Source organism: Amborella trichopoda, chromosome 12, assembly GCF_054954075.1.
Source record: "Amborella trichopoda isolate Santa Cruz 75 chromosome 12, AtrichopodaSantaCruz75HAP2 v2.0, whole genome shotgun sequence".
Classification (NCBI taxonomy): Eukaryota; Viridiplantae; Streptophyta; class Magnoliopsida; order Amborellales; family Amborellaceae; genus Amborella; species Amborella trichopoda.
Window position 1 is genome coordinate 16,184,316 of NC_142347.1, and position 60,948 is coordinate 16,245,263.

The window sequence follows — 60,948 nt, forward strand, 5'->3', positions numbered from 1 at the left end:
ATTAAAAAAATATTAGTTTATGAGATATTTTAAGAGAAAAAAATAACACTAACTTATACCACTTAATAATTTATTTTTAAGTTGCTTTATCAATTACCTTATATTGCAAATATGAATTTATTTATTTATTTTTTAATTTTATTAAAATATGATTGTAAATTTATATTTTTCAATTTTATATTTCTACCTACACTAATTATTATATATTAGATTTATTTATTTATTTATTTTAAAATTTATTTATTTATTAAAATATTTTTTAAATTCTATACTTTATCAATTATTATATATTAGATTTATTTATTTATTTAATAAAATATATTTTAACATTCTATACTTTATCAATTATTATATATTAGATTTATTTATTTATTTATAGGATTGTGTTTATTATAATATTGCAATTAAGAATTATACTAATTACAATGATAACCAAGTCTTATATTTTATTTATTAATTTATTTACATTATAAATTATGCAATGTATTATTTTTTGTTATAGTTGTAAATTAGATTTTTTAAATGAGATGGTATTATAAGACAAAATTCAAATTTATTCTTACTTGTATAATAAAATGATGATAAAATAATAAAATATAAACCAATAATTCTAATTTCAATGTATTATACTGTATTTAGTTAGGTTTTAATAAATGTTTGATGAGAATCTTAATACGGGGAAAGAACATCTCAATATTCGCATATTGATGCAAAAAAATAAAAGTTATTAATGTAGTGCCCTCATTTCTTATTGGATTCCTTAAAAACAACATTTATAATGATTTTTAATCAATTTTTTTAATTTTTTTAAGGCCAAATTCGATCGATTCTCGATCCGAAACTCCGATTTATCGATCTGGATGGGTTTTTGAGATGCCTAATCCAGGGCACGGATCCGTTTTTTAAACCACTTACGAAAACTATAGGAGTATTCATTTAGAACAAAGTCCTTGAGAAAGCCACAACTAGGGGTGGCAATGGACCCAAACCCGACCCATACCGGCCGAGTATACCCAACACAGGTCTGGGTATGGGTCCAAGTTTTGGACCCGCAGGTAGGGCTCGGGTCCAATAAAAGATACTCGGATAATCCCGGATCCGGGTACAGATCCTGCTACACCCGACCCGATGGGTACCCAAACCGAAATTTTTAGTTTACCCAAAGGCCAAAGCCCCAACCTTAGAATCGTTTCAATATTTTTGGTCTTCTCTTGGTTCCCCAAATGGCCAAACCCCATCGCCATCCTCCCACTGACGGAAACTATAGGAGTGTGCAATTTCGAACAAAGTCATTGAGAAAAGCCACAACTAGGGGTGGCAATGGACCCGGACCCAACCCATACCCGTTGGGTATACCCGACACAAGTCTGGGTATGGGTCCAAGTTTTGGCTACAGGTAGGGTCCGGATCCAATAAAAGATACCTGGATAGTCCCGGGTCCGGGTACGGGCCCTGCTATACCCGACCCGATGGGTGCCCGGACCCGAACTTTTAGTTTACCCAAAAGCCAAAGCCCCAACCTTTAAATCGTTTCAATATTTTTGGTCTTCCTCTGGTTCCCCAAATGGCCAAACCCCATCGTCATCCTCCTTTTGTGCAATTCTCCCTCTCTCAATTTCTTGGAGACAACTCTCTATCTGGATCTCGAATGTGTCTCTCTCTAATCGCCCACCCTACAAAACCCAATTCTTTGTTTTTCACCATTGTAGGCTACAAAAAAAGGAAGCTCATTGTAAATATGACAATGGACCTGACCAAACCCGGGACCCGACGGGTATAGGTATGGATCAAACTTTTGGATCCGACAAGTCAGGTCCAGGTCCAAAACTTGGACCCAAATACATTAGGGTCTAAGTCCAGATCCAACCGTACCCAACCCATACACGACCCGTTGCCACCCCTAGGCACAACCAAAAAGTCCTAGAATATCTAGAAGACTCCATGACAGATTTCATAGGAAAAAAAGAACCCAAAAGAGACTCTCAATCTTCCACATGTATTAAATCATCCAAATTTATCAAATTCTAGATCTTCTAAATCAGACACGAAGCATATTGCCCAATCTGAGTTACCGTTAAATTTTCGAGCATTAAAAATTAGAAAGCTTTGGTTATACTATTCCTGCGAAGAACGAAATTCATTTATCCGAAATATTAAAAACATCGATATGCACTCATTGCTTCTACAATGCTTACCAATCTGTCAATCTTAATAAGAAAAAATAAATTCACATTGCATCACACAAAAGCCATGCCACCCATGAATATGATTAGAAACTTTAGTTTTCGCTTTCTGGCTCTAAATTCCACCATGAACATTTCTATTATCCATGATTATAGTACTTGCTTCACCTTCCAGATCCATATCAAGCCATCATGTTGATCACAGTTTTTTGAGGTATCACATTCAATGTTTAATTACTCGGCTGGGTATAGAACTCAGCCACTGCCCATGCCAAGTAACTCGGGCAAGTCCAAGTGGACTCATCCATGTCCTTCCCAAGCAATGAGGGAATAAAAAATGACACCAAAGCTGGTGGAGTTCAGTGCAGGATCGCTATTGCGTATCGGTGAGTGATGTCGCAAATTGTGGGCCAAGCGTGAGAAGGCCAAGGGAGCTCAAATACTCAACATAAATTTTACAGAGAAGGATAAAACAATGTGTCATCTTGAAGAGACTGCAGTACCTTCCACACACAGAGGCAGAGAGAGAAGATAGATGAGGAAATGGGATTGAAGGAAGAGATTGAAGAATATGCTGAGAAAACCAAGGTTCTACCCCCAACCAGTCATAATCTGTGGCCTCTACAAGCAAGCCACTGTTGGCCTGTTAACCCTAGCCGACCTAGGATTTTCAACCTAATCAAATAAATGAAATGGGAGGGATGGAAGGGTGTTGACGAGAAATCCAAAGAAGAGGCAATAAGCAACAACTTCAACAAGGATTTTTAAAGGAAATTACGGACAGATGGTTTTTGTAAAGTTGCTGCAGGCCAGATACAGAAAGAGCGCTTTAAAAAAAATTAGAGCAAGAGAAAGATGAAACAAAAGGGGCAAATTGCTGCGCCCTATTTTATTTTTTCTTTCAGCACTAGTTTTCTGTCAAGTAGCATAGTAACTCACCACTCAGGCGAGTTTTTGTTGCTACAGTAGACACTCAAGTACTCCACAGGTACCTCACCACCAATTTTGGACCCATTTACTCGTCTAGATACCCTGCCAAGTAACTCGGCCAAGTCCGAATCAACTCAGCCGATATCTTGAAGACTGATTCCACTATCTCAACCAACTCAATCTAAGACTCAAGAGTGACCAGTCGTGAAATTAAGGCCAAATTACAGCGGCCCGTTCAAGCCCTAATAAGATGGGTGTATTAACCGACAAATATGAAATAAGATCTTCCAACCTTCAGCAAAAACACAAATATCTAATTATTATGTTGTTCCTCCTGTATAGTATCTCTACAGTCCAAGTACATCGAATTGCACAACATATCTTATTCTCAATTATGTATATATAATAAGCTTGGACTTTCACTGACCTGCTAACGACTAAATTTTGTCAAATATACAAGATGTCACAAGCCCCTAGAAATCCCAAAAGTATCGTACGCACACGGACAGCATGCTGCATCCCTGTATGTTGGAGTAGATCAAAGTGAAAGTAAAAACGCATAAAGAGATGACAAATACTTAGGGTTTATTTTATTTTATTTTATTCCATTTCATTTCATTTCATTTTGAAGGCTGATGACCAACACCTACGTTGGCATGTCACTTAAAGAATGAACAATATAATCTCTCCAACAATGAACTAATCATCGACACACAAATGCACAGCCATTTAATATCTATCAGAAAACCATTTAAGGTGATAATTTTGTGAAGAGTAACGCAACACCATCTCAAGGAAATAAATCCTATTCACTATATGCATAGAATTTTATGTAAACCAGGTTACCACTCGAAGGAAAATGATCTGATTTCAAAGATGACTGTAACTGTGGGATAGTGCTCTTTATTCACAAGAATCACAACCTCTGGTACCATCACAATTCAATTGCTTAAATAGCTTTATAATGGTTAACAAAATTGCTATTGAAGAGAGAATTCATACATGATGAGCATATTGCTAGCACAAGGTTGCTAGTCAATATCTGCATATAATTTTGTTCTCTTCATTCATCTTTTTATATGTACCTCCACTGACAGCTAACTTCAAGGCCTCAAAGCAGATTCTTCCAACTGGATCTGGATTCAACTGGTCATGCCATCTCATTGAGCAAAAGCATGAGTTGTGTGACTCAATTCATAAACCCTGTGGATCTATGTTACTCTTTAACAATATACAAATTCCAGAAAATATGGATGGCATATATTTATGAAAAGGAGGAAAACAGAATAAAAACATAAAAAACACAAAGTTACTTTTAATAAAAACATAAACAACACCAAGTTTCCAATTACAAATTATAGATTTTTCTATTTTCTTCTACAAATTGGGATTCCTGCATCCACATTTTGATTTATCAGCAATTGCTCTCATTGTTCATGTCATAGAGTTCAGTTCAAATTGCTGAGAGAGAAAACAGATACATTCTGTTTCCATGATACATAGTTCAAAACTCAAATCTTTATCTAAAAAGTAAAGAACGGCTCAGGATTCATTTAACAAGACTCAAGAGTTAAAATCAATGTCAATTGTATCAACATTTATAAACAACAACATTTTTTTGAGAAAAGTCATCTATAAACAACAACTTACCAAATAAGTTCAATTTCTTTATTCCCAATTTTCAGGATTCATCTTTATTTCTTTTCACAAAAAGTAATATGAAGAACAGATATGGCTCGAACTGCTGCTCTAAGGGGTTCAGGGAAAATTCTTCATCAAGTACCAAGAATTCTCATTTATTTAGGAAAAGAATCTGGATTTCTGTTAAACAGGAGAAAGAATTCTGATACCCAATAGGAAATCTATTTCATAAGGGGGCTTATGGAATCATAGCTTCAGAGAGATGACAACTGTGCCCATTTGATCCTTATCAGGCCATCAAGCAAATAAAACACCGTTCGAGTCTCTCTCATGTCCAAGAAGAAAAGTACACTCACCCAAGACGATTGACTCACTTGAGTAAGTAAAATCAATTCAATTACTTAATCGAGTAACATATAACTCAACAGAGTCAGCTAAAAAAGAAGTTTATATATAGCAATGGCATTCGAAGTCCTAAAGAGTCAGGTTGTATTGAGTGAACCCTCCACATCAACTCTGAACAAGTCTTCAAAATGCATTCTCCCTGAATCCAAGAATTTAAATTCATGGCATGCACCCATTCATCACATAACTTTATATTCTGTCATAATTCACAATAGAATTTCCACATGCAAACTATTGAACTCACCATTTAGGTATAGAATTCGTCCAAAAAGGTGCCTGGACTTTAATGGTCAAGTGGTAGTCTAGGATTCCATGCTCTATAAAAAAAATAAGGCTCAAGAAGGAGCCTACAATAACGTTACTTGCCCCATAGCTGAAAATCCTTGTGGTGGTGTTTCATGCTCTAACCAAACCACTCAATGTCAAAAGACCACAAATAGCACAACATTCACAAAAAGTGCTGCTTCTTGACATTCAAATTTAAAATGCAAAAGAATAGAATTTTCAAGCTCCAGCTAGATATCTTAGCTCGAACAGAAGTTTCCCTTTTATACAAGATTCTCAGTCTCTCATACACAAGGATTTCTATATCAGCCAGAAAAGAGTTCAATGAGCATATCCTCAAGCCTTTGTGGAGGTCTCAGAATACAGAAGAAACATATCGCATGTCACTGTGTTAAAGCTAAAAACATCCAACACACAGGGAGAAGCGCTGCTCATGTGATGAAAATTTTGGTTAATTAACCATGTTTAAGGCAGTTGAATTCCGATCCAATATAAGAATTCCATAGGCATTGCTCCTATGGTAAACTCAACCCATAATCACCCATTTGGATACCAATTCCACCTAGAACTAGTCAAGGCAGCCAGAGACCATTACATGAGATGGCATGCATACAAAAGACATAACAAGATGGTCATGATAAAGTAGACTCCTTGAAACGGAAAAATGCCAAAATTATAAAACTACAAGCAGGGGGTGTGTCAGGGTTCATGGGAACCTCTTCATTGAAATTAATAAACATAATATTGTAATTTTCGTACTAAACTATACATGTGCCTCTGCAATTTAAAGTTCATGATATTTCTTTTACAAATGCACTTGTACACACAATTGACAAAATATTTTACAAACCATGTCTAGTTTTGTTGAGATGAATGAGGGGCAAAACAAGGAATGATATCAGAATATATATTTGAGGGACCTTAGGGGTAGCTCCAATAGATGATTAACACGAGGGAAAATAGACTTAGGTGATCTCGTAATGTGTAGCGTCGTTCTAGAACAACACTCGTAAGGGGATCGATTTGGTTCAGGTTTTGAAGGCTCTATAAAAGGGAACGGGGAAGGCTCCAAAGGACACGGATGGAAGTAATAAAAAAATATATGGTTAGTGATGACTTATGGTCTAACTGAGGGGATGGCCCTTGACAGAGTAGAATGTTGGAAAAGGATTTGTATAACCGACCCAAATAGTTGGTTAAGGTTCGGATGATGGTGATAATGCCTAGCTTACTTTGTGGTGATAATATTATTGTTTTTATTAATTGTACGTTATATATAGTATACAATATGTTGTATAAACATGCATGAATAGGCAAATGTAGTACGTTGTAATTCATTGACATATAGTCAGCAAAAAATACAACTTTAGAGTAAGAGCATCTTGTAGTCTATTATATTTTAGAATTATTTGAAATACAAGAAAATAGGGAAAATCAACGAGTCAAGATATCCCTATTGCAATTCAACACATTCTGGCTCAGAGAAGAGCGGCAATCCAACCGTCACTTTTTGAACTTTCAAAAAAAAAACAGATGTCAATATGGCAAGGAAGCGGGAAGGTAGCTCCAAATAAAATCTCACTAGTTCATCAAGATGCAACAAGAGAATTAACATCCTCATTTGCTACTCTAAGGACAACATGAAACAAAAATCACAAAGTTGCTGCAATTGGTAATCCCATCCCTAATGTCCACAACCCCCAATAAGACATGTCCATTTATAATGTTAAGCAATCCATTTTCTACTACTGTAAGAACAAACAAAGACCCCTTTAGAAATGCCCATGCATCTAAGTGAGATTGCAATTAACCCATTTGCTCAATGAAGACCTTGATTGCCCTTTGTGACTATCCTAGAAATAGCCAAACACATAGACAAGCCAAGGGATTTGTCATCCAAGTTGAACTCCAAGATTTCATCGAGTAGCACACCTTATAAAACATAAGGGCTATATCTTCAAACTTCAGTCCTTTTGAGGGGCAAATTTTCTTGAAAAACGTTGCGCCAAGGGGATTGCCCCATAGACAAGTGTGATATGCAAGTTAGTCATAAAAAGGTACAGGACAAGGATTGTGGAGGTGTCAAGGTCTCCTAGTTTGAATAGGATTGCAAAATGTTTGAATAGGATTGCAGAATGTAAGGTCTAGATACGTAAATTGAAGATAGGGTCAATTATTAAGGTTTGCTTTAAGGATTTTGGGTAGGAATACCTTTCTATAGATTAAAAGTCCAGCAGGATATAATGATGATGGCGAAGGAAATACAGCGTCTAAACTAGGGTTTGAAGGCCGCTGTGGGTGGATATATAGTTAGGACAGCCATTGAGGTAGTTTAACTAAGGTCTAGACATGTACGACAAGGGTTTATGGAAGAGTATATATGGGTAACAGGTTTGCTTGATCCCTCTGTATATCTGGCTAAGAGGTTTGGTTGATCCCTCCCTCCCTCCTCCCTCCCTGTTGATCCCTCCATATATATGGGTTAAATGGTTTGGTTGATCCCCCTCCCTCCCTCCCTTGGAATCATCACATCACGCCATAATTGGAAACCCAAATTTTATTACTCCCTGTCTCCCTTGGAAGTTGGAATCATCACGTCATGCCACAATTAGAAAGCTTGAGGTTGAGCTTAAGGTTCACTTGTCAGTCGGGCTTTAGAGCACCTTCACTACCACCTTCTTGATGATTTCCATCCTTTGGAGAGTGTCTTGGCTGTCCTAGGAGTAGAGCCAACTCCATTGGAAAGGATAGAGAACCTCATACCCTTTGGGCCAAAAAGGAAAAAAATCAATGTGACCTTTCTGAAGCCTAGCTCTTACTTCCTTGTCTGCTGGGATTGGTTGTGGGCTGGTTTGCCACAGCTCTTTCTTTTTTCTTTTACTTCTTTTCTTCTTTTTTTTAATGTTCTTTGCCATGGCTCTTTCTCTAACCAAATACATTGAAAATTTCTCACATGGTTTCATTCAATCCACTAAACCTCATTGGGGAAACCCATTAGGAAATTGGCAGCAAAGTGACCTTCAAAATGCTCTCTTAGCTTTATTAGTCTAACCAGCAAACCTCCCATCACCCAAACTTCCTTCCTAACAACTCCAAGGAATCATCATAGCCCTTTCCAAATGTTGCTTTGGCAACAAGACTTAGGTATACCTAAGAGAGTCCTACTCCCACAAGAATCTGCAATACTGCCATCACCTATGTGACGTAGTAGAAATTTACTAACGACCAACACCCGGCAAAAAAACCGTGTTTTAGAGAGAGAAATAAAAAACAGAGAAGAAATCTGCATGAAGATAGCACAGGCGTGAGAATCCGAGTCCTCTACTACGCACCACCAAAGCACAAAAAAGAAAAACTCACAAAAAAGGCTCTCTCTCTCTCTACAAAAAACTTTCTTTTTCATTCGACTTAAAACAATCTCTTTTCAATAAACGGGTTACATTTATAACCACCACCATCTTTTTAAAAGATAAACCACACTCCCTACTTCATTCTTTCCATCTACATAACCCATCATCATCTCTAAGTTCCACCCAAAAAGATAAACCCATCGTCATCTATACATTCCAGCCCAACCCAAAAAGATAACAATTCCTTCAAAACAGGAAACAAAACATACTTCCTAAAAACCAAAGATAACCTTCCTTCTGCAATCTAACTCCTATCCAAAAGAACTAAAACCCATGAACTCTTTTATTTCTTAACAAGAACTAAAACCCACAGACATGTTTATCTGTTAACCACCCTTACTTATAAAAAGGATTCACTTTAAGAAAAATGGACCCTTCCAAAGAAGACTCATTCCTCGTAAAAAATATATATCAATAATATATATTATTGATATATATTTTTATTATTTATATCAATAATATATGATAAATATAAATATATAAATATAAAGATATGGATTGACACCAAAAAAACAAACTTTATCAAAGTAACCTGAAAAAACATTTTAATCCTATTTCTAAAAATTGACTCTAATAAAATAAAAATTTGACTCTACTAAAACAAAAATAAAAAATACCATCATAAAACGTAAAGAAATAATAAAGGCCCCAAAAATTTGAGATGAATAAAAAATACTAAATCCATCTAATCGTGATCTGCATTACTATGTCATCCCATCTTTACACAACACTATGTCATCCCATCTCTCCAATAATTGTCTAATCTAATAGCATTATTATGCAATGTTTAAAAAAACATACCGCCCGGCGCCTAGGAGCCCAAAAAACAATTTCCACACGCCTTGACCTGGGTGCCCCAACACGGGCAGCTGTACCTGGGCGGGCGCCAAAGCGGGCACCTAGGCGGGCGCCAAGCACAGTTTACGAAATGTTTTTTTAAACTTTGCCCAAAAGGGTAAAAAGGGTTAAGTTTGTATAAAAGAAGTTTGGGGGTTTATTTTTCAACCCCAAACTGAAAAAAAGACAAGAAACCCTCAATCTTAAACTTATTTATGAGAATCTAAAGCAATTGTTGAGAATCGAAAGTGCTTCTTGTGGCTTGAAAAAGTTTGTTTCTCTGATTGAAATTATTTTTAAGGTGCTATTGGTAGTATTAGAAGACTTTTGAGTTGATTCGTAGCTCGATTGAGATAACCAACATCGAAGATCAGAGATTGGGTAGAAAAGGTCAGTCTGTAATCTTTATTTGAGTTTTATTTTTTCAATTTGAGATGTCTTCTGCGGGGCTACTAAGGGTGGAGATCCAGTACGGAAATATTGTGTTAAAGAATGACAAAAATAAAATTATGTGCAATTTCTGTGGACATGTTTCTAATGCCGGCATAAATACATTTAAGAAACATCTTGCCGGTATTAGAGGTGATGTCGCCCCATATAAGAAAGTCCCAGATCTTGTAAAGAAAGAAATTTTGGAGTACATTGAAGCTGAAAAGAGTAAAAAAGTTGCAAAAAAAAAGGATATAGCAGATTAAAGTCAAGGGTTCATATTTTTTATGATAATATTGAAACTGAAGAAGAGGATGATGAAGAGGGAGAAGAAGAGGTAGCTATGGTTGGTACTCACAGCTCTAAGACCAAGAGGGCTTTTGGGTCTAAGAAGGCTGGTACGAGAGGGCCTATAGATAATTTTTTTACACCTAGCCCTGAGACAGTAATTGAGAAAGGCAAGGGAAAGGGGAATTGTTTAAAAAGGAAGACAGAGCCAGGGTGACTCAGTATATTGCTCAATGGTTTTACCATGCGGGCATTTATTTTAACACTGCTCATTTGAATAGCTTCCATACAATGTTGGAAGCAATTGGGTAATTTGGGTCAGGTTTGAAAGTTCATTGATAAGGGTATTGAGGAGGTTGGGGAGGAACTTGTAATTCAAGTGGTCACAGATAATGCTGCTCCCAATCTAGCTGCAGGTCATTTGCTTCGACAAAAGACGCCTCGCATATTTTGGACTCCTTGCACTGCACATTGTGTAGATCTTATGCTTGAGGCAATTGGTGAATTGCCTCCTATTAAATAAATTATTTTTAAGGCTAAGAAGGTTACAATCTTCATATACAGTCACATACTTAACCTTAGCATGATGTGCAAGTTTATAAAAAAGAGAGAGCTAGTGAGGCATGGGGTCACTAGATTTACTACTGCCTACCTTAATCTACAGAGCATGTATAAGAGGAGGATCGCATTAAGGTCTATGTTTGCTTCAAAGGAGTGGAGTAGGTGTAAGTGGTCTAAATATGCCAAGGGAAAGAAGACACGAGATACTATTCTTTCGAAATATTTTTGGTTTGGGGTGAAGCATGCGATATTCGTATTTCTTCCCGTGGTGAAGGTCTTGCGCTTGGTTGATGCTGATAAGCCCTCCATGGGCTTTATATTTGATGCAATAGAAAGGGCTAAGAATGAGATTGCAGAGAATTTGGGCAATGATGCAGCGAAGTATGCCCCAATTTCGGAGATTATAGATGATAAATGGGATAGGCAGCTCCATAAACCATTGCATGCAGCGGGGTATTACTTGAACCCCAAATTCTTTTATGCAGATGCAGATATTGAGTCAAAAGGGGTAATTATGGATGGTTGTAATGAGTGCCTTGAGAATTAGTTCCTGATCCAAATATCCAAGATAAGATATCAACTGAAGAGCTAATTTCATACAAGTGTTATTTGATGTCATTTGGGAAAGATATCGCATTAAGGCAGATAAACAAAGACGAACTAGGTATTATTCTTTTGACTTATGTACTTTTGTTTTATAAAATATAAATTTATAATTTTCTTTCAAGTTCTGATAATGTTAAATACCTAAATTAATTATAAAGGTTGCCCACATATTGCAGCCCAATGGTGGAGACAACATGGGAGAAGGGCTCCAAAACTCCAAAAATGGCTATGCGGATCTTGACTTTGACAACTACCTCTTCTGGTTGTGAGCGCAATTGGAGTTCGTTTGAGATGGTATTTTACTATTTTCCTATTTTATACGCCTTTTTTGTTTATAAGTTCATATTCATCTTGTAATATAGATTCCTAAAAGGTAAGAAGATCATAGACCTATAGTAGTTATGCATTATATTTCCTTATAGGCGCATACAAAGAGAATAAATAGGCTTGGGCAAAGGAAGCTGAAAGACTTGGTTTTTGTTAGAGAGAATCAAAGGCTCAAGGAGAAGAAAAAACAGCCAAAGAAGGACCCTATATCTTTGAAAGACATGGAGAATGCTTCAGATGGACTAGTTAGTGACCTTGGTACTGAGAAGGTCTTCCCTGGGGAGGGTTTGACATGGGAAATGGTCGAGGAGGCTTCGAGGAAAGCTTCTGATCCTAGGAGGGCCACTCGAGTGATCCTAGGAGGGCCACTCGAGCAACTTCTTCTGCCGGTACTTCACGGAGGGAGATAGAGGAAGAGGAGGCAGATTCAGAAGAATCTCTAGAAGAACAGGAATATGTTGAAGAGGGTGATGATTCTGATGATGATGGCCTCAATTCTGATGCAGATGAAAGCAATACAGATGATGATTTTGATTCTTATTGATGTCTTGATTGTCTTCTCTTTTCTTTTGAAGTAACTTTAATACTTTATTGCACCATCTTGGTTTGTGCTTTAGGCATTTGGAGTTTGAACGATTTTTATTTAGTTATGTGATTTGTAAATTTTTTGCCTTTTTGGACTATTTCGTTGTGTGGTTTACTGGTTTTTTTTATAGTTTTGCAAGTCAGTTTGTTGATGACTTGGAGAGTTGGAGACTTGGAGACTTGGATGTTATTATGGTTTATTTTATGGATATGGAATATGGAGAATATGAGAGTTGGAGACCTTACAGTAGCCTATTAGACTTTTAAATGTTTTGTATGGTTCGACATTTTGTATAAGTTTATTCACAACCTGATTACCTGAGAGGCTGAGACATGATATGTTTGTATATAAAAAAGTATGTGCGAACTTGCAATATTTTCAATTTCAAATGAAATAAATTACAAATTTTGACACAAATATATGCATATATGTGCATTTGGATAGCAAATATATATATAAAAAAAAAACTAAGAATTTGCACCGCAAGGCGTCCAAGGTTCTGGGCGCCTGCCTAGGCGCTGGGCGCCAGGCAGGCCGCCTAGCATTTTTTGAAACCTTGTTATTATGTTGCATCTTCCTTCCTCAGAGCCCCAGCGCCTATGAAGTTGTTACGATGCATGAGGTTGTTTCACTCATGACACGTAAGAGTGGAAGAATAAGTCCCCCTCATCCTTTACTCATTGTTGAACTTGTAAGCTTTTTACGTGGGTTGTTATTTTGGTTTAGAACTCCTATTTTGTTGGTGTTTGTCTTATTCATCATTACAAAGTTAACGTTGTAATGTGTCTCTATTTAAGAGATGAATGAATAAAGAAGGGATCATCTGATTGTTATCCCTACACTATCGTGTAAACCTTTGGAGGTATTAGGTTCCCTCGAAGCAACCCAACAGTATCTATCTTCCTTCTTCTTGCTCTATATCTTCTTCAACGTCCAAGATAAGTCAGAAATCACCAAGAATAGCCAAGCCGTACCAAAGTGGTATCAGAGCACAGGCATGGACCAGCGAGTGGGGCAATTAGAGCAAGCTATGGGGTCGCTCTCAACCAGTAAGCAAGACATCATGAATCGGATAAGCTGAGTTATTTGAAAAATTCAGTCCTCGTCTGGATCAAATAGAAGGGCAATTTGCTAAGGAGATGGGAGAGAATTCACAAACTCCAACTCGAGCAAATGGGGGGCGGGTCAATGGCAGAAGCGGCTATCATCACACTGGGTCTTATATGCCTAAGCTTGTGAAGTTGGACTTCCCACGTTTCAATGGAGAAGAAGGCCCAACCAAGCTGGCTATGCAGGGCCGAGCAAATCTTTCAATTTCATGAGACCCTTGAAGCTGAACGTGTATCACTTGCATCATTTCATCTTGAGGGCGACGCACAATTGTGGTATCAACTCTTGAAGGAAGAGATGGCTGTAATCACTTGGGATGAAATCAAGGACGAACTCCCCTCTCGTTATGGACCAAATCAGTTCTACGATTCTTTTGGGGAGCTCACCAAGTTGCAGCAAAACGGATGGGTACGGGACTACCAAAATCAGTTCAAGAAGTTACTTGCTAAGGTCGGGCATCTCCCACAAGCTCGACAGGTAAGCTGTTTTGTTAGTGGTTTGCGAGATTCAATTAGGGCTGATGTGCAAGCCGGCAGACCCACGACCTTATCAGCAGCAATGGGTTTGGCGCATTTGTATGAAGCCCGCAACCTATCTCAGCGAAGGGCAAACCCACCTGCCCCAAAACCCAGCATTCCAGTAAGAAAAATGTCGCGAGCAGAACTTTAGGAGCAGAGAAAAAGGGGGCTCTATTACAATTGTAATGAGAAGTTCTGCTCGGGACATCCTGAAAGAAATTATTCCTCATCGAGGCATGCTTGGAGGAAGGTGATGGTGACATATCATGGAGGAAGATGAAGAAGCCGAGGACCAGTTTGCAGAAACACCAGAAATTTCTCTTCATGCTATTGCTGGGATCAGCGCGCCAGACATCATGCAAGTTAAAGGCAGTCATGGACATGTGGCTGTTACTGTTTTGGTTGATTCTGGCAGTACTCACAACTTTGTGAGTGAGAAATTAGCAAGGAAAGTGGGATTGCAGCCAGTCTTAAGTGGCCGATTTGTGTAATGGTGGCTTCTGGAGAGAAGCTAGCAAGCCCAGGTAAATGTACAAATGTCCAACTTAATTTGCAAGGAGTCCCTATTTATGTTGACTTTTATTTATTATCACTTGAAGGGTATGATGTGGTATTAGGGGCTCAATGGCTATGTACATTGGGGCCCATTGTTTGGCATTTTTCAAAATTGCAGATGAGGTTTCACGTGAATGATAAGGAGGTGGCATTACAACGCTTATATGCTTCAAAGAATAAGGTTGTTAGTCATCACCAAATAAAGCGTGCTGCTAGGAAGAAAAAAGAAGTTTTGTTGCAACTGTTCGCCTTGGAGGCATCACAATTACAGCCGAAGCTCTTCCATCCCTACACAGGTACAGCTCCTGGAGAAATATAAGAAAGTGTTCACTGAACCTAAGGGGCCACCTCCTCAACGGGTACAGGATCACAAACTGCCACTGCTGCCAGGACAAGGTCCAATTTGTGTTAAGCCGTACGGATACCCGCACTACCAAATATCAGAAATTGGGAAATTGGTGGCTGAGATGTTATCAATCGGGGTAATCCACTAAAGTAATAGTCCATATTCGTCTTTGGTTCTCTTGGTTAAGAAACACGACGGTTCATGAGGAATGTGTATTGATTACAAGGCTTTAAATAAAAGCACAATCAAAGATAAGTTCTCTATTCCTATGATCGATGAGCTCTTAGATGACTTGAATGGTGCACGATTCTTTTCAAAGCTGGACTTACGCTCTGGATATCATCAAATTAGGGTACATCCAAGTGACATTGAGAAGATGGCCTTTAGAACCTATCAAGGCCATTACGAATTTTTGGTAATGCCCTTCGGTCTCACCAACGCACTCTCAATCTTTCAAGCACTCATGAATGAAGTATTTAAACATCATTTGAGAAATTCTATCCTTGTCTTTTTTGATGATATCTTGGTTTACAGCAAGTCATGGGCAGAACATGTATGGCATTTGGAGATTACCTTTTCTCTCCTAAAGTCTCACCAATTACTTGTCAAGCTTGAAAAATGTTGATTACGCCAAGAGAATGTTCAATACCTAGGCCACGTCATCTCCAATGAAGGTGTGGCCATGGACTCAGAGAAAATAGCAGCCATGGAGGACTGACTGAAGCCCAAATCAATTAAAGCCTTGCGTGGTTTTCTTGGTCTGACCAGCTATTATCGAAAATTTATCAAAGATTTCGGTAGCCGACCCTCTGACAAAAATGCTTAAGGATTGTTTCTTATGGAGCCCACCAGCAGAAGAGGTATTCCAACGGCTCAAGGAGGTGATGACACGAGCACCTGTGCTGGCCCTTCCTGATTTTTCAAAGACGTTTATCGTGGAATGCAATGCATCAGGTTCAGGCATTGGATCCGTTTTGATGCAAGAGAGGCTGATCGCTTTTTACAACCATGATTGCTCTCTACGTATGAGAAGGACAACTTAGCGCTTGTTCTTGCAGTGCAAAAATGGCAGCCCTATCTCTTGGGAAGGCAATATGTGGTACGTACAGATCAACAGAGTCTCAGGCGTTTTTGAGCCCAGAAGATCACAACTATCGCACAACAAAGGTGGCTCTACAAGTTGATGGGATTTAACTTTGTCATTGAATACAAAAGGGAACAGAGAATATTGTAGTTGATGCCCTCTCAAAAAGAGAAGAAAAGGGAGAGCAACAAGGAGAAATTGTAGCCATCTCTCAACTTAAACCAAATTGGGTGGAGGCAATCAACGAGACTCAAATTGACCCAACTTTAAAAAGGTTGGTATAGCTGGTCAAAGATGGGGAAGTTTTGGGCCCATGGAGAATTCAAGATGGAATTTTGTTTTCTAAAGAGCGAATTTACTTGGCTTAAGATTCTTCTCTTGTTGATGGTATAATCAGCTAGTTCCACGGCAACACTCATGAAGGCTTCCTAAAATCTCTCCACCGGATCCGATCCAACTCTTATTGGAAGGGCATGAGACAGAAAATCAAGAGGTACATTCCAGCTGGCGATATTTGCCAACGTCACAAGGTGGAACATCTTGCCCCAGCCAGTCTTCTACAACAATTGCTCGTGCCAAGCTAGGTATGGGAAGATAGTGCGATGGATTTTATTGATGGATTGCCTATTTCAAAGGGAAAATCCACGATATTTGTTGTAGTTGATCGATTATCAAAATACGTATACTTCACTGGCATCTCTCATCCATATACGGCCTTGGGAGTTGCTCAAGTCTTTTTCGATCAGATCTTTCGGTTGCATGGAATGCCTAAATCCATTGTGTGTGATAGGGACCCGGCATTTACAAGCATGTTTTGGCAAGAGTTGCTCAGAATAAATGGCACCAATTTTAATTTCAGCTCAGATTATCATCCCCAAACGGACGGTCAAAGGGAAGTGGTAAATCGAACTGTGGAGATGTACCTTCGTTGTTTTACACGTTCTTATCCCAAGAACTGGGCCTAGTGGTTAAAATGGGCCGAATTTTGTTATAGTACTAGTTGGCATTCATCAATTGGGAAGACACCCTTTGAAGTGGTGTATGGATGGGCCCCACCTACTCTCTTAGCTTATGTACCTGAAATGGCTAAGGTACATTTGAGCAAGAGTTATTGGAGAGGGATGAGATTATCAAAGACGTCAGGGAGAAAATCAAGGAGGCTCAAGCAAGGATGAAACGTATCTACAATTCTAAGCATACAAAGAGAGAGTTTTCGGTTGGGGATCGGGTATATTTGAAGTTGCAGTTGTATAGGTAAGCTTTGATGTTTATGAGGAAAAATTTGAAACTCTCTCCCAAGTATTATGGCATGTTTAAGGTTCTACAACGAATTGGAGCTGTAACTTACAAGTGAGAGTTGCCGACTAATTCTAAAATTCATCCAGTCTTTCACGTCTCTGTCCTCAAGAAGATTGGAGCCAAGGTTATAGTTCAATCTCAATTACCATCGGTGAGAGAAGAAGATGAGAAGATAACTCCAAACCCTCAAGCCATCTTGGAACGCCGGTTGCGAAAGAGGGAGCAAGAGGTTCTAATCCATTGGCAAGGGCTCTCACCGATGGAAGCCAGGTGGGAGAATCTTGAGTTTATTGAGAAACAATTTCCAGATTTTTGCCCTTGAGGGCAAGGGTGAAATTAAAGAAGGGAGGAAATGTACGGTGCATGAGATTGTTTCACTCATGACACGTTAGAGTAGGAGAATAAGTCCCCATCATCCTTTGATTATTGTTGAGTTTGTTAGCTTTTTACGTGGGTTGTTATTTTGGTTTAGAACTCCTATTTTGTTGGTGTTTGTCCTATTCATTAAGAAGTTAACGTTGTAATGTGTCTCTATTTAAGAGATGAATGAATAAAGAAGGGATCATCTGATTGTTATCCCTACACTATCATGTAAACCTTTGGAGGTATCGGGTTCCCTCGAAGCAACCCAACAGTATTTGTTTTCCTTCTTTTCACTCTATATCTTCTTCAATATCCAAGATAAGTAACAGAAAAATCACCAAGAGTAACCAAGCCGTACCAGAAGGCACTTAAAAAGGATCAACCCACTGTGCATTACCATCAAAATAATGCTTCTTGTCAGCACCACTGGACTCCAAGCTAAATCATCTAAGAATTGCTTTGGTTGATAAGAACCTTAAGGATTAAGCAATTACAACTCATCTTTCTTAAATGTTTTCATAATAGTTGTTGGAAGTAGAAGCGGGTGCATGAATGGTTTTGGAAATGAAAAGCGGGGATTTGTGAGAGGCTGGAAGATACTTATGTTAGGGAATACCATTCGTACAATGCATATCTTATGGATCAAGATCCCAAGCCTTTGGGGATCGAGATCTTAAACTTTTTGGAAATGCGCATCCAACCATTTGGACTATGAAAGAAATTATTGAGGAATGGGTTCTATATGGGAAAAGCCTTGAGGTTCCAGATTATCCTTAATCAAGAATCCCTTAATATTGGAATTGACGCATTGAGTGCCCTTAGCAAAGGTTCCGCTTGTATTGGAATCGAGGCCCTACTATCCTAAACAATGGTTCCCCTGGTATTAGAATCGACATATTAAGTGCCTTAAATCAAGATTTCCTCTAGTATTGAAATCAAGGTCCTCGAGTAGCCTCAACCAAGGTTCCCTAATTATTAGAAGCGAGGTTAACTAGAGCTCCCAAACACACCATACTCCTTTGTTAAATAAAAAAAGTACAATTATTTGATTAATTCATAATAAATTTTAAACGTACCACATTCATTTTGCATTTGGCTTTTATTAGGAATACAAAATTAGGGTTAAGTAGAGTATCTATGAGCCCATCTTTATTCATTGAATAAAGATAGAACAATTTTTATATTATTAAATAATTTTAAGAATCAAATATTTCAAATAATTTTTTAAAAAAACTCCAAGCATTCCATAATATTGATGCAATCATTCTATAAACCCTTTTAAGTGACAATCATTCCATAACTCTAGATATTTGGATTTGAATCTCAAATCCATATTATCAAAAATTCGATCCAAGGAATCACAACTTGGTGCACCTATGAACCCAGAGATTTGATGGCTATGGAATCTAGATTCAAAACAACTCCAGATTAGGATTCCTAAAAAATAGAAAGCGAGAATCCTAAATTTTAAAAAACGAGATTCCATGAAGTATGGCGTCGACCCAATACAACACCTGTTAGGAGGTGCGAGTTAGTTCAAGTGGAAGGATTGAAAAGGGGAAGGGGTAGGCCCAAAAGAACGTGGTTGGAAGTAATCCGAAAAGATATGGGGACTTATGGCCTCACTGAGGGTATGGCTTTAAATAGAGTAGAATGGCGACGGACCATGATTCGTGTGGCCGACCTCAATTAATTGAGAAAAGACTATGATGATGATGATGAGATTCCATGAAGATCCCTTGTGCAGAGTGTGCAGAGATTCTAGAGCGAATCGGCACTTGAGATGGAAGATTCCAATAACTATGGTTTCATACCTTTCAAATTTCTTAATGTAAAGAAGTCTAAAGTCATCGTACAAATTATGCAAAGCACTAAAGCAATTTTCTTGTCAAAAGGGCTATTGGTGAACTACATTACATCAGAACATACTGAAATGCATCTTCTCATATTTCATTACCATGTAAATATGTTTTGATTAGCTCCCATCATTGCTCCACAGCAGCTTTGCACCAAGACATCAACACAAAGACAAGATATTGTAAAAGTTTTGAAAGCTTATAATACATATAGACACCAAACTTCAAGGATAATTTCCAACAAACTGAACTGCAAGACCCTTTGGCCAAATGCCTAAAAGAGCACATGAAACCAAGCAATTTCATTGGTTACCCAAATCAAGATACCCAAAACCAAGAAAACACCAAAAAGATGTTTATGTTGTGATGCACAAATGATTAATCAAGAAAAAGTAATAGCAAGAGAAACATAGTTTGAAACCAGGTCTTCTTGGAACATGAGAGAGATCCGAATTTTTCCAACTAAATCCACCACAGAAGCACAGACTACTAAGTAACTTTCTCATTGCAACCAACCAAATGCACCAACAAATCATAAGAAACATGAAAATCAACTTGCCACACAATAATATGCTGCAACAACTAAATAAATCATCATCCATAAATGTTAAAGACAAAGGCTGGTTGATTATGGTATCATGCTGCGTTTATTTATAGACCTCCAAAGGAATGTCCCCGTCAATTCTCAAAAGTATGGTTAAGAAAAGAGAGATTAAACCCAAAATCCAAATTGGTACCAAAGCAGTATGACTCCATACAGAGACATCAGTCCAATATTCCAAATACAACAGCACAAGAAAAAAGAAAATCATGAGTCTGCCTTTGTCCTTCAAATTATCTCCATTCCACTTAACAAATTTCTGTGCAACAGATACATTCATTTCAGATATTAAATTTCAAGAAGAGCCTCACCATTTTGACTATTTTCATTAAGAAACATTAAAGGGAAAATGCCAGCCTCCCAGTTTTACAAAGAGCATAAGCGAGAGAGAGAGCCATAACACAATCTAAAGGTTTTAAAAACCCAAGAAAAGCCATCCATTTACAGTACCACAGACCTAAAACAACAAATAAAAAAACACCACCACGTGTTGATTTCTACGACATCAACACAAAATCGTATCACTCGAAACAAAACACAGCTCAAAACCTTAAACCCTAAGACCATTAACATCAAAGATCTAAACGTCCCCAAACCTACATAGATCATCATAAATCACAAAACAAAACAGAAAGAGATAAAGAAATACAAAGGAGAGATGTATAGAAATAGACAGAGAGGAGAGAGGTGGACCAATGATCAAGTTTCAGAGGTTTCAGAGGCAACCTCGGAGGGTTGCTCAGTGAGCGAATTGGGGGTGGCGGTTGCTGCGGCTGCATGCTTTTTTACGGCGTCCAGCATTCTCTTGCTGATCTCCTTCGAATATGCCTGCAGTGTGGCGGTACCGTCATTCTCAGCTACATCTTCATTGGAAGAAGCAGAGAAGAAGGCGGAGGCGAGCTTGAAGGCCTCTTCCTCAATGGCGGCTGCCGTGGCCTTGGCCTCTTCTGCATCCATGACACCATAGCGCTGCGAGAGGACCGATGGCGTCGAGAGGGTCTCAGCAAGCCTCTGCGTGACTGAGCTTCGCGTCCGCTCGGAGGGCGGCCACACGCTGAACGATGCCGCCGTTGGAGGCAAGACGACGCTGGAAGCCTTTGTCTCCTCTGCCATGTTCCCTCTCTCTCTCCCTCTCCCTCTCTTACTTAAGCCAGCACGGGGTTCGTGCGCGTGGGCGCGGTGTGTTTGGGTTTCTTTACTCTCTCTCCACAGTCGGAGTGAAATCCTGGAGCGAGGGGAAGGGCCTATGCGGCACCTGGGCTTCTCCGACTTTTCTTTTGCCAAAGGAACCTATGCTCCCGCGGGTGCATATATACATTTGCTCTTATGAGAAAATGACCTCTTATCCCGAACTTCCATTCCTATAACCTTTTTCGGTCGCCAAAATGCCATGTAACTCTTCAAGTTTAAAACTTGAGGACCATTCGCCCCTTTATTATGCTTTTTTGTATTATTTTTTATAAATTTAATCATGGCACACCCATACATTAATAATTCATATTTTTAATTTTTTGTGACTTGACATACAAATTTTATTGATGATGATGATAATAATAACAATAGCAATTATAATTAATTTTAATAATAATAATGATAACAACAACAATATATGTAAGGTTATGTATAGTGCTTACACAATAGAGTAATTTATCATTGTACGCAACAAACTTTGGATATTTTTATACTCTAGTTTTATATATGGAATATTTTTTTAAGGAGAGTATTTTTTATCATTAGGAAGGATGTGACCTCATCTATATAGGGTATAACATCACCTACATAGCGGGCACTACTGACATTTAATGCTCCATGTGGATGATATCACACCCCATATATATGACGTCACACGTCTCGTAATGACCAAAAATACACTTACTTAAAAAAATTCCATACACAAAACAAAGGTATAGAAGTATCCAAAATTGTTGAATACAATGATAAATTACTCCACAGTGTGAGCACCCTAACATAACTCATATATTAATTATTAAATAATTCATCTCTTATAGGTATTTTTAGATTTTTTAATTAAATGAATAAATAATAATAATTCATTAACAATAGTAATAAACAAAAGATATTGATGCAATTATAAAATAGGTCATAATATTAATCAAAATCATTTTCCTTTCATGTCTAAATTTATAGAGTGGGGTTTACGGAGGTAGGATTGGTTTTAAGCAACGAAAGAGAAAGGAAAGGAAAATGACTAATATAAGGGTTTCGCATTTTGTAAAATAAAAATATCTAAGTTATAAAAAAAATAAAGAAAAGTATAATAGGCTAACGATCACAAAATTTTAAACTTGAGGGGTTACAATAGATTTTGGTGAACCCAAGGGATTAATGGGGATAGAAATTTCAGGGAGGGGGTAAAGGTCATTTCCCCAAAATTTTTAGAGAATTCTAAGGCAAATTTGATTGTGTGGAAATTATAGAAACCTGCAATTATTTTTTGGTACAATATTTTCCTCCTTTTATGTGTATCCATATTAGGAAGGTGGTTCATTACATATGCTACTTTTTTTAATAGTGCACAGCTTTATAACCATATAAATTATGGTTCTGTCCACATCTTTGATAAGCCCTGTAATAAATTTTATATGGGGGCTTAAGGCCCAAATATGCAGAAATACAGTTTCTCACGCTTCCCATAAAGAGAAATATAGTTTCTCACCTGGTATCAGAGCCATCAACCCATCTATCTGTTGTGTTTGTTGATATACGCTTCATAGTTGTTTTGAAAATTTCAGTATCTTTGTCATTCCATAGATATCGTCGCTATAAAATCTACCCCGTTTTTCTAAAGCCTCTTCCTCTATTCCATGTTGGTTTCTCTCTCTTAGTTCCATCCCGTCAAAATTTGCTTCCAACCTTGCTCTAGAAGCAATAGCTACAACAGGAGATAGAGAGAGAAAAATAGATGGTTCTTGTTGGATGAGAGAGAAAGTGTCTTAAATTTTGGACGGTTCTCGTTGAATGAGAGAGAAAGCGTCCCAAACTTTCCTTCTTTCACTAAATTTCTTTGCTTCTTGCTTTGCAAATTTGCTTCCAAGCAATTGAGTTTCATTTTTTACAAAATTTGCTTTTGATGGTGCAAGTCTCCTTTTACAATCTTTGGTCCAACAAGTTTCATTTTGCAAATTTGCTTCTAACCGTCTTGGACCACATCAACTCCATGCCCCTAGTGCAAGTGTAATACATGTGATCCTATTCCATATCTGATTTTATTTATAGCATGTATATTTGTTGTCACATGCTTAGATTTTTAGAACCGGTGCCTGTGTCGGACACCATGGGACCTAGAACCTTGACTTTTCAGAATTTCATGATCTGGATCTAAACTTTGTATCATTGTTGGGGGTGGGGGGGGGGAAGTCGTAAGCTTTCTGACGGTACATGGCATGTCCGTTTCTAATCTACTGTCAAGAAGTTGCAGTCTGGGTCTGTCAGCAAGCACAAACCCGGTGTGCCTAGACTCCGGACCTTGACAGACGTGCATGGATCCCGAGGTACACACTTTCCTAGACGTGCACACACTTCTAAACACATGCTTATTGTCATGATTAGTACATGCACCCCATTTCCCATGCTTATTGTCATGATTACTACATGCAAAAAAATTAGTTTAAAAATACCTAATGATTACTATGCAACCTCATAATTACTCTTATGCCATGTATGTGTAATATGCATGCATGCATACTATAGTTATATACACTAATCATGAACAAGCTATGCATATATGTACATCGTGCACACTTATACATACATCATGATACATGACTTGACTCACATGCATCAAACATGCCCATACCCCATACATTTATATTAGGATTATGACACATACCCATGGCACATGCCATACTTAAACCTCTTCACCTCTAACGCTCTCAAATTTGCTTCCCAACCCTCATACCCCTCACCTTGAGCCCTCTTACCCTCCCATCATGAGCTCCCTCACCTCTCACCCTCATCACCTCTCATCGGTTGAAGCCCATTTTGCAAGGATTCAAGACCCAAGCCTTAGCCTTGCCACCTTGTGGATCTAAACTGTGAGAAGAATCTTGCATTTTTTTATTTCATGCAAACTAACATGTTTAGAATGATAGAATATTTTATGTAATTAGTATAAAAAATAGGATCCTGTTTATATTGGCCCATGTAGTAAATTTAGGGTAAAATCCATGACTCAAGTAATTGAAATTGCATAAGTTTGGGGTACTGAAAATTGAGGATTTTTTGGTTTGTTTTTTTTTTTTTTAATATAATGCATGTTGGGGTAGTCATGTTGAGTTGTGTGGTTATTGGGTTAGTTAGCGTACTTTTCACATGCTATATGAAGGGTTGTTGTGTGTGTGTGATGGAAATTTACATAATTCTTTAGGGTTTAAAATGAATTACTAGATCATTTTTTACCTTGTTTGAGAACATGATTATTGATGATAGCCTGCACATTTGAATGCCCTTTAGCCCGAAATAAGTCTCATGACCATGCCTTAAAGGTTTTAGGAGTCATCTACCATTTATTAGAACATGATAGATCTGAGAATTAGAATTTCTAGGGAAATTGCATATTTTGGAGTGGGGCTTTTGACTTACCAAACTTTACTAAAATGAAATAAAACCATTTTTTAATGCTAGATAAGTTATTCAAGTTTAAAATTTGTTTTAAATCTTCATGATTTAAAATTTTGGTCATTTTTCTAGTAGGGGCTCACCTTGTATTTTCTGCTGTGCAGGACAGAAATTTCATTGGGGAAAAATCAAATAGTTTGATAAACTTTAGACCAATATTTTGGGTTATTTCCTATAAGAAAGTTGTCTTTTTATGTGTGTAGATTATCAAGAGATTGGTTGCAGGTTTAAATGATCTTTAAATTTAATGATATGCCCTTAAAGGTGGACAATGTTCATCTTGAAAAACCAAAAATTGATATGGTGATGTCTATTACATTGATATAAGCATGATAATATAACATGGTGATGTTTCTTGTGATGTGATATGTGATTGCTTGTCATGCTTTGAGCGTATTGCTTGGCTATGATTGGCACCAATGAGGTGCATATGATGTGATATGTGATTTCTTGGCATACTTTGAGCGTATTACATAGCCTAACTTGTTATCAAGTTGTGCCAGCAATTGTGATATCCTCAACTCTCAATGATAGGATGGGAGTAGGGGCAGGAGTTGTTTGGGTGGTCGTTCCCCCGTTCATAGTGATTAGCACCCAAACAGTGCAAACTCCTAGCCAAATGGGCATAGGGAGCAGTGCCTTACAAGGCCAGTACCTATCAAAGGCCCCAAAGTGTGCTACGAACCATGTGCGTGAGTGAGGTACCATACCTCAAATGGAAGCGAGTTGCACTTCTCCTGTGGGATGAGGTAGAAAATCTAACCTTAGACCCGAGGTTAGTGCTTCTACAGCAAGACTTCTTTTGTGTGATTGCTTGATGATGAGGTATTTGCTATATTTTATGCTGGAATGCTTTAGTCGATCTTTGTGCCTGAATGTCTTGATCTATAGTTGATTTATATATCACGACTTATGCTATAAATTCTGTCACGACCCCACCCCCTACTAGACCTGTACGGCCCACAAAGGCCAACAACGAGCCCACAGGGTGTGGGATCGAACACGGCGGGCAAAACAAAGCCGGTATCAAACAAGTACTCAGCAACTCGAAAAAGAATTCCAATAACCACCCATCAAGGCTTGTCAGACTTCTGCTGAGGAGACTCTGGCCCAGTACCAAAGTCTCATGAGGGGTTATGAAGAAGAGAATATCATCCTCCATTCCAAACAGGCTCGTCTCAAGAAAGAAGACAAATTGTACTCTACATAAATCGCAGCCTTGGAAGAAGAAAAGGCCATATTGGATTCCGATATCCATAAGATAAAGACCCAGCAAGAGCGGGAGACAGCACAGATACAAAGACAGTCCCAAGAGTTGGAGACCTTGGAATCCAAGGTAGCTGCGACCAAAACCATGTTGAGCCAAGTAACTCAGACAATCTCCCTTCTAAAAGAGCAGATGGAGAAGGACTTGGAATCATTGGCAGCACTAAAGACCAAGACTCATGAGGCCCTCGAAACTTCTAGGGGTCTAGGGATTCTTTACTCTTTTCTGCCTTTTCTTCCTTCTTTTCATTCTTTTTGTAGACACCTGATGATTGTTACCACAAAGTTTTTGTAACCATTGAATCACACATGGAATGAATTTTTTCTTCTTTTCTCATCCTTGGTTGTTATGCTTCTCTTCACTTCATGGCTTGCTCTTTCTTCTTCTATCTCATGACAACTCCTGTCTCTCTTGGAAATGAATGAGAGATGAGTCTTGGAAACCTATTGTGCATGAAAGCTTGGGTAGCCTCCCGGCATAACCTCTTATAAGAGGTATTACCGGAGACAATGAAAGCATTAGGCTCGAAGCCTTGGTACCCCGGAGGATTTGAAAAGTGGAGTTACAGGACTGAGCCTATAACTATGTCACTAAACCAAAGAGTTCCCTGAAAGTGATCAAATGAGAGAAGAAAGTGAAGAAAATAAGTTTCTTACAACCCAAACCTTATGTGACTCAGCAATTAGAGTAGCGAAAGGGTCAAAACTCTAAAGAAAGCTGACTTAGGATGACCCAAACTCGAGTAACTGAGTGTAAGAGAATCAACATCTCTTACGACCGACTTCGCTGTACGAGATGGTGGTTAGAGTAGCAAACTAAGAGTTAGCACCCTAGGACACTATCTTAGGACGATCTGAGTTGAGCGCTCAAGAAGTAAAAGAACCAACAATCAAATAGAGAAATAAAGAGATGATGAAATGAAAGCAAAGTAAAATGAGTGATAAATTAAAGTGTGAGTTAGAGAGACGAAAGTGTTTAAAATGAGAGAAAGTGAGATAAATGGGGTCAAGAGATAATGGACCCTCCTATGGTGTGGGTCTGGACTCTAAGGGGAGATGAGTTACTAGAGGAGATAAAGGAGGATGAAGAGCGGATATGGGTATGAGAGTAAGGTGGATGGGGAGTATGAAAGGGAGAGAAAATAAAATGAGAGAGAGAGGGGTGGATGAAGAAGATAGAACGAGAGAGAAGGGTAGGCTAGAGGGGGGCAGATGGAGAAGATAGCTATAGGGTCCATTTTCAGCATGATAGGAACTAGATTTGAAAACCAAGTTTCATCCTGATCATATCAAAACTCGTCAGAATGCAAAAAAAATTTGTGGGCATCCTTATGGCATCCAAAAATACCATCTCATGCAATTTGAGGCCATTCTAACATTTCTTCAAAGGTCATCCAGTTTTAGGCTTACTGTTATATTGTTCCCGTGGTTTGGCAGCATCTTGGGCACTAATGGGATCAGGTTACTACCGGCTCTCTCCTTATTCGCTTCAGAGATAAAAGTACATCAAAAATAATGTATAACACTGATAAACACTTATTACGTTCCAGCCTTCGAAGAAGCGCAACCCAGGAGCCCAATTAATGAAACTCTCTCAAAATATTGTTTTGAAGTGAGTCTGAGAGCTTCCATGACCTTCTTCTTCTTGAAAGTCAGGCATACCATCAATAGGACCCTAGAAGAAGCCTCACTGATGTTCTTGTTACCAAGGACAGTACCTGAGATTCATGGAGACTTTTCGATGATTGTCGGGAATGTTGAACCGACAAGATTGACCCAACAATGTGCAAGAGTTTCACACCGACTTTACATGAAGATTTGACCAGGACCCATGCCTGGTGAAGTCATAGAGAACAGGACCTTGGTCCATTCGATGTTGTCTTGTGAGGCGATGAGGGTTGTTGGGCTCAATCAACCTACGGTTGCCCACCCTCAAAGGACGTAAACACTCTCGGATGTTCATGAGGAACATGATCTCCCAATCAGTACTTGGGGTCCTCTTATTAATCCCGAGACCATACTCATCTGTGAAGAGTCCTTCTTGGGTACCCCGATGGGAAAAAACTTGAATCAAAAGAAGTTATCCTCCCAGAACAGCCGCCTTGCTTCAACGAATGAATGGAAGACCGCCTTGCTTCGACAAATGAATGGCTTAACCCATCTCAATTTCAATGGCAGTCTAAAGCTGCCCAGAGACATCTCAATTTCAATATCAGTCTAAAGCTGCCCAAATATGGCTTAACCCATCGCAGTTTCAACGGCAATCTAAAACTGCCCAGAGATATTTAACCCATCGTCAGTATCATTGTCCGGTAGTTAAAGCCTTAGAAGCTTTACAGATTGTATGAGCAATCGATTTCTGCAAGGAGGGAATTGTTTCTTCGAGAACAAGGAATTCTCTCATTTAATCAGCATCGTTGAAATCTAGGCTCCTTGCTTTATCACCCTTAAAAGGTTAGCATAGATTAAGTTGAACAACGGAAGTGGCTACAACCCATTAACACCAACATTGAAGATAATGATGAATCTTTTATTCCGCTCTTACAAGATCATGGGGTTCGAAGGTTCGAGAACCGTTAGCGATTGCATCTGTGAAGATAATGTAGCAGAGAGATCAACAGTGTGAAAAGATAGCACAAGAGGTAAACTGAAGATAAATACAAGAAGGTAAACCATGTTATGAAAATAAAGACCGTGCCCTGCAAGATTTGTGATTCAGATGAGTGGATAAACTCAAATGAAGATGAAGGCTGAAGATCCAAAGATAATAAGTGTGTTTATCCCTTGAATAACCATAATTTAGCACTATAAAAAGAGGTACTTCTCAATTGAAGGGGGAGGTCGCACTTTTGAGAGACGCAGTTTTAAGAGAGAGATAAAGAGTTCTTCAGAGGTTGTGCCTCGGCAAGAACCAAGAGTAGAAAGGGGAGTAGTATTCAAGATGTGAGGAGATAATTGTCTTCTACGATTCACTTGAGATCCAATCCCTTTTGAAGACCAGACTCGAAGGATAATAAGCCCCTGCGTGCAGGTATATAGGCCATATGCCCTCGACGTGATCTTTTCCCTTTAACATTTATATATATTTTTTTAAGAAATGAGTGTATAAGTTTTAAAGTCAGAATCAAAGGTGTTCATCTTATCTTAATTCTTCAAAGTCGATGTACATATAACAGATGATTAAACCTCTAGAATTTCTCAGTACCCAGTATAAATAATAAGGCATGTGTTTATGATATGAAGTGCACGGGTGAATTTGGCCTCGAATGTGATATCATTTGGTTTTCCATTTGGAGTCTAATGTTTGTTTAAACATTCCATATTTCTCTTAACGCATCCACATTTCAGAGGGACCAATCCCTAAGGTCTTGCATGTCCTAATCCCCAAAAGGGGGGAGGATAGTACTTACCTCACAGACCAAACTAGCTACACGCATGACTCTCAAAAAATCTTGTGCTTCCCAACCCCCATCATGGAAACTCAAGTTGCTCATCAAAACATGACATATAATCCTCCTTCCCCTTTTAATGACTTCATCAGCACTCCCGAACACAAAATGAAGTTTGAAGACAAGCCACTATTGTTCAATTGAAGGAGCAAGTTCAGGATTTGCTCAATCAGGTTGAGACCATAAGAAAGGGAACAACTAAGGCGAAAGAAGTGTTGCCCCAAAACCCTTTTTCTGTCCCTCTACCCAGTTTCACTCCAGAAACTAAAAGTATTAGTACTCAGAAAAACTCTCGAAGTCCCTCTTCTACAAATGCCTCAGTGCTACCACAATGGGATCTTTATAGTCCTAATGCTCATCAAATTATGAAGAAGGTGGACTATGAACTGTCAAGAAATCAAGGGTTAAATGATGATAAGGGGATGTTGGCGCCCTTTGCAGTTATTGAGACCACAACGTCTCAGCATACACAAAAGCAGGGCCTTAGCTACCTGGGGCAAACTGGTTTACCTCTATGGTTATTCTTGACTGATTAAATTTCTCTTGTGATGGTAACTCAAGAACCACCACTATCATCCCTTGAACTCATCCCTGAAGAAGTTATTCCCCTGAAGTCTCAAGAAGAAGTAGAAGTGGCGCAAACATCTAAAAAACCTGAAAGTTTAAGAGTGAAGGAGATAAAAGAAGGATCATTTCCCATAGTACAAAATGTTGAAGTGTTTGAAGTTCATGAGAGAACTTCTGACCCCTTACCCCTTGATGAGGAGGAAATAGAAGAGGCACCAGAAGTTTTGGAAGATGGTGGACAAGCCACAACTGATGATTTAGAAGAGGTGAACTTGGGTGATGAAACTGACCCAAGGCCGACTTTCATCTCCACTATTATGCCTCATGAAGAGAAGAAGATGTACACTGCATTTCTACATGCTAATCGAGATGTCTTTGCCTGGCATTATCAAAAGATGCCCGATGTTGACCCCAAGGTTGTAGTTCATAGGTTGGGGATTGACCCATCCTTTAAGTCGGTCAAGCAGAAATTAGTCAAGAAGAAGAATAGTTAGATCAGGCTCTGCATTGACTTCCGTGATTTGAATGCAGCTTGTCCTAAAGAGGACTTCTGACTTCCTTTCACTGAATTACTAATTGATTCGACAGCCAATTTTGCCAGGCCTTCTCCTTTATGGATGGTTATTCAGGGTATAACCAGATAAGGATGTCACCTGAAGATGAAGAATCTACTGCATTCCTTGCTCCCAAAGGAGTTTTCTGCTAATTATGATTTTTATCATGTTTTTAATTTTCACTGGTTTTTGAAAAGTTACAAGTGGTGTCCCTTATGAGACTCGCAAGAGATACATTGGGGACCAGAAGTACAGGATGGTTAGGTGGCCACCCTGCGCCTATTCATTTTTTGGCACCGGGAGTTGAAGGTGTCGCTGATATGCTTCCAACAATTCTTAAGACAAGCGTAAGTTGGGACCTTGAGCTAAGGCAAACCTAGTCTAATTGTAGCAAACCCTAAACTAAGACCTAGGCTAAGGCTAGAACAGATGGACCTTACTAGACTCAATGGGTTTAAGTTCTAAGTTCTAACCCTAAACTAGGTGAGCACCTAGATTGAAATCTAGACTGGATGGGCACGAGTCTTGGCTCGGACCAAGAGGGGCTCTAGGTTCGAACCTAGGTGTGAACTTGGTTGGGACCTGGACTAAGATGGGTACAAGCCTGGGGTTTTGAATATCAGACCGGGTGTTGACTCGGACTGGATCAAGGTTGGGTTAGGCACGAGCCTTGGCTCGAATCAGAAGGGGGGGATAGGTTCGGACCTAGATGTGAACATGGTTCGGATATGGGGTAGACTGGATACAATTGGCTCAATCAAATAGTTTTTACTCTCATATTTTTGTGAAGGGGTTTAGCTAGGGCGTTTCCAAATTCGGAAGATCAGGGATTGAACATTGATCTCAGTGTGGGTTATACTAAGTCCGGTTGAAGTCGTATTCCGGCATCTTGCTTTATGGATTGCAGCATTTTATTTCTTATTCCCCCCATAAATCATTGTATTGGTTTATTCAATAAAAGAAAATTGTAAATAGAGACAGCAAGTGAGAACCGATTTATTTATTTATTCTTATTTATTCTTTATTTTGAGTTGAATTTATTGCGATTGGACCATTATTAGTGTTTGGTGAGAAAAAAGATTAAAAATTATATACTGCTAGATCACCTTTGTCCAACTTCACGCCCACCAAGATTCAACTAACCTCCCATTGTCGAAATCCAAAAAAATTCAAGTTAGAGTTGAATTTTGAAAAGTTTGGTTTCTCTATCACTGACTCCAAAATGAATTGATTCGGGTTCCTCTCTCCCTCTCCGATCCCTGGCATTGAGAGCAATCATGCTAAGAAACCAATCCTTCACCCCATACCGCAAGCGGATACCTACCCCTCTCCTCCCTTATAGCCAGATCTCGCCAAAAAGAGATTTCTTGGAGCTAAACTAAAAATCTCTCTTCTGCAACAAAAGAAGTTTTTAGAGTTTTGGTGATAAGGGAAAGCTCCAAGAGTGTCGGTGTTGTGCCTGTTTTCTCATGCCAGACCTCGTCAAGCAAAGATTTCTAGAACCTGAAGCAAAGAAATTGCTCGTATTCTACAAGAAGGAAGGTTTAGGGTTTTTGTGATGTGGGAAGCTTCAAAAATGATGGCGGTCTTGCTAGTAGCTAGGTTGTGGAGCTCTCTCCCAAATTTCCATTTCTTACTATGTGGTGCCCACATTGGCCCTTGCAATTTTGATAAAAATTTTATTTTATAGTTTTTTAGTTGTAAAGAGAGAAGAAGGAGATCAAATTGTATTGGGCTCAAGGATATATATTTGAGGAGCTCAAGGCCCTTCCTCTCTCCTCTTTCGCTCTTCTCGACCTAAGAAAAACTCTAGATTGCAAGAGGGAGAATTTCTCTCTTCATTGCTTTACTCTCACTCCATGAATGCCCTTAGATCAGGGGCTTCTTCTTAGAGAGCCCTTTTCATGGAGAGAGGGCTCGTCTCTCTTAACCCTTAGTCTTTTTCGCTCAACCATTATCATTTGGAAAAAGTTTATATAAGGATCCAACCTTATAATGCACCTCAAAAATCCATTGGGAAAAGGTAGTTTTAATGTTGAAAAACTATTTGATTGATCATCCCAACATCGAGATGTATAACCATGAAAAATAAAAAAAATTTAAATCTCAAAAATAGTACATTTTACAACATATTATCTATATCATCTATTTTCAAGATTTTCATATGTTTATAAATCTACTTGATTTTAACTATTTTTTAAATTTAAAATTTTATAATTAGATATAAAAATAGATTTTGCGATAATCCTAAAACATTTTAAATCAAAATTATATACCATGATAAAATTTGAAGGTTCACCTTACCTCTACAGCTACGGATGCATCCGTATGCCAACTGCACCCTTATCATTTTATCATTTTCATGGTTTTTATTCATATCCTGTACATTGCGACTTTTTTATTTCTTTATTGTGAAAACCCCATTTCTTTATGGTGTTTACAGGTTAAAACATAGTATCAATGCGTGTTGAAATGACCGATAAAGCAAGATATTTCATTATCTCGTAATGGGGATCTTTTAATGTGGATCTATTGGGCTGTCTACAATTCTTTCGAAAAGTTTATATAAGGTTGCAACTTCAAAATGTAGAATTAAAGATGCACCTCAAAAATTCATTAGAAAAGGTTGTTTTAATGTTGAAAAACCCTCTAATTGATCATCCGACATTGAAATATATGAATACGAAAAAAAAAAAAAGATTTTGAGTCCCAAAAATAATGCATACTGCAACACATTATCTAGACCATTCATTTTCAAGATTTTCATATGTTTATAGATCTACTTGATTTTAACCATTTTTTGAGTTTTATATTTGATAATTAGACATGAAAATAGATTTTGAGATAATCCTAAAAATGTTTTACACCAAAATTATGTCATGATAAAATTTAGAAGTGCACCTTAATTGGATTGTTTAAGGTTGCAACCTTATAAAAACCACCTACCCTTCTTTCTTTGTGTGAAAATAATAACAAAAAATTTATTTATTTATTTTATTGAGATTTGAGGTGGTTAAATTAAAAGCCCCCCTTTATTGTAATTAAAAACATTTAGTTTTCAAGGTCATAATTTACCCACCAGATTATGTGAATTCATTTATTTTTTCTGCTTATTCTTTTATCATTGGAGAATAGTGTTAGAAATCTATTAGGTGATCTTAGTAAGGTGTCTATGAGGTGATCTTAGTAAGGTGACTAATAAACTTTGGTATTTGTGGAAAAAGATTCTCACCATAAAGATATGGAGGCTTATGGGGAGGATTGCAACTAGAAATAGTATCTGCATTTTATTTCTTTCACAAATTTTATAGGGTTCGAGTTGGGTTTTTTGTGTCCATCAAATTTCTTCCACAATTTTTTTTTTTTCACAATTGGTTGTCCAAAAAGAAAAAAAGCTTACATAGAGATAGACATGAAGCCAAGTGCAATATAACAACAGTCGAGAAAGATATTTGACGGATGGTCCGTTGATTTTTGTAACGAAGGAGAAGTCTAAAGATCAATGGTCTTCATAAGACCAATAAATTCTAGTTTTGATAGCCAAACATAAAAAAAATTCAAATTTATAAAAAATTTAAAATACAAATAAACAATCAAAACCGATACAAAAGAATCTCATACATTTGTCCTTCGGGATCCAAAATCAATCCTCTCATACCTAGTAATTGGTGGACCTAAGATGCATTTTCTCTGGCTCCCCGAAAAGGACATCATATAGACTGGATTTAAGAAAATATATATTTTAGATATAAGGACAACTACCAATGCCTTTATCCAAATATCAAAATTCTGAATATTCTAAATTATATATTGTCAATCATACCCTAAGGTAGGATTGGTTAGCAATAACAAAATATATATATATATTTAATAAGGGTGCCATATATACAAGGCACCCACTTGCTCAACTCCAAACCTGCCAAACGATACTATTTCAATGTCAGAATTCGAACTCTTATTATTCCCTGTTTCCATTTCCATCCCTAATTATAAAATTTGAAGCTATACAGATCGAACAATCTACAACTATTAGAAAATCTTAAAAATAAATCCTCCAAATATTATATTGTAAGGTGCTGCGTTCAATACTTCAATTCCTCTCTGTTTTTTTCCTCATACCCATGCATCTCATAGTCGAAATAATCAATAAGTGGGATTTTCATCATCAAGACAACCTTTTCCTGTCGATTTTCAAGGTGCCTCTCGTACGCTTCCCGTTGAAACTCCATATAAAATTTTCATTAATTAAACAATATGGTAACAAAAGATTTTTCAATTTTGTTTTGAAATATAACAATATTTTTCAATACAAAATTTGTAACATCATAGGTTGGATGATGATAATATTTCATGATCTTAGTAAGACTTTCCCTTCAAAATTGGCGGGAGACATCAATTTGTTGTTTACTAACTTATGACATAAATTTGTTGTTTACCCACTTATAAAATTATTTTACAAGAAGCGACAACCACCGAAACACATTCGTATCACGCGGACCACAGTTCTCATGACACAAAAGTTTGAAAGGGGGCACTCTCCCTCAAAGCTTAGGTCCCAAATCCTCATCTATCATACGTTGCTTTCGGTAGACTCTATCGTTTTCTTCAATGGTTTGGTGCGACACCGACCCCACATTATTAATCCCACAAAATGCGGCCCTGATTTCGGTGGGATGGGATTGGGTGCGACTGCGACCTCTTAACAAAGTCTCTTTTATCGCCAACCAGCCACACACTATTTTAAAACATCATACTTGTCTTCCTGCATCTATGAGCTTAAAAGAGGTCCAAGCCCAGGCCCGAATTATTGATCAAGGTGAGAAGACGTCCAAGTCCAATCCCAGCCCAAGCCCAAGTCCAAGCCCAAGCCCAAGTCCAGTATTCCGATATTATTGATTTCTACCATATTTGTCTCAATAGATGAGCTGAAAAGAGGTCCAAGACCAGGCCCGAATCTTTGATCGAGCTGAAAAGAGAGAGGTCCAAGCCCAAAGTAGGAGTATTATTATCGGAGGAATGGCATACTGATTTTAGAGTGGTTGGGACGCGGATTGGGGCAGTTACAAATATGAATTATATACACCATTCCACCCATCACACTCCTGTCTTTATATCCCACAGAAAAACACACTCTTTCTAGACTAAATGCACACTATATTTACCCTTCAAAATTCAAACTCGTTGTCAGTGTGTCTCTGCAGTGGCTGCTATAGTTGAAATATATGTAACATCAAAGGAATATATATATATATATATATATATATATATATATATGGAAATATATAAAAAATGTAAAAATAACAAAGGTTGCTAATAGTCATACTTTTGATCACATCAATATTTGCCATATAAAACATGTAATGACATGCTAACAAAAACATTTACAGAGCTCGGTAACCGGAACTATTCGCCGGAAAATGTCCACTCATTTATATTAGACTGACTACTACTTACCCCAAAAAAATTCAAGGCCATGGCCGTAGTCCGGGTCAGCAGAGCTTTTTGCTTTCTCTCTCTACAGAATACACTGCACAGAAGGGGAAAGACACAAAACTCTCAATTTTACTCACCATTTACTGAGAAAAGAAATCGGGAGGGGAAAAAAAAAAACCCACCATGTTGAATCTTTCATCTCCTTGTTTTTCTTGAATTTTTTGTTTCAGTATTTGGAGGAATTGCTTGCCATGGCTGGTGCCCAAAAATCAGCACCATTGCTGCTTGCCACATGAAGGGTGCAGGAAACAGGGACTAAGCACAGACCTCGGCTCCTCAAATCATACTTCGACTCTTCTTCTCCAGCTTCCTGAAACACAGATACGAGAATATAAGATTCATGGCTCAGAGAGAGATGGATTCAGTAAAGTTGCATTAGGTGGGGTATTTTACCCGCAGGCTAGAAGGCGGAATTCGTTGCAAGTAGGGAGTGCTAAGCACCTGAAACAATCAATCAATAAAACCGCATAAAGCAAAGGAATAAAGATAGAGACAATGGAGAAACCGCATAAAGCAAAGGAATAAAGATAGAGACAATGGAGATGATAATGAGAGAGGGGTTCAGTAAATGGAAGGATATATAAGAAAAGCAACCTGAACTTGGTCGTGGAGGAAGCGGATGTAACCCATAGCCTCGTGAAGAACAGAGGCCGTGTCGGTCTGAAAAAAGAGAAAACAATGTTTAATACATTATAAGTTCCGGAGAGAGAGAATCGAATTGGGTTGTAATCGTACCTTGCCATAAGGAGAAACAAGCTGTTGCAGAGCAGTGATTCGCTCTCCGAGCTTCTCTTTCCTAACCTGCAACAATCAACAGACGAGTCCCATTGAGCTTGGAGCTAAAATAAAGAAAAATGGGTGTTTCTTATCAATGGCATATGGGGAAACACATGCACATTCACTCAGGGTTTTGCAGACCTTCAATGGAACAGAGGCTGATGAATCCACCTTCGGTTTCTTGAATTGAACTCCAGCCTCGCCATTACCATGTTCAACCGACCCACTATGCTTCTTGTGCTCTATTGAAGCTTCCCCAACATCGCTTCTCTATTACAATTTCGGGAAAACAAATGCAATTAAAAATCATCTATATGAACAACCACAAGGTAAAACCCTAGTTTTCAAACGCCCCCAAAACATCAACTCCAGGAAAACCCAAGTTCTCAAACCCTAACGTAAAACCCCCATGTCTCAGCACCCTTACATATGCACTTACAATTACAGAGCTCTTGGGCCGACTGCTATTGCTCGAACCAGACGAGGAAGAATCGCTGCCACTGATTCCAGGAATCGACGGCGCAGAACCATCCTTCCGGTCACTAGCATGGCCATGGAAACCGAGCATATCAGGCCCTTGCTTAAACCCCGAGAAATGAGGCTTCGGCGACACCAAACCTTGCTGAGCTCGACACACCTCTTCCCTCATTTCTAAACCTAAGCTACCAGAATCCAACAACTGCGCAAAACTGTTCCCGGAAAACCCTTCAATCGCCGGAGAAACCCCCTTTTCCGGCGCCATCAAACGGCAAAGTTAACCAAAGGGACAAGAAAGCGTAACCAGGAAAAAAAAACCCTCCTTGGCCGCCGCCCAGCTTTTTCCGGCAACGGCAAACCGAGAAGAGGTATGTATTGAAGCTCGAGGAAAGATGAAAGATTAAAATGGCAGAGTAAAAGCTTAAAGGAAGGGAAGGGAAGGGACCCCAAAACCTCAAAGTTTCAAAGTCGTAGTACTGATATCGAAGGTTGCAATAAAGAAGGGGGGCAAGGAAACAGGGGAGTTTTTAAGTAAACAGAAGCTTCGGTATTTTCATACTGGTGGGGTTCTCTCTGTCTACTTTCCAGTCAAAACCGCTCTCCCCACAAAAGCAGTTTCCGTTCTGGACAAGCGGTTTTTCCTTCTTTTCACCGACTCCCGTTTCGCGCTAACGCCACTCGATTTTCTTCGACCGGTAAATAAAGCCGTTCGCCTCCTCTTTCCTTACTCCATGACAGATGTTGGGTCCCTATTGCCACCCACATTACTGCTATGCACACGCGTCTTCCCAGGTTGGAATCGTTATTCGGATACGGAAGATATGGGTGTGCTGCTCAGGTTTTTAACTTAAAAATATAGAAGAGCTAATAATTTAATATTTTGCCATTTTTCAACTGTTATAATTCCGTATTTTGATGGATATTTGCAGTAGTGTATTTTGATAAGGAGACTGTTTTCATGTGGAAGCCGGCGTATTATAGAAAAGCTAAATATATTTTTGTAAAATATAATTTGATCTTATTTTTTAAAGAATATATAATTTTTAACATAAAAATCATGAATATGAAAAATAAATAAATTTTAAAAATTAAAATAATTTATATTAAAAAATATTTAAACCATTAATTAATAATTATTTTTAGATATACAACCTGGTTGCATCCATCTTTACATCTTTAAAGATGGATCCTCTCGACCATTGTAGAAATAGTCTAACACGCATAAAACAATTATTCTAAACAATATAGTATTTTGATAAAGTGTTTTTCAAAAAATTAAAGGAACTTTATTAAATAGTATTTATCTTTATTTTTTTTAATATAATACCCAAACTGCACTTTTTTCATTTTTGGAAAAAAGTAGTGCTTCTTACTGTACAAGTCACCCGTCTATTTTAAAGCTAACAACGAGAGCAGCACTGTCGGCTTAGCTTAGCTTTAAAAAAGTAGAGCCTAAGCCACAAAATATAGATTAAGGGTCAGGGCAGGCCATTGTTAACGAGATTTGCCCAACCCAACCCACTTTTTATAAAAATAAAAAAAATTATATTTTTTTTCATTTATTTTTTTGTGTGGCCGGACCCTACCTAGCCATAATATGGGTTGCACTAAACCTGACCCGTTGCAACCTTCAATTTATTTTACTAAAAATAGTAAGGATGAGTAGTAAGGATGAGTCAAACACACTACCAAGCAATTCACCAACCTACGGATTAAAATAGTAAACTATATACAAAGTAAATGATTTAAATGAATTTATGAAAATTAAGGTTTTTTATTGCGAGAATTAAATGGGAGCGCTTCCATTTCCAGGAAGCCGCCGTGCCCATGTGCCGCGCCCGCTTGCGTTCGCCGATAACGACGGCGGGCAGCGGGCAAGCTGCCCTAACTGCCCCTAACGGCGCCGTTAACCTGGGGTGCGGGATTGACGGAGGTCATTGGCGTACCCTCACCGTTATCCTAGCTGGCTCGAGAGGGACGTGTTACACGTGGCGGACATGTAGCACGTAAGACAAGGCAGACATCGGCACGTGAGGGGGATTTATTAGACACGAGGACCTCTCGACATTTCTTCCAACATCTGGACACCTACTCCACTCGACCGGACACATTTTTCTTTTTTTTCTTTTTTTTTTCTTTTTTTGTTTTTCTTTTAAAAAATCTTTATCTTTTTAAACAAAAGACTCTCTCTCTCCTCTAATTTTCCTCTCTCCATCTCTCTCTGAAGAAACTCTTTATCTCCTCCAATTTTATTTTTATCTTTAATATGTCTAATTTTTCGTTTTCTCTTTTCAATGTTAGCTTCTAGGAAACCTTAAATTGTACTTCCTCGCTTCTATATAAATTTTCTTTTGTTATAGTTCTCATCTCCCAACCGGTCAATCTGAATTGCCAGCCGAGATAACCTGTCACAATATCATGTTTATATATTATTTTATTTTTAATTTTTATTTTGATAATAAATTAGTGTGTTGAGTCTTTTTTTAAACTCGTTACTGTAAAAAATATAAAACACATTTTTTAAAAATATAATGTCTTAAGTATCACCAGAAGCTGCAAAGGTATTTTGGTTATTTTAATTTTTCAGAATTTTTTAAATATTTTTTATGTAGTACACTCTATTGAGATGATGACACGTATCAAATTTCATCTTTATATGATTAGTAGAAAATCTTGAAATGTAAAATTAAGGTTGAACCTCACAAATCGATCAGAAAAATGTTGTTCTAATGTTGAAAAACCCTCTAATTGATCATCCCGACATCGAGATGTACAAATATGAAAAAGAAAAAGATTTTGAATATTAGAAATAACGCACTTGCAACACATTATCTAGACCGTCCATTTTCAAGATTTTCATATATTTATAGATCTACTTGATTGTTTTTGGAGTTTAAAATTTTATAATTAGAGTTGAAAATAGATTTTCAACCAATCCTAAAATAAATTTACACGAAAATTACATCTTATGATAAATTTTGGAGGTGCACCTTAATTGGACTGGAACCTTATGCAAACCATACCTTTAGTAAAAAAAATTAATGATAAAATACTTTGAGAGATCAGATCTAGATCATATGGTCAGAGGCTAACTTGTGACATTATAGCATAAATAATCACATCCATCCATTCTAATTAGATGGCTGGGAGATAAAAGATTTAGAATATATAGATATATATATATGGGTAAAAAAGTTTTGTAAGTTTTCCCTTACTAGAATATCTCCATTTTCATCTCTCTTTCTCATTTCATATCTTGAGTTTCATTTGCACTTTTTCTAGTAGTCTATTTCCCTATAATATATTTTTAGGTATCCAAACTGCCTCTTAGTGAATAATAAATTATGAAGAAGACAACGCCACTCACGGCCATCTCCCCTTTTCTTATGAGAAAAATGGGCCTTTCCCAAAATGCTTTCTACCTTATTCAAATACCAACGTACCTCTAACACTACAAAATATCAAATTCCTTGCAACTAAACTGGAAATGTAATTAATAAGTGTAGTGAAGTTTCTTACATAACTTTTACATCACCTAGGCCCCATGATGTTGACATTGGAAGTTTGCCATCTTCTACATAGTTATGAGGAATACCGAACCAGTGATACGATCGTCGATCGATGTTTTAGGCAATCTGGTCCAAAAATCAAGTTCAATTGAAAACTAGTCAAAATTAACGTTTAATTGGTTTTAGCCAGTCGGACCAACTAGTTTTATAATTCAAACAACTAAATGAAACTCGGAAAATTTTTAATATTTTTTATATGGGTGAGGATTGTATAAGGTGCCGTCCTTATATTATAGAAGTAAGGTGCACACCTAAATTTTACTTGTAGATGTAGTTCCAACGTTAGAAAGCATATGATGGCTTGAAAATCTATTTTCATATCTAGCTATGAAATTTAAAATTTCAATAATGGTATATACTGAGCATATATCTAAACACTTGTAAGTCTTGAAAATAGATTTTTCACAAAACTTATCATAATATATGCTATTTTTATAGCTTGAAATATTTTTTGTTCGTACTATATATCCCGAAGTCCACATGATCAATTAGAAGGTCCTCTAACTTCCAAACACTCTCTTCTAGAGGATTTTTGAGGTGCAGCTTACTAGAATAGTAGAAGGTCACAACCTTATAGAAAGTTTTTTCATTTTATATTTTCAAAATGGGATTGATTACAAGATACCATTTATCTTTTGTGCATAGATATCACCATTATTTTTGTCCTTTAAATTTTAAAATGGGTAGTTGTAAGAGTGTCATTGAATAGACACAAAGTTAAAAAAAAAAAAAAATCTTGGACTTGTGACATTGTAGCTTAAATAATCACATCCATCCATTCTAATTAGATGGCTGGGAGATAAATAAATAAATAAATAAATATATATATATATATATATATATATATATATATATATATATATATATATATATATATATATATATATATCGGTGAAAAAGTATTGTAAGTTTTCCCTTACTTGAATATCCCCATTTTCATCTCTCTTTCTCATTTCATATCTTGAGTTCAATTTGCATTTTTTCTAGAAATCTATTTCCCTGTAATATAATTTCAGATATCCCAACAGCCTCTTAGTGAATAAAAAATTATGAAGAATCGTGGCGACGCCACTAAAGCTTAGCTCCCCTTTTCTTATGAGGAAAATGGGCATTTCCCAAAATGCTTCCTACTTTATTCAAAGATCAACATGCCTCTAACACAACAAAATATCAAATTCCTTGCAACTAAACTGGAAATATATTTAATAAGTGTAGTGAAGTTTCTTACATAACTTTTACATCACCTTGGCCCCATGATGTTGACATTGGAAGTTTGTCATCTTCTATAAAGTTATGAGGAGTACCGAACCAGTGATTTGATCGTCGATCGACGTTTTAGGTAATCTGGTCCAAAGTAAAAATCAAGTTCAGATGAAAACTAGTCAAAAATATCGTTGAATTGGTTTTAGCCAGTCGGACCAACTAGTTTTTATATTTCAAACAACTAAATGAAACTCGAAAAAATTTTAATATTTTTTTATTGGTGAGGATTGTATAACGTGCCCTCATTATATTATAGAAGTATGGTGCACATCTAAATTTTGCTTGTAAATGTAGTTCCAACGTTAGAAAGCTTATGATGGCTTGAAAATATATTTTCAAATCAAGCTATGAAATTTAAAATTTCAATAATGGTATAGACTGAGCATATATCTAAAAACTTGTAAGTCTTTATAATAGACTTTTCACAAAACTTGTTATAAGATATACTATTTTTTATAGCTTGAAATATTTTTTGTTCGTACCATATATCCCGAAGTCAACATGACCAATTAGAAGGCTCTCTAACTTCCAAACAATCTCTTCTAAAGGATTTTTGAGGTGCAGCTTACTAGAATAGTAGAAGGTCACAACCTTATATAAAGTTTTTTCATTTTATATTTTCAAAATGGGATAGATTACAATGACACCATTTATCTTTTGTACATAGATATAACAATCATTTTTGTTTTTTAAATTTCAAAATGGGTGGTAGTAAGAGTGTCATTGAATAGACACAAAGTTCCAAAAGAAAAATAATCTTGGACTTGTGTCATTATAACTTAAATAATAACATCCATCCATTCTAATTAGATGGCAGGGAGATAAAAGATTTAGAATATATATATATATATATATATATATATATATATATATATATATATATATATATATATATATATATATATATATATATATATATATATGGGTAGAAAAGTACTGTAAGTTTTCCCTTACTTGAATATCTCCATTTTCATCTCTCTTTCTCATTTCATAGCATGAGTTTCATTTGCGTTTTTTCTAGTAATCTATTTCCCTGTAATAGATTTTCAGGTATCCAAGCGGCCTCTTAGTGAATAAAAAATTTTGAAGAAGCGTGACAACGCCACTCACGCCCATCTCCCCTTTTCTAATGAGGAAAATGGCCTTTCCCAAAATGCTTCCTACCTTATTCAAAGACCAACATACCTCTAACACTACAAAATATATCAAATTCCTTGCAACTAAACGGGAAATGTATTTAATAAGTGTAGTGAAGTTTCTTACATAACTTTTACATCACCTTGGCCCCATGATGTTGACATTGGGAGTTTGTCATCTTCTATATAGTTATGAGGAGTACCGAGCCAGTGATCCGATTGTCAATTAATGTTTTAGGCAATCTGGTCCAAAGAAAAAATCAAGTTCAATTGAAAACTAGTCAAAATTAACGTTTAATTGGTTTTAGCCAGTCGGCCAACTAGTTTTTATAATTCAAACAACGAAATGAAACGCAATAAATTTTTAATATTTTTTGTATTCGTGAAGATTGTATAAGGTGCCCTCCTTATATTATAGAAGTAAGGTGTACATCTAAATTTTTCATGTAGATGTAGTTCCAACGTTAGAAAGCATATGATGGCTTGAAAATCTATTTTCATAGCTAGCTATGAAATTTCAATTTTCAATAATGGTATAGACTGAGCATATATCTAAACACTTGTTAGTCTTGAAAATAGATTTTTCACAAAACTTGTTACAAGATATACTATTTTTTATAGCTTGAAATATTTTTTGTTCGTACCATATATCTCGAAGTCCACATGATCAATTAGAAGATTCTCTAACTTCCAAACACTCTCTTCTTGAGGATTTTTGAGGTGCAGCTTACTAGAATAGTAGAAGGTCACCACCTTATATAAAGTGTTTTCATTTTGTATTCTCAAAATGGGATTGATTACAAAGATACCATTTATCTTTTGTACATAGATGTCACAATTATTTTTGTCCTTAAATTTCAAAATGGGTGGTTGTAAGAATGTCATTGAATAGACACAAAAGTTATAAAAAAATAATAATATTGGACTTGTGACATTATAGCTTAAATAAACACATCCATCCATTCTAATTATATGGCTAGGAGATAAAAGATTTAGAATATATATATATATATGGGTGAAAAAGTATTGTAAGTTTTCTCTTACTTGAGTATCCCCATTTTCATCTTTCTTTTTCATTTCATTTCTTGAATTTGAGTTGCGTTTTTTCTAGTAATCTATTTCCCTATATTATATTTTCTGGTATCCAAACATCCTCTTAGTGAATAAAAAATTATGAAGAAGCCTGACAACGCCACTCACGCCCATCTCTCCTATTATTATGAGGAAAATTGGCCTTTCCCAAAATGCTTCTTACCTTATTCAAAGACCAATGTATCTCTAACACTATAAAATATCAAATTCTTTGCAACTAAACTGGAAATGTATTTAATATGTGTACTGAAGTGTAGTGAAGTTTCTTACATAACGCTTACATTACCATGGCTCGATGATGTTGACAATAGAAGTTTGTCATCTCTATATAGTTATGAGGAGTACCGAACCAGTGATCCGATCATCGATCAATGTTTTAGGCAATCTGGTCCAAAGTAAAAGACAAGTTCAATTGAAAACTAGTCAAAATTTACGTTTAATTGGTTTTAGCCAGTCGGACCAACTAGTTTTTATAATTCAAACAACTAAATGAAACTCGGTAAATTTTTAATATTTTTTGTATGGGTGAGGATTGTATAAGGTGCCCTCCTTATATTATAGAAGTAAGGTGCACCTCTAAATTTCTCATGTAGATGTAGTTCCAACGGTAGAAAGCTTATGATGGCTTGAAAATCTATTTTCATATCTAGCTATGAAATTTAAAATTTCAATAATGGTATAGACTGAGCATATATCTAAATACTTGAAAGTCTTGAAAATAGATTTTTCACAAAACTTACTATAAGATGTACTATTTTTTATAGCTTGAAATATTTTTTGTTCGTAACATATATCCCGAAGTCCACATGATCAATTAGAAGGTTCTCTAACTTCTAAACACTCTCTTCTAGAGGATTTTTGAGGTGCAGCTTATTAGAATAGTAGAAAGTCACAACCATATATAAAGTTTTTTCATTTTATATTTTCAAAACGGGATTGATTACAAAGATACCATTTATCTTTTGTACATATATATCACAATTATTTTTGTCCTTTAAATATCAAAACGGGTGGTTGTAAGAGTGTCATTGAATAGATACAAAGTTCCAAAAAAAACATATTCTTGGACTTGTGACACTATAGCTTAAATAATCACATCCAACCATTCTAATTAGATGGCTAGGAGATAAAAGATTTAGAATATATATATATATATATATATATATATATATATATATATATATATATATATATATATATATATATGGGTAAAAAAGTATTGTAAGTTTTCGCTTACTTGAATATCCCCATTTTCGTCTCTCTTTCTCATTTCATATCTTTAGTTTCCTTTGTGTTTTTTCTAGTAATCTATTTTCATGTAACATATTTTCAGGTATCCAAACAGCCTCTTAGTGAATGAAAAATTATGAAAAAGCGTGACAACACCACTCACGCCCATCTCCCCTTTTCTTGTGAGGAATGGGCCTTTCCCAAAATACTTTCTACCTTATTCAAAGACCAACATATATCTAACACGACAAAATATCAAATTCTTTGCAATTAAACTGGTAATGTATTTAATATGTGTAGTGAAGTTTCATACAAAACTTTTACATCACCTAGGCCCTATGATGTTGACATTGGAAGTTTGTCATCTTCTATATAGCTATGAGGAGTACCGAACCAGTGATCCGATTGTCGATCGATGTTTTACGCAATCTTGTCCAAAGTAAAAATCAAGTTCAATTGAAAACTAGTCAAAATTAACGTTTAATTGGTTTTCGCCAGTCGGACCAACTAGTTTTTATAATTAAAAAAACTAAATGAAACTCAGTAAGTTTTTAATATTTTTTGTATGGGTGAGCTTTGTATAATGTGCCTTACTTATACTATAGAAGTAAGGTGCACATCTAAATTTTGCTTGTAGATGTAGTTCCAACGTTAGGAAGCATATGATGGCTGAAAAATTTATTTTCATACCTAGCAATGAAATTTAAAATTCCAATAATGGTATATATTGAGCATATATCTAAACACTTGTAAGTCTTGAAAATAGATTTTTCACTAAACTTGTTATAAAATATACTATTTTTTATAGCTTGAAATATTTTTCGTTTGAACCATATATCCCGAAGTCCATTTGATCTATTAGAAGGTTCTCTAACTTCCAAACGCTCTCTTCTAGAGCATTTTTGAGGTGCAACTTGCTAGAATAGTAGAAGGTCACAACCTTATATAAAGTTTTTTCCGTTTATATTTTCAAAATGGGATTGATTACAAAGATACCATTTATCTTTTGTACATAGATATCACAATTATTTTTGTTAATGAAATTTCAAAATGGGTGGCTGTAAGAGTGTCATTGAATAAACACAGAGTTTCAAAAAAAAAATTAATCTCTGACTTGTGACATTATAGCTTAAATTATCACATCCATCCATTCTAATTTTGTTGCTGTGACATAAAAGATTTAGAATATATATATATATATATATATGTGGGTGAAAAACTCTAGTAAGTATTCCCTTACTTTAATATCCCTATTTTCATCTCTCTTTCTCATTTCAAATCTTGAGTTTCATTTACGTTTTTCTAAGTAATCTATTTCCCTGTATTATATTTTCAGATATCCAAACAGCCTCTTAGTGAATAAAAAATTATGAAGAAGCATGACAACGCCACTTACGCCCATCTCCCCTATTCTTATGAGGAAAATGGGCCTTTCCCAAAATTCTTCCTACCTTATTCAAAGACCAACATACCTCAAACACTACAAAATATCAAATTCCTTGCAACTAAACTGGAAATGTATTTAATAAGTTTAGTGAAGTTTCTTACATAACTTTTAGATCACCAAGGCCCCATGATGTTGACATTAAAAGTTTGTCATCTTCTATATAGTTATGAGGAGTACCAAACCAATGATCCGATTGTCAATTGATGTTTTAGGCAATCTGGTCTAAAGTAAAAATCAAGTTCAATTGAAAACTAGTCTAAATTAACGTTTAATTGGTTTTGGCCAGTCGGACCAACTAGTTTTTATAATTCAAACAACTAAATGAAACTCGGTAAATTTTTAATATTTTTTGTATGGGTGAGGTTTGTAGAAGGTGCCCTCCTTATATAATAGAAGTAAGGTGCACATCTAAATTTTGCTTGTAGATGTAGTTCCAACGTTAGAAAGCTTATGATGGCTTGAAAATCTATTTTCATATCTTGCTATGAAATTTAAAATTTCAATAGTGGTATAGACTGAGCATATATCTAAACATTGGTAAGTCTTGAAAATAGATTTTTCACAAAACTTGTTATAAGATATACTATTTTTTAGAGCTAGAAATATTTTTTGTTCGTACCATATATCCCGAAGTCCAGATGATCAAATAAAACGTTCTCTAACTTCCAAACACTCTCTTCTAGCGGATTTTTGAGGTGCAGCTAACTAGAATAGTAGAAGGTCACAACTTTATATAAAGTTTTTTCATTTTATATTTTCAAAATGGGATTGATTACAAAGATACCATTTATCTTTTGTATATAGATATCACAATTGTTTTTGTCCTTTAAATTTCAAAATGGGTGGTTGTAAGAGTGTCATTGAATAGACACAAAGTTCAAAAAAAATAAAAATCTTGGACTTGTGACATTATAGCTTTAATAATCACATCCATCCATTCTAATTAGGTGGCTGGGAGATAAAAGATTTAGAATATATATATATATATATATATATATATATATATATATATGGGTGAGAAAGTATTGTAAGTTTTCCCTTACTTGAATATCCCCATTTTCATCTCCCTTTCTCATTTCAAATCTTGAGTTTTATTTACGCTTTTTCAAGTAATCTATTTCCCTGTATTATATTTTCAGGTATCCAAGCAGCCTCTTGGTGAATAAAAAATTATGAAGAAGCGTGACAGCGCCACTCACGTCCATCACCCCTTTTCTTATGAGGAAAATGGGCTTTCCCAAAATGCTTCCTGCCTTATTCAAACACCAACATACCTCTAACACTACAAAATATCAAATTCCTTGCAACTAAACTGGAAATATATTTAATAAGTGTAGTGAAGTTTCTTACATAACTTTTACATCAATTAGGCCCCATGATGTTGACATTGGAAGTTTGTCTTCTTCTATATACTGATGAGGAGTACCGAACCAGCGATCCGATCTTCGATCGATGTTTTAGGTAAGCTTGTCCAAAGTAAAAATCAAATTCAATTGAAAACTAATCAAAATTAACATTTAATTAGTTTTAGCCTGTCGGACAACCTAGTTTTACAATTCAGACAACTAAATAAAACTCGGTAAATTTTTAATATTTTTTGTATGGGTGAGGATTGTATAAGGTGCCCACCTTATATTATGGAAGTAAGGTGCACATCTAAATTTCGCTTGTAGATGTAGTTCCAACGTTAGAAAGCTTAGGATGACTTGAAAAGATATTTTCATATCTAGCAATGAAATTTAAAATTTCAATAATGGTATAGACTGAGCATATATCTAAACAATTGTAAGTCCCTAAAATAGATTTTTCACAAAACGTTTTATAAGATATACTATTTTTTATAGCTTGAAATAATTTTAGTTCGTACCGTATATCCCGAAGTCCACATGATCAATTAGAAGGTTCTCTGACTTTCAAACACTCTCTTCTAGCAGATTTTTGAGGTGCAGCTTACTAGAATAGTAGAAGGACACAACTTTATATAAAGTATTTTCATTTTATATTTTCAAAATGGGATTGATTACAAAGATACCATTTATCTTTTGTATATAGATATCACAAGTTTTTGTCCTTTAAATTTCAAAATGGGTGGTTGTAAGAGTGTCTTTGAATAGACACAAAGTTCAAAAAAAATAAAAAACTTGGACTTGTGACATTATAGCCTAAATAATCACATCCATCCATTCTAATTAGGTAGCTGGGAGATAAAAGATTTAGAATATATATATATATATATATATGGGTGAGAAAGTATTGTCAGTTTTCCCTTACTTGAGTATCCCCATTTTCATCTCCCTTTCTCATTTCAAATCTTGAGTTTCATTTACGCTTTTTCAAGTAATCTATTTCCCTGCAATATATTTTTAGGTATCCAAACAATCTCTTAGTGAATACAAAATTGTGAAGAAGCGTGACAACGCCACTCACGCCCATCTCCCCTTTTCTTATGAGGAAAATAGGCCTTTCCCAAAATGCTTCCTGCCTTATTCAGAGACCAACATACCTCTAACACTACAAAATATCAAGTTCCTTGCAACTAAACTGGAAATATATTTAATAAGTGTAGTGAAGTTTCTTACATAACTTTTACATCACTTAGGCCCCATAATGTTGACATTGGAAGTTTGTCTTCTTCTATATACTGTTGAGGAGCACCAAACCAGCGATCCGATCTTCGATCGATGTTTTATGTAAGCTTGTCCAAAGTAAAAATCAAATTTAATTGAAAACTAATCAAAATTAACATTTAATTAGTTTTAGCCAGTCGGACAACCTAGTTTTTACAATTCAAACAACTAAATGAAACTCGGTAAATTTTTAATAATTTTTGTATGGGTGAGGATTGTATAAGGTGCCCACCTTATATTATGGAAGTAAGGTGCACATCTAAATTTCGCTTGTAGATGTAGTTCCAACGTTAAAAAGCTTAGAGTGACTTGAAAAGCTATTTTCATATCTAGCAATGAAATTTAAAATTTCAATAATGGTATAGATTGAGCATATATCTAAACACTTGTAAGTCCCTAAAATAGATTTTTCAAAAAACGTTTTATAAGATATATTATTTTTTATAGTTTGAAATATTTTTTGTTCGTACCGTATATCCCGAAGTCCATATGATCAATTAGAAGGTTCTCTAACATCCAAACACTCTCTTCTAGAGGATTTTTGAGGTGCAGCTTACTAGAATAGTAGAGGGTCACAACCTTATATAAAGTTTTTTCATTTTATATTTTCAAACTGGCATTGATTACAAAGATACCATTTATCTCTTGTACATAGATATCACAATCATTTTTGTCCTTTAAAATTCAAAATGAGTGGTTGTAAGAGTGTTATTGAATAGAAACAAAGTTCCAAAAAAATAAAAATCTTGGACTTGTGACATTATAGCTTAAATTATCACATCCATCCATTCTAAGTAGATGGCTGGGAGATAAAAGATTAAGGATATATATATATGGCTGAAAAAGTATTGTAAGTTTTCCCTTACTTGAATATCCCCATTTTCATCTCTCTTTCTCATTTCATATCTTGAGTTTCATTTGCGTTTTTTCTTGTAATCTATTTCCCGGTAATATATTTTCAAGTATCCAAACAGCGTCTTAGTGAATAAAAAATTATGAAGAAGCGTGACAACGCCACTCATGCCCATCTCCGCATTTCTTATAAGGAAAATGGGCCTCTCCCAAAATGCTTCCTACCTTATTCAAAGTCCAACATACCTCTCACACTACAAAATATCAAATTCTTTGCAACTAAACTGGAAATGTATTTAATAAGTGTAGTGAAGTGTAGTGAACTTTCTTACAAAACTTTTATATCACCTAGGCTCCAAGACGTTGACATTGGAAATTTGTCATCTTCTATATAGTTATGAAGAGTACCGAACCAGTGATCCGATCGTCGATCGATGTTTTAGGCAATCTGGTCCAAAGTAAAAATCAAGTTCAATTGAAAACTAGTCAAAATTAGCGTTTTTAGCCAGTCGGACCAACTAGTTTTTCTAATTCATACAACTAAATGAAACTCGGTAAATTTTTAATATTTTTTGTATGGGTGAGAATTGTATGAGGTGCCCTCCTTAGATTACAAAAGTAAGGTGCACATCTAAATTTTTCTTGTAGATGTAGTTCCAACGTTAGAAAGCTTATGATGACTTGAAAAACTATTTTCATATCTAGCAATAAAATTTAAAATTTCAATAATGGTATGGACAGAGCATATATCTAAACACTTGTAAGTCTTGAAAATAGATTTTTCACAAAACGTTTTACAAGATATACTATTTTTTATAGCTTGAAATATTTTTTGTGCGTACCATATATCCTGAAGTCCACATGATCAATTAGAAGGTTCTCTAACTCCAAACACTCTTATCTAGAGGATTTTTGAGGTGCAGCTTACTAGAATAGTAGAGGGTCACAACCTTTTATAAAGTTTTTTCATTTTATATTTTCAAAATGGGATTGATTACAAAGATACCATTTATCTTTTGTACATAGATATCACAATTATTTTTGTCCTTTAAATTTCAAAATGGGTGGTTGTAAGAGTGTCACTGAATAGACCCAAAGTTCCAAAAAAAAATAATCTTGGACTTGTGACATTATAACATAAATAATCACATCCATTCATTCTTCCTTTCTCATTTCATATCTTGAGTTTCATTTGTGAGGTTTCTAGTATTCTATTTCTTTGTAATATATTTTTCAGGTATGCAAACAGCCTCTTAGTGAATAAACAATTATGAAGAAGCATGAAAACGCCACTCACGCCCAACTCCCCATTTCTTATGAGGAAATTGTGCCTTTCCCAAAATGCTTCCTACTTTATTCAAAGACCAACATACTTCTAACACTATAAAATATCAAAATCCTTGCAGCTAAACTGGAAATGTATTTAATAAGTGTAGTGAAGTGTAGTGAACTTTTTTACAAAACTTTTATATCACCTAGGCTCCATGATGTTGACATTGGAAGTTTGTCATCTTCTATATAGTTATGAGGAGTACCGAACCAGTGATCCGATCGTCGATCGATGTTTTAGGCAATCTGGTCCAAAGTAAAAATCAAGTTCAATTGAAAACTAGTCAAAATTAACGTTTTTAGCCAGTCGGACCATCTAGTTTTTCTAATTCATACCACTAAATGAAACTCGGTAAATTTTTAATATTTTTTGTATGGGTGAGGATTGTATAAGGTGCCCTCCGTATATTATAGAAGTAAGGTGCACATCTAAATTTTGCTTGTAGATGTAGTTCGAAAGTTAGAAAGCTTATGATGGTTTGAAAATCTATTTTCATATCTAGCTATAAAATTTAAAATTTCAATAATGCTATAGACTGAGCTTATATTTAAAATCTTGTAAGTCTTGAAAATAGATTTTTCACAAAACTTGTTCTAAGATATACTATGTTTTATGGCTTGAAATAATTTTTTTTCGTACCATATATCCCGAAATCCACATGATCAATTAGAAGGTTCTCTAGCTTCCAACACTCTCTTCTAGAAGATTTTTGAAGTGCAGCTTACAAGAATAGTAGAAGGTCACAACCTTATATAAAGTTTTTTCATTTTATATTTTCAAAATGGAATTGATTACAAAGATACCATTTAGCTTTTGTACATAGATATCACAATTATTTTTGTCCTTTAAATTTCAACATAGGTGGTTGTAAGAGTGTCATTGAATAGACACAAAGTTCAAAAAAAAAAAAAATCTTGGACTTGTGACATTATAGATTAAATAATCACATCCATCCATTCTAATTAGATGGCTGGGAGATAAAAGATTTAGAATATATATATATATATATATATATATATATATATATATATATATATATATATATATATATATATATATATATATATATATATATATATATATATATATATATATATATCTGGGTGAAAAAGTATTGTAAGTTTTCCCTTACTTGAATATCCCCATTTTCATTTCTCTTTCTCATTTCATATCTTGAGTTTCATTTATATATTTCCTTGTATCCAAACAGCCTCTTAGTGAACAAAAAATTATGAAAAAGCGTAACAACGCCACTCACGCCCAGCTCCCTTTATCTTATGAGGAAAATGGGCCTTTCCCAAAATGCTTCCTACCTTTTTCAGAGACCAATATACGTCTAACACTATAAAATATCAAATTCCTTGCAACTAAATTGGAAATGTATTTAATAAGTGTAGTACAGTGTAGTGTAGTGAAGTTTCTTACATAACGTTTACATCACCTAGGCCCCATGATGTTGACATTGGTAGTTTGTCATCTTCTATATAGTTTTGAGAAGGATCGATGTTTTAGACAATCTGGTCCAAAGTAAAAATCAAGTTCAATTGAAAACTAATCAAAATTAACGTCTAATTGGTTTTAGCGAGTCGAACCAACTAGTTTTTATAATTCAAACAGCTAAATGAAACTCGGTAAATTTTTAATATTTTTTTTATGGGTGAGGTTTGTAAAAGGTGCCCTCCTGATATTATAGAAGTAAGTTGCACATCTAAATTTTGCTTGTAGATGTTGTTACAACGTTAGAAAGCGGATGATGACTTGAAAATCTGTTTTCATATCTAGCTATGAAATTTAAAATTTCAATAATGGTATAGACTGAGCATATATCTAAACACTTGTTAGTCTTTACAATAGATTTTTCACAAAACTTGTTATAAGATATACTATTTTTTATAGCTTGAAATATTTTTTGTTCATACCATATTTCGCGACAAATGTTCTCTAACTTCCAAACACTCTCTTCTAGAGGATTTTTGAGGTGCAGATTACTAGTATAGTAGAAGGTCACAACCTTATATAAAGTTTTTTCATTTTATATTTTCAAAATGGGATTGATTACAAAGATACCATTTATCTTTTTTACATAGATATCACAACTATTTTTGTCTTTTAAATTTCAAAATGGGTGGTTGTTAGAGTCTCATTGAATAGACACAAAGTACGAAAAAAAAAAATAATCTTGGACTTGTGACATTATAGCTTAAGTAATCACATCCATCCATTCTAATTAGAATGCTAGGGGATAAAAGATTTAGAATATATATATATATATATATATATATATATATATATATATATATATATATATATATATATATATATATATGGGTGAAAATGTATTGTAAGTTTTCCCTTACTTGAATATCCCCATTTTTATCTCTCTTTCTCATTTCATATCTTGAGTTTCATTTGTATTTTCTCTAGTAATCTATTTCCCTGTAATATATTTTCAGGTATCCAAACAGCCTCTTTGTGAATAAAAAATTATGAAGAAGCGTGACAACGCCACTCATGCCCATCTCCCCTTTTATTATGAGGAAAATTGGCCTTTCCCAAAATGTTTCCTACCTTATTCAAAGTCCAACGTACTTGTAACACTACAAAATATCAAATTCCCTAAACTGGAACTGTATTTAATAAATGTAGTGAAGTGTAGTGAAGTTTCTTACATAACGTTTACATCACCTACGCCCGATGATGTTGACATTGGAAGTTTGTCATCGTCTATATAGTTATGCGGAGTACCGAACCAGTGATCCGATCATCGATCGATGTTTTAGGCAATCTGGTCCAAAGTAAAAATTAAGTTCAATTGAAAACTAGTCAAAATGAACGTTTAATTGGTTTTAGCTTGTCGGACCAACTTGTTTTTATAATTCAAACAACTAGATGAAACTCGTTAAATTTTTAATTTTTTTTATATGGGTGAGGATTGTATAAGGTGCCCTCCTTATATCATAGAAGTAAGGTGCACATCTAAATTTTGCATGTAGATGTAGTTCCAACATTAGAAAGCTTATGATGGCTTGAAAATCTATTTTCATATCTTGCTATGAAATTTAAAATTTCAATAATGGTATAGACTGAGCATATATCTAAAAACTTGTAAGTCTTGAAAATAGATTTTTCACAAACTTGTTATAAGATATACTATTTTTTATAGCTTGAAATATTTTTTGTTTGTACCATATATCCTGAAGTCCTCATGATCAATTAGAAGGTTCTCTAACTTTCCAAACATTCTCTTCTAGAGGAATTTTGAGGTGGAGCTTACTAGAATAGTAGAAGGTCACAACCTTTTTATAAAGTTTTTTCATTTTATATTTTCAAAATGAGATTGATTACAAAGATACCATTTATCTTTTGTATGTAGATATCACAATTATTTTTGTCCTTTAAATTTCAAAATGGGTGGTTGTAAGAATGTCATTGAATGGACACAAAGTTTCAAAAAAATAATAATATTGGACTTGTGACATTGTAGCTTAAATAATCACATCCATCCATTCTAATTAGATGGCTGGGAGATAAAAGATTATATATATATATATATATATATATATGGGTGAAAAAGTATTGCAAGTTTTTTCGTACTTGAATATCCCTATTTTCATCTCTCTTTCTCATTTTATATCTTGAGTTTCATTTGCATTTTTTGTAGTAATCTATTTCCTTGTAATATATTTTTAGGTATCCAAACAGCCTCTTAGTGAATAAAAAATTATGAAGAAGCGTGACAACGCCATTCACGCCCGTCTCCCCTTTTCTTGTGAGGACAATGGGCCTTTCTCACAATGCTTCCTACCTTATTCAAAGACCAACATACCTCTAACACTACAAAATATCAAATTCTTTGCAACTAAACTTGAAATGTATTTAAGAAGTGTAGTGAATTTTCTTATATAACTTTTACATCACCTAGGCACCATGATGTTGACATTGGAAGTTTGTCATCTTCTATATAGTTTTGAGGAGTGCCGAACCAGTGATCCGATCGTCGATCGATGTTTTAGGCAATCTGATCCAAAGTAAAAATCAAGTTCAATTGAAAACTAGTCAAAATTACTGTTGAATTGGTTTTAGCCAGTCGGACCAACTAGTTTTTATAATTCAAACAACTAAATGAAATTTGGTAAATTTTTAATATTTTTTGTATGGGTGATGATTGTGTAAGGTGCCCTCCTTATATTATAGAAGTAGGGTGCACATCTAAATTTTGCTTGTTGATGTAGTTCTAACATTAGAAAGCTTATGATGGTTTGAAAATCTATTTTCATATCTTGCTATGAAATTTAAAATTTCAATAATGGTATAGACTGAGCATATATCTAAACACTTGTATGTCTTGAAAATATATTTTTTCCAAAACTTGTTGTAAGATATACTATTTTTTATAGCTTGAAATAATTTTTATTCGTACCATATATCCCGAAGTCCACATGATCAATTAGAAGGTTCTCTTACTTCCAAACACTCTCTTTTAGAGGATTTTTTAGGTGCAGCTTACTAGAATAGTAGAAAGTCACAACCTTATATAAAGTTTTTTCATTTTATATTTTCAAAATGGGATTGATTACAAAGTTACCATTTATTTTTTGTGCATAGATATCACAATTATTTTGTCATTTAAATTTCAAAATGGGTGGTTGTGAGAGTGTCATTGTATCGATACAAAATTCCAAATAAAAAATAGTCTTGGACTTCGTGACTCACCCCAAACCCTCCAATTTTGTTCTAATGAGTGATAATGATTGTGACCTCCATGTATAAAAGATACATGATATCTTTGTAGACAATCATTCTTAAAATACAGTCCAACCGATTTGACAAGTAGTCAGTTCGATTTTAACCGGACCAAACCTCTCATTTATTTTTATCCTAAGGACAACCTTCTTTTCCACTCAAAATTCAATGTTTGTCAAATATTATGGAATTTGAGATCGGCATGTTTGATAATGGGATAGCCCAGTCCATCATAGGGCTGTCTTCTCCAACTAAAATTCATCAAGGTTTGTCAAATATTATGGACTTTGAGAAGGGCATGTTTTGGGCATGTTTGACAATGGTATAGCCCAGCCCATCATAAGGCTGTCCCCAATAACGTTGATAAACTAACATTGATACTATAGATGATCTCACGTTTGATAATGAGATCATTTATATTTGTAGGGTCATCTTTGCCCCTAAAATTTGAGGACCCATGAGTTTAATGCCCCTAAAATTCGAGGACCCATGAGGTTATTATGGGTGGCCTTCTCTACTCCTGTTGGTGGGTGTGGCACACATTTTACGTATGTTGCAGTCTTTCCATCTGTTTGTGCAAATTAGGATCCGAGATCTACTATCTCAATTCACAAAGCCCAATATTTATTTCCAGTTTTTTAAAAGTATCTACATGATATATCTTATTGGTAATAGAGGGACCTGGTTTTTTTATCTCATTATTATTCAATAAAATGTCGATTAAGTTTTTAATGAACAATTAAAACAGGCTAATTTCCCTTTACTTATGGACCACCAGATTTTCTTAATCTCCATTTGCTTCTTGATGTTACACAAGTTCCTTATAGTCCAGTTGTCAAGAGCTGTACCTTGTCTTATTCTTATTAATGAAAACCGGGTAGGGAGTCATTTCCCCCCACTTACTTACCCAAAAAAAAAAAACACAGACTAATTTCTGAATTTCTAAAACTCAATGTTCAATCAAACAAGGGATGTTCCAATCATCAAGATTCCTAATAGGTTATCGATTCCAATATTTTTCAAATCCAGGTCTCCAGCAACCTTGGATCCTAGTAGTTTTTTTGGAATTCCGTTATTGAACATGCTCGTAGACAACTCCATTACCCAAAAGAGTCTAGTATGAGTTAAGGCATAAGATGCGATACATACAATGCCCCCGAAATGATTCATGCCATCTCCAATGTCTAAAATCACCATCAAAAAGTAAATTGAGCTCGGGCTTAAGTGGTTAGCAGTAGCCAATGAGATGGCTGATATCCTCGCTAGAGGGGGAGCCTCATTATCCACACCTATTGTTTCTACTGATGTAATCTCGTTCCAGTAATTTATTAGTAAGAGCAGATAAAATTTATCAAAAAAAATCACCAAATAATGAGTGAAGACAAATATTTCTTGGTTTATTGCTCACTTGAGATTCGAGTGCAAGAAATTCGTAATTCCCATTGCGTGGGTTGTGTTGATACATGTACTTGAACAGAGCTATATAAAATAACAAAAACTTGAAAGGTTGCCTTTATGTTGGTGAGTGGTTCACACTGTACATTTAAGCCTGCAGCAGAACAACATGGTTCAGGGAGTTGTGTCCCCCAAAATATTTTAAAATCAAATCTGGTACATTTTGTCCCTCTGATGTGCATCCCCTGACTCAGGACTTGGAGAGGATTTTGATTTGGGGCATCTTTTGACCTCTACCCTTTGTGATTCTTTATTTTTTGCTGAAGGATGTTATAAATACTAGTGTTTTGAAGCCTATCGATCTGGATTGGGAGTTGCCGATTCCAAGTGGGAATTTATTTGTGACCAATCCGACTCCCAGCTGGTATCAAGAAACAGCAATCTTAGTGGGAATTTATTTTTAAAAATATTTTTTAGGTGTGAATGATGACACATACCAAATTTCATCTTCATACGATTTATAAATAAAACAATTAAAAAATGAAAGGGCAAGCAAGCTTTCTATACTTCCCCTACCACATAAAACTTATCCAAGCCTCCATTCTGAATGGAAGGCTAAGATTGCCCCAATCATAATGTCCGGTCTCTACACTATTCTATTTTTCATTTTTTCCTTTTTATAAACTATTTTGATATCAAATTTTGAACGTCGAATCCTCTATTAAACTCGCACTAGAGAAAAATATTAAAAAAATATTTCTAATAAAATAAAACGATAAAAATACCTCTGAAATTTTCAAGGGGTATTTTGATCATTATATTTTATCAAAAATTTATTTTTAATATGTTTATAGGTGCGCCCCAATGAGAAGATGGCACGTACTAAATTTCATATTCATACAATTTTTATAAAAATAAATAAATAAATAAAATACTTTGAGACATCATATCTAAGATCAAACGGTAAGTGGCTCTCTTAATCAAAATTGGGCAGAAGGATGGTAGGGGAAGCATAGATCTTCTATGCTGTAGGAGAAGTATAGCAACCTTTCTCAAAATAAAATACTTTTAGACATCAGATCTAGATCATACAGTCAGTGCCTCATGTATGGCATTATGGCTAAACTATCGTAACGATCCATTTAAATTGGACAGCTAGGAGAAGAGAGATACAGAAAAAATATGTATTGGTGGAGAAGTAGAACAAGTTTTCCTTAAAGATATCATACTACAATTTTAGGTTCCGGAGGAAAATCCATGGTTGGGAAAACTAACCCAATCCAAAAGGAGGGTAGTGTGGTCATTCCACATCAGTGCATCTAGAAACGAACAGGTAAGGGAATGATGGAGGAGAAAAAGGGTCCCACTTAGCTTCACTCTTTTGTGAGAATTTTGGGATTTGGAAGTGTTGGGACCCATTTTTACCAAAGTTGGGTATGCTTTTGGCTACATCAAATCCGGAGTGGATCTTTCGCTCCAAAAGTAGCACCTAATCTCATGCCATTTTCCTTCTCTTCTCTCCATTGACATGACCCTCCACCGCACCCTGCCTTGTTTTCTTTCATCCTCTCTCACTTTCAACTTTCAAGGGACACACAAGTCAAGACATGATCTTATATGTCCATTATCACATTTTTGGAAATTAAAGTTTTAAGGTTGGAAAATAAATATGGTTGAGAAAACCGGTCTGGTGACCGAGTCGGTCGTTTGCTCGACCTGAGTAGATCATATTAGTTTGATCGATCACTTGAGTAGAGTCAGATTAGTTCGATCGGTTTGGCCACACCGAAAATATTTGAAAATAAAATTTAAATTCAAGATGAGTTGATTTGTAAAAATTTGACGAATATATTACATATTTTGATTACATTATCGAAGACCCAGTTGTCTGGATCCCATTTGAGTGGCACATAGCCATTTCACATTTAAATTTGTTAAATCTCATTTACTTCTTTCCATAATTGTCATTATCTTGGAAGGACTATATATCTTTCTACGAAAATTACAAATAACTTTATCCTTCCTATTAGGATCACCATTGGTCTCATGTTGGTCATTACTTGAATACAATACCTCTGGTTATTCAGGATCACAAAATAACAAGTGGTATTATCATAATTTGGCTCTATCCACACAAATTAAGCTGCTCGAGTTCCTTAATTTACCAAAATACATTGTTTATCTTTCCAAACCCTAGCAGGGCAATTTGGGATTTGTATTTTTTGTAACAGTATTTATTTGTATAAATACACATTTTGACGAGTGCACTTTATTTATGATTAAATAATAATAAAAATACATCTCAACCATATTCTCAAATGGACCCAACAGAACTAGGACCCACATTATTAAGTAGGGACTCATGATTGATCCATCAAAACTGATTAATAGGCAGTGAAGTGATGGGACCGGTTTCGATGTGTGTGAATTTGTGTTGAAATTTGATTTTTAAATTTGATTTTAATTCCAAAAAATTTAAACTTTTTGATAAAACAAAATATCCACACAAACAAAACATGCATCATCATCTTCATTTAAACAACAAAAGTGAGAGCATGACCAAGCGCTTATATTGAGTTGTGAATTCAAAACCTCTAGTACCAATGTAGCCTATCCAACACGAGTTTGATCATGGAGAGATGCCCCGTACTTTTTACTGGCACCTAAAAGAGAAAGAAAATGAGCACGAGAAATTCTCTAAAAGCTAGGTGATAAAACCCTACAAGCCTGCAAGGTTTTAAGCCTCGGATGAGAGTTGTGCCCTAGGTTCTCTCTCTCTCAAGGGCTTTTGGAGCTTTGCGTTTGTCTTATTGCCTGGGGGTA

At 35.8% G+C, this 60,948-nt stretch overlaps 2 protein-coding genes and 1 long non-coding RNA gene across 5 annotated transcripts; 1 reads left to right on the top strand and 2 right to left on the bottom strand.

Annotated features, from left to right (window-relative positions):
* Positions 1 to 3,347: 3,347 nt before the first annotated feature.
* Positions 3,348 to 21,363, bottom strand: LOC18439076 (MFP1 attachment factor 1). 3 transcript variants are annotated; one of them, XM_020670268.2, is made up of 2 exons: positions 20,947 to 21,363; positions 3,348 to 3,634 (listed from the first exon to the last, which is right to left on the bottom strand). In XM_020670268.2, the coding sequence occupies exons 1-2, from the start codon at positions 21,331 to 21,333 to the stop codon at positions 3,587 to 3,589; spliced, it is 435 nt and encodes a 144-aa protein (XP_020525927.1). In that variant the 5' UTR covers positions 21,334 to 21,363; the 3' UTR covers positions 3,348 to 3,586. The 3 variants fall into 3 exon arrangements, with proteins under 3 accessions (XP_020525927.1, XP_020525926.1, XP_011625213.2); XM_020670267.2 differs by lacking the exon at positions 3,348 to 3,634 and adding an exon at positions 3,991 to 4,259; XM_011626911.3 differs by lacking the exon at positions 3,348 to 3,634 and adding an exon at positions 3,991 to 4,316.
* A 14,654-nt stretch (positions 21,364 to 36,017) lies between these two features.
* LOC18439079 (uncharacterized) lies at positions 36,018 to 38,381 on the bottom strand. Its single transcript, XM_011626912.3, has 7 exons — positions 37,404 to 38,381; positions 37,106 to 37,234; positions 36,923 to 36,988; positions 36,782 to 36,847; positions 36,581 to 36,628; positions 36,310 to 36,497; positions 36,018 to 36,221 (listed from the first exon to the last, which is right to left on the bottom strand). The coding sequence occupies exons 1-6, from the start codon at positions 37,704 to 37,706 to the stop codon at positions 36,354 to 36,356; spliced, it is 756 nt and encodes a 251-aa protein (XP_011625214.1). The 5' UTR covers positions 37,707 to 38,381; the 3' UTR covers positions 36,018 to 36,221; positions 36,310 to 36,353.
* LOC148779468 (uncharacterized) lies at positions 36,162 to 39,798 on the top strand. Its single transcript, XR_016046173.1, has 2 exons — positions 36,162 to 38,136; positions 39,254 to 39,798. It is a non-coding gene; the product is annotated as an uncharacterized LOC148779468 (long non-coding RNA).
* The last annotated feature ends 21,150 nt before the right edge of the window (positions 39,799 to 60,948 follow it).

Coding starts and splice junctions, on each gene's coding strand:
- LOC18439076 (XM_020670267.2), bottom strand. CDS start 21,333: ATGGCAGAGGAGACAAAGGCTTCCAGCGTCGTCTTGCCTCCAACGGCG. Junction 4,260..20,946: donor TCACTGAGCAACCCTCCGAG/GTTGCCTCTGAA, acceptor TGGCATGACCAG/TTGAATCCAGATCCAGTTGG.
- LOC18439079 (XM_011626912.3), bottom strand. CDS start 37,706: ATGGCGCCGGAAAAGGGGGTTTCTCCGGCGATTGAAGGGTTTTCCGGG. Junction 36,629..36,781: donor TCCTCCACGACCAAGTTCAG/GTTGCTTTTCTT, acceptor TGATTGTTTCAG/GTGCTTAGCACTCCCTACTT. Junction 36,498..36,580: donor TTCCGCCTTCTAGCCTGCGG/GTAAAATACCCC, acceptor TCTGTGTTTCAG/GAAGCTGGAGAAGAAGAGTC.